Source organism: Phragmites australis, chromosome 17 (genome assembly GCF_958298935.1).
Source record: "Phragmites australis chromosome 17, lpPhrAust1.1, whole genome shotgun sequence".
In the NCBI taxonomy this organism is placed as follows: Eukaryota; Viridiplantae; Streptophyta; class Magnoliopsida; order Poales; family Poaceae; genus Phragmites; species Phragmites australis.
In genome coordinates this window covers 26,868,596-26,924,153 of record NC_084937.1, presented here as the reverse complement: position 1 = coordinate 26,924,153, position 55,558 = coordinate 26,868,596, and the positions used below count along the sequence as shown (strand labels likewise).

The 55,558-nt window shown below is 47.4% G+C and overlaps 3 protein-coding genes, 1 long non-coding RNA gene and 1 pseudogene across 11 annotated transcripts in view; 3 read left to right on the top strand and 2 right to left on the bottom strand.

The window, feature by feature from the left end:
• Positions 1 to 25,490: 25,490 nt before the first annotated feature.
• Positions 25,491 to 32,280, bottom strand: LOC133897613 (uncharacterized). Of its 2 annotated transcripts, XR_009905945.1 has the most exons (4): positions 31,749 to 32,280; positions 31,525 to 31,650; positions 31,296 to 31,420; positions 25,491 to 25,705 (listed from the first exon to the last, which is right to left on the bottom strand). It is a non-coding gene; the product is annotated as an uncharacterized LOC133897613 (long non-coding RNA). The 2 variants fall into 2 exon arrangements; XR_009905944.1 differs by having other exon boundaries at positions 31,525 to 32,275.
• Positions 25,722 to 28,401, top strand: LOC133897612 (NAC domain-containing protein 54-like). The gene is made up of 3 exons (XM_062338405.1): positions 25,722 to 26,206; positions 26,292 to 26,569; positions 27,890 to 28,401. The coding sequence occupies exons 1-3, from the start codon at positions 26,050 to 26,052 to the stop codon at positions 28,103 to 28,105; spliced, it is 651 nt and encodes a 216-aa protein (XP_062194389.1). The 5' UTR covers positions 25,722 to 26,049; the 3' UTR covers positions 28,106 to 28,401.
• A 1,710-nt stretch (positions 32,281 to 33,990) lies between the features above and the next one.
• On the top strand, positions 33,991 to 35,989 carry LOC133897544 (uncharacterized; annotated as a pseudogene).
• Positions 35,990 to 37,241: 1,252 nt separating this feature from the next.
• On the bottom strand, positions 37,242 to 41,270 carry LOC133897543 (ankyrin repeat-containing protein At5g02620-like). Of its 3 annotated transcripts, none has more exons than XM_062338304.1 (4): positions 41,038 to 41,270; positions 40,013 to 40,867; positions 38,851 to 39,260; positions 37,242 to 38,425 (listed from the first exon to the last, which is right to left on the bottom strand). In XM_062338304.1, the coding sequence occupies exons 2-4, from the start codon at positions 40,419 to 40,421 to the stop codon at positions 37,556 to 37,558; spliced, it is 1,689 nt and encodes a 562-aa protein (XP_062194288.1). In that variant the 5' UTR covers positions 40,422 to 40,867; positions 41,038 to 41,270; the 3' UTR covers positions 37,242 to 37,555. The 3 variants fall into 3 exon arrangements, with proteins under 3 accessions (XP_062194288.1, XP_062194289.1, XP_062194290.1); XM_062338305.1 differs by lacking the exon at positions 41,038 to 41,270 and adding an exon at positions 39,827 to 39,869 and having other exon boundaries at positions 39,962 to 40,232; XM_062338306.1 differs by lacking the exon at positions 41,038 to 41,270 and adding an exon at positions 39,827 to 39,869 and having other exon boundaries at positions 40,013 to 40,232.
• Positions 41,271 to 50,275: 9,005 nt separating this feature from the next.
• Positions 50,276 to 55,558, top strand: part of LOC133897317 (protein unc-13 homolog) — a 15,468-nt gene continuing 10,185 nt past the window's right edge. The window contains exons 1-13 of one of the 5 annotated variants that reach the window (XM_062338004.1): positions 50,277 to 50,483; positions 51,353 to 51,442; positions 51,531 to 51,576; positions 51,659 to 51,706; positions 51,782 to 51,846; positions 52,127 to 52,463; positions 52,805 to 52,871; positions 52,972 to 53,125; positions 53,769 to 53,936; positions 54,029 to 54,139; positions 54,239 to 54,448; positions 54,542 to 54,643; positions 55,029 to 55,259. In XM_062338004.1, the coding sequence (XP_062193988.1) occupies positions 52,250 to 52,463; positions 52,805 to 52,871; positions 52,972 to 53,125; positions 53,769 to 53,936; positions 54,029 to 54,139; positions 54,239 to 54,448; positions 54,542 to 54,643; positions 55,029 to 55,259 (1,257 nt within the window). In that variant the 5' untranslated portion in view covers positions 50,277 to 50,483; positions 51,353 to 51,442; positions 51,531 to 51,576; ... (1 more) ...; positions 51,782 to 51,846; positions 52,127 to 52,249. Of the gene's footprint in view, positions 50,484 to 50,539; positions 50,855 to 51,352; positions 51,443 to 51,530; positions 51,707 to 51,781; positions 51,847 to 52,126; positions 52,464 to 52,804; positions 52,872 to 52,971; positions 53,126 to 53,768; positions 53,937 to 54,028; positions 54,140 to 54,238; positions 54,449 to 54,541; positions 54,644 to 55,028; positions 55,260 to 55,558 lie in introns of those variants that run through there. The other 4 variants (XM_062338003.1, XM_062338000.1, XM_062338002.1 and 1 more) reach the window with 4 other exon arrangements.

Genomic DNA, 55,558 nt, shown 5'->3' with positions numbered 1-55,558 from the left:
ATAGAAGAGCAAGACCATGAAGATGAAGTGAATCAAGGACAAAGGGCATATGGCTAGAATAACCAGCTGAGAGGACAGCTGCCACCCCTACCGTCTATTGACGAACTTGTGGTAGTAATAGCTAATCGTTTGACGGAAGTCATAGCATAAGGAATATAAGGCAACCATGGAATTTGATAAGGGCCACGGTCCAAGATGACCGAGTTCATGAGATTGAGACCAGCCACCTTCGATCACACGGAAAACGACCCACTAGCAGCAGATGATTGGCTAAGCGACATCAACAGGAAGTTGTATGTCATAAATCCTAGTGACCGTGAAAAGGTTCTTTTGGCATCTCACCAGTTCACGGGAGCAGCCTTGGAATGGTGGGAAAATTATCGAGAAGCTGTAGAGGATGCCAATGTCATCACTTTAGAGGAATTCCAAGAGGAATTCAGGAGGTATCACATCCCAGAATGAATCAAAGAGATGAAGGCAACAAAGTTTCGTGACTTGAAGCAAGGGACCATGACCGTAAATTAGTACATTCACAAATTCACCAAGCTCTCCCACTATGACCCAGAAGATATGAATACGGACAAGAAGAAGTAAGACCGCTTCAAAAGAGGACTACATAGTATTATGAAGACACACATGTCTGCTAGCACTTACCCAGACTTCAACACGACGATCAATCAATCCATCATCATAGAGGAAGCCAAAACTGAAGGAGACAATAACCGAAAGCGCAAGTTCATGGCACATAAGCATAGGCAACAGGAAAGATTTGCAAGGATCAGACCTAATAACTACTAGAAGCCAAAATACCAACCAATTATGCAGTATCAGTCTCAAGGATACAACCAGCCAATAGCTTCAGCTTAGCACAACCAAATTTAGCAAGTCAGCAAAACATCAATAGCAATGTTTCCTAGGTGTCCGAAAGAAATAAAGATAGAGTCTGCTACAACTGTAGGGAGCTCAGACATATGATAGCCAATTGCCCACACAAGAAGCCCACTGCAGCATAAGCCCCAACAAACTACGTAGCAAGTGTCAGGACAGCAGCATCAAGAGTTGGACGTGGTGGATCGCAAGCCTTGGGATAGCAGAAGAAGACCACCCATTCCTTTAGGGGAGGCCGCGTCAACCACATTGATGCTCATGATGCCCAAGAAGCATCGAACGTCGTATTCGGTGAGTTCATTGTCAATTCAATTACGGATGAAGCCCATAACTCCGCCTATTCAATTCACCCTAAATCAACAAAAATGTTCCTAGACTTCGAAGAGAAATATTAGTGGTCGGGAACGAAGAAGGATATTGCTAAATTCATCGCATGTTGTGACATATGCTAGAGAGTTAAGGCGGAATATCAGAGACTAGCATGATTGCTGCAACCACTTCCTATCCCAGTTTGGAAGTGGGATGAAATCGAAATGGACTTTATAATTGGATTACCCTGTACTCAGAGAGACCATGATTCCATATGAGTCATAGTAGACCGTCTGACCAATGTAGCTTATTTTATACCAGTAAGAATAACTTATGGAGAAAAATAAGCTAGCACAATTGTATGTTGACAATATCCTCAAACTTCATGATGTCCCAAGTAGAATTGTATCATACCGTGGTCCTCAATTTACCGCAAGATTCTATAAAAGCCTAGATGCCACCATGGGAACCAAGCTAGACTATAGCTCAGCCTATCACCCGTAGACTGATTGTCAAACAGAAAGAGTGAACTAAATCTTAGAAGATATGCTAAGAGAGTGTGTGCTCACGTATGGAAAAGATTGGGAGACAAGTTTGTCTTATGCAGAGTTCTCCTATAACAATAGTTATCATACTAGTTTGAAGATGTCACCGTTCGAGACATTATACGAAAGAAAATGCAGAACCCTTCTTATGTAGTTTGAAGTCGGAGAACACTCTCTCTATGGAACAACCCTGATAAAGAAAGCTGAAGAGCATGTAACTAGAGTAAGGGAAAATCTAAAGGCAGCTCAACGCAAATAAAAGATCTGCGCCAACACTCGAAGAAGAACCTTGAGTTTGAAGTGGGAGATCATGTATATCTCAAGATATCACCGATAAGAGGTACACGAAGATTTCAGATTCGAGGTAAACTAGCACCTCGATACATTGGCCCTTACAAGATACTAAACAGGATAGGTGCAGTAGCATATTGCCTCGGACTCTCAGAAGAAATGTCAGACATTCACAATGTCTTTAATGTATCACAATTGAAAAAGTGCCTAAGGATTCCTAAAGAACAAGTACCGTTAGAAGTGATAGACCTTCAACCGGACCTACGGTACCAAGAGAGGCCAATAAAAATATTGGGTACAGCAAAACGACAAACCAGAAGGTCAGTAACCAGATACTATCAAGTGTAGTAGAGAAATCACACTGAGCCTAAAGCTACCTGGGAGCGTGAAGATGATCTTAGGAAGTTTAAAGAAGACCCTCATATCTCGAGGACAAGATTTTCCTAAGTGGGGTAGGTTTGTCACACCCGTGTTTTTCCCAGAAAAAAATCCTCAAAAATCCCTCTCTCTCTCCCCTAACCTTGTGAACCGGTGTCGCTCGCCACCGCGCGCGCCAGGGCTCTGTGTCGCGCCGCACACGTCATCGTCGTGTGTCGGTGAATCAGGAACCGGGGGTCCCCGAATCCCGAGGCTAGGCCAGCAATCCGCCACGTGGAGCCATCCCGCGGAATCTCCTCCGCGAGGTAAAGAATATTAAGTCCCGGGAGAGGGCGCTCGGGGCCACAGTCAGTGGTCCCCGAGTCCCCAAGTTCCCCGATGATCTGCGAAGTCTAAGTGCCGGGAAGAAGTGTGCCCGGGGCCCCGAGCGGTGATCCCCTGGGCACCCCAGTACCCCGAGGACCCACTAAAGAAAGTTCCGGGAGAGAGTGCTCGGGACTGCGTGCAGCGGCCCCCGAGCACTCGGTCCCCCGAAGGTTCGTAAAAGCGTGCTCGGGAGAGAGTGCTCGGGGAGGTGAACAGTATCCCCCGAGCACTCGGTTCCCCGAGGACCAAGGAAGGGCATTCTCGGGAGAGAGTGCTCGGGGAGGTGAACAGTGCCCCTGAGCACTCGGTTCCCTAACGACTCAGAAAGCCCCCTGATAGTGGCCCCGGCAGGGGTCCATTGATGTGGTGTCAGCCAGTCAAAGGTCCGAAGCCGCATTTAAGAGCGTGCGTGGCCTGTCACCTCCAACTGCTCCCGCCACGCTCGGTGTCAGTTCCTGCCACATTCTAGCAGAAGGGCGTGGGGTCATTAAATGCACGGGTCCCATCCCGTGCCATCCGGCCCGTCTCGGGATAACTTCGTGAGGGTCGAGGCGTTCCGTCTGCCGTGCTGCTATGGCAGGAAGAACAAGACGGGGCGGGCACGCCGGGCCGCTCTGCGGCTGCCCGGTGGGTCCTCTCCACGGCGCCCATTGCCAGTGCATTTATGGTGACGGATGACCGGGCGTGGGGCGCATTTTCCACCCCCGGTCACTTCGCACAGAGGCTATGATGACGCCCTTTCCATTTATGGTGCCTTGGGACTCGTGCCCTCCCGTTCGGGGCACGCTGCTGCCGGCGGGTATTTAAAGCAGCCGGCAACACGGACAAAGACAAGTTGGGAAAGGGGTTTTTCGGAGAGTCCCAGAGGAAGTAAGAAGCGAAGAGAAGAGAAGATCGAGAGCACCCAAAGCCAACAGATACACGCAGACCGAAGAACAAGGAGCCCCAGGCTCTAGGATAGACAAGCATTCTTGTAACCAACAACATCCTTGAGGGACATTCTTAGGGCATTTATAGTATCCATACAGGAGTAGGGTGTTACGCCTCCGTGCGGCTCGAACCTGTCTAGACACCAGCGCATTTACTTCGTTCGGCACTAGATCCTTCCACGCCGCCGGCCATCGTATTTATACCCATTTATTTCTCCGGCGAACATATTCAGGATCATCCCCTCGGCCGAATCTCTAAAAAGGGGTCCCTCAGGATCCCTGCGACAGGAGTTAGCCCTCCGACAGCTGGCGTGCTAGGGAGGGGGGAAGCATCCTTGAATTTGTTTGTTTGTTTTCTTCTGTAGAAAAAATGACCGGTGGTCATCGTCTCCAGCGCTTCGGCACCAGCTCCAGTGGGGAAATGGAGCCCCTCGCTCAGGAGGCCCCAGTCGCTGCTGGGTCCCAGTAGCAGCCACAGCCTGCACGCACGGCGTTCCCCTCTCAAGGGGACAATGGCGCTGGGCCCAGCAGGGTCACCGCCGCCGTCACCGGTGTACCATCCAACCCCCAGCAGGCGGCCGAAACTCCTGCTGCCAGGTCCGCGTCTGGACAGCGCTGGGCGCCGCTCTGGCGTAGGCTCGCCTTCGCCGAGGCCAGTCCTGGGAGTGCGCTGCTTGCGACGCACGATCTCCTCAGGCACCCGCCAGTCCAGGCGGCGGGGGAAACCGCGGAGGGCCGTTGGCTCCAGGAAGTAGCCGCCCTAGTGGGCATGGCCCACCGCCAGGTGCTGGCCGAAAGTTCCCGCACCACCTCTCAGCGCGGCGCCGCTAGGACCGGCCCATCGTCAGGTGGCGGTCGCGCTGGCTGGTAGGCCTCCAGGCGGAGCGCTACCCCCCTGGCCACGTCCGAAGCCCAGGACCTCTGCTTGCATCTCAACGAGCGGAGGGGCATCGAAGACGCGCGCGTCACTCTCGAGCGCCAGCGGGAGACCCGGCAGGAGGCTGAGGCTGAGGACCAGGCCTCCTCCTTGCCGGCCCATGATCGCTGGGGCTCCCTGGCTCACCGGCGTTCACCGCCCAAGGGCGCTGCCCGCGCTGCAGGGTACGGCACCGGTTGCCGTGCCTTCACCAGTGAGCTCCGTCGGGTCAAATGGCCCACCAAGTTCCGCCCCGAGCTGCTAGAGAAGTACGACGGGTCCATCGACCACGTCGAGTTCCTCCAAATATACACCACCGCTGTCCAGGCGGCTGGTGGCAGCGAAAAGGTGATGGCTAACTACTTTCATGTTGCCTTGAGGGGCTCTGCCCGCTCTTGGCTTATGAACTTACCCCCAGGGTCTATCAGCTCCTGGGATGATCTTTGCCACCAGTTCGTGGCTAATTTTCAGGGCACATTCACGCGCCCCGGCCTGGAGTGCGACCTCCACGCCGTCAAGCAGCAGGAGGGGGAGACGCTGCGGCTCTTTATTCAGCGCTTCAGCCAGGTCCGCAACACCATCCCGCGGATAGGCCCCCACGCTGTCATTGTCGCTTTCCGGCAGGGCGTCCGCGACTAGCGGATGCTCGAGAAGCTAGGCACGCACGAGGTTGAAACCACCGCGGAACTTTTCGTGCTAGCCGACAAGTGCGCCAAGGCGGCGGAAGCTCGGGCGTGGCACGTTCCACGCCCTGAGCACCCCACCGCCAATCAACCAGGTCCTTCCCGCTCCGACAGGCAGGAAAAGAAAAAGAGAAGGAGGCGTGAGGCTGTCCCGGTCGAGCCAGCCCAGGGCCCCGCCCGTGGGCCGACCCAGGAGCCCAACCGCCGGCAAGCACGCCGGGCGGCCGCCGACAGACGGCCTGCGCCCGCGAGGGCTCCGGCCCGAGCCCCTCCTAGGGCTCCGGCTCCCGCAAGGGCTCCCGCTCCGGCAAGGGCCCCCGCTCCTGCGGGGCCCAAGCCGGGGAAGTGGTGTCTGATTCACCAGACCAGGTGGCATGACCTCACAGAGTGCCGCACGGTCAAGGGCCTCATCGAGCAGCGCCAAAGGGACCGCGAGGAGCCCCGCCAGGGTGACGACGATGGAGCCGCCCCCAACAACCCAGAGCTCGGCTTTCAGGAGCCTGAGCACACCGTCGCTTTCATCGACGGAGGCGCGTACACGCCCTCCTCCCGCCACAGTGTCAAGACCATGCGGCGCGAGGTGTGCTCGGCGACCCCGAGCGAAGAGGCCGTAAGGCCCTTGAAGTGGTCGGACGCCCCGATCACATTCAGCTTGGCCGACCACCCCGCCAGTACTGCAGGCGTGGGGCGACTACCCCTGGTAGTGTCCCCCTTCATCTGCAATGTGAAGGTCAATAGAGTGCTGATCGATGGGGGCTCAGGCCTTAACCTCCCCTCCAAGGAGGCTTTCGAGAAGCTGCAGGTGCCCTCCAGGCGCCTAAAGCCGTCGCTCCCGTTTTACGGGGTGACACCCGGGCACTCCCTGCCCCTCGGGCAGGTCGTGTTGCCCGTGACATTTGGGAGCCGGGATAACTTCCGGACGGAGAACGTCATCTTCGACATCGTGGAGCACCCCCTCCCCTACAACGCCATCCTCAGGCGCCTGGCGCTCGCTCGGTTCATGGTAGTCACGCACTATGCGTACCTCACGGTTAAGATGCCGGGCCCAGCGAGCCCCATCTCCGTGTCCGCCGAGACCAGCAGCGCCGTCTCCTGCGCCGAGCAGTTATACTCGGCCTTGGTCTCAGCTCGAGCCGAGGTCGAAGGTCATTCAGGGGGCCCAGGACCCTCTTCATCCAAACCCCGACTCACTGCCGACGCCTCCGTTCCTACGAAGGAGGTCGTGGTGGGCGAAGACGCCTCCCAGGTCATCCGAATCGGCGGTGACCTGGGCGGCAAATAGGAAAGCGCGCTCGTCACCTTCCTCCGGGCTAACGTCGACGTGTTTGCATGGCAGCCGTCTGATATGCCCAGGATCCCTAGGGAGGTGATCGAGCACCACCTGGCTGTGCGCCCGGACGCACGCCCGGTGAAGCAGAAGGTCCGGCGGCAGGCGCCCGAGCGCCAGGAGTTCATCCGGGAGCAAGTCAGCAAGCTCCTTGACGCCGGATTCATCCGAGAAGTCTTCCACCCCGAGTGGCTGGCAAACCCAGTTATCGTACCGAAGGCCAACGGCAAGCTCCACATGTGCGTGGACTACACCGATCTAAACAAGGTTTGCCCCAAAGATCCTTTTCCTTTGCCCCGCATAGATCAGATTGTAGATGCAACCGCGGGATGTGATCTTTTATGTTTTTTAGATGCAAACTTTGGTTATCACCAGATCCGCATGGCCATAGAGGATGAAGAAAAAACTGCTTTTACCACTCCAGTGAGGACTTATTGCTATGTATCGATGCCTTTTGGTTTGCGCAACGCTGGGTCCTCTTTCCAGCGCGCTATCCGCATCACCCTTGATTCGCAGGTTGGCCGCAAGGTCGAAGCCTACATCGACGATCTCGTGGTCAAATCCCGAGACCGCGCCACTCTGCTCGAAGATCTTGCCGAGACTTTCAACAGTCTCCGCACTACCCGCCTGAAGCTCAACCCCGAGAAGTGCGTCTTCGGGGTGCCTACGGGCAAGCTCCTCGGTTTCTTGGTCTCCAGCCGAGGGATCGAGGCCAATCCAGAGAAGATCCGGGCCATCGAGCAGATGAGACCCCCGGCTCGACTCAAGGAGGTTCAACGTCTCACCAGCTGCATGGCGGCCCTCGGGCGCTTCATCTCCAAACTTAGGGAGCGAGGACTCCCCCTCTTCAAGCTTCTGAAGAAAACCGGTCGTTTTGACTGGACGCCGGAGGCCGAGCAGGCCTTTCGCGATCTGAAGAAGTATCTCACCTCGCCACCCGTACTGGTGGCCCCCTCCGAGGGCGAGCCACTACTGCTCTACGTCTCGGCCACTCCTCAGGTCGTGAGCATGGTATTGGTGGTGGAGCGCGATGAGTGCACGGGGTCAGGTGCTGGGTCCCAGCTCCCGGCCGCCCCGAGCACTCCCTTGTCCTCGTGGCTCCCCCCGAGCAGGGCGTCGAGCCCGAGCACTTGGCTCCTCCCGACCTGGGGTCGAGCCCGAGCACTTGGCTCCTCCCGACCTGGGGGTCGAGCCCGAGCACTTGGCTCCTCCCGACCAGGGAGTCGAGCCCGAGCACCCGGTCAGCCCCGACCACGTCGCCGAGCTCGGGGGCTGTAGCAGGCCCTCGGGTGAAGCCGCAGTCCGGGCCCGCCGGGTACAATGACCGGTGTACTTCGTCAGTGAAGTCCTCCGGGAGGCCAAGACAAGATACCCCCAAGCCCAAAAGCTACTCTACGCCGTGCTCGTTGCTGCCCGGAAGCTGCGCCACTACTTCCACGCGCACAAGGTCTCGGTGGTTACCACGTACCCACTGGGGCCCATCCTCCGGAATCGAGAGGGCACCGGGCGCGTCGTCAAGTGGGCGGTGGAGCTGGCGGAGTTCGACCTGCACTTTGTCAACCGCCAGGCAATCAAAAGCCAGGTGCTCTCTGACTTCGTGGCAGAGTGGACACCCGTCCCTGAGGTCGTCCAAGAAGAAATCTCCACATATCGCGGGCACGATGTGCCCGGGTACTGGATTATGCATTTCGATGGTTCCCTCACGCTGAAAGGCGCAGGGGCTGGAGTGGTTCTCACCTCCCCAACGGGTGAAGAACTCTGGTACGTCGTGCAGCTGCAGTTCCGCGCATCCAACAACATGGCGGAATATGAGGGCCTCATCGCCGGCCTCCGAGCCACGGTGGGCCTCGGGATTCGTCACCTCCTGGTCAAGGGAGACTCCCAGCTGGTGGTCAACCAGGTGTCAAAAGAATACCAGTGCATGGATCCTCAAATGGCGGCGTACGTGGCAGCAGTCAGGAAGCTAGAGAAGCGCTTCGACGGCCTGGAGCTGCGGTACATCCCTCGCCGCGACAATGCTCTGGCCGATGACCTTTCTCGCCTGGCCTCCTCCTGTGCGCACGTCCCTGCCAGAGTCTTTGAAGAAAGACTCACACGGCCTTCCGTCCTGCCTGCCGAACAGGACGAAGGGGAAACCTCGAGCTCAATTCTGGGGACCCCGACGGCGCCCTCAGTGGGAAGCCCCGACAGGGTGCCGCCGTCCGTCGAGTGCGCTGCGCTTGCTGACAGTTCTCAAGATGCCTCCTGGATGGACGAGATCCGAGGGTACTTGAAGGAAAAGTTCCTCCCCGGGGATGATGCCTCTGCTGAAAGAGTTGCTCGGCAGTCCAAACGCTATGCCATAGTAGATGGGGATCTCTACCGGCGTGGCACAGGCGGCATCCTCCTGAAATGCATCACCCGGGCAGAAGGAGGCGAGCTTCTCGCTGAGGTCCACGAGGGCGAGTGCGGTGGCCATGCATCGTTCCGCACGTTTGTCGGGAAGGCCTTCCAGCAAGGTTTCTACTGGCCTACAGCCCTCCAGGATGCTTCTGAGCTGGTTCGGCGCTGCAGGGCGTGCCAGTTCCACGCAAAGAAGATTCACCAGCCAGCTCAGGCTCTTCAAACCATCCCCCTGTCATGGCCTTTCGCGGTCTGGGGGCTGGACATTCTGGGTCCATTCCCCCGAGCAATCGGGGGCTATGAGTACCTCTACGTCGCCATCGACAAGTTCACCAAGTAGCCGGAGGCGGTTCCAGTCATCAAGGTGACCAAGAACACGGCACTCTAGTTTATCCGCGGTATCACCAGTCGCTTCGGTGTCTCGAATCGGATCATCACCGATAATGGCACTCAGTTCACAAGTGCCCTGTTCGGGGACTACTGCGAGGACCTCGGCATCAAGCTCTGCTTCGCCTCCGTCGCTCACCCTCGGAGCAATGGGCAGGTCGAGCGCGCCAACGCGGAGATACTAAAGGGGCTCAAAACCCGGACCTACAACGTGCTCGCAAAGCACGGGAAAGGGTGGATCGACGAGCTGCCTGCCGTGCTATGGGCCAATCGGACCACGCCGAGTCGCGCTACCGGGGAGACTCCTTTCTTCCTTGTGTACGGCACTGAGGCGGTCCTCCCCTTAAAGCTCACTCTACGCTCCCCTCGGGTGCATGCCTACTCTGAAGGCGAACAGGAACAGCAAAGGCGCGACGACGTCGACTATTTGGAAGAGCACCGGCGGCGTGCCGCCGTCCGAGCAGCCCGCTACCAGCAAAGCCTGCGGCGCTACCATCAGCGTCACATCCAGGCCCGGTCTCTCGAGGTGGGGGACCTAGTTCTCCGACGCGTCCAATCGCGTGAAGGAAGGAATAAACTGTCCCCTATGTGGGAAGGCCCCTTTACCGTGATCGGCGTCCCGCGAGAAGGCTCCTTCCGGTTGGCTGCAGAAGATGGGCAGCCGCTCCCCAACGCGTGGAACATCGAGCACCTGCGCAAGTTCTTCCCGTAGATGGCCATGTCTGCAGGCTCAGGTCAACCAGGCCCCGGGGGCTCCCCCCCCCCCCCCCGCCCAAGTTGACCGGGGGCTACCACTAACCGGGTAAGTCGCCCAACCTTGTAAAAATTGTCAATAATACAATACATATATCAATGTGCAGTTCTTATGTGAAAATTCATTTTTTTGGATTCCATATGTTTAATCTGTCTGGTGAGATGCTCGATTGTGCGAGAAAAGTTCGCTCTCTCATTTTCCCCGTTGATAAAAGAATCCCGATCGGTATGCGCGCGGGCAGTTGCTGTTGACTTACGTCTATCGTGGTAGGCTGTGGTGTTCGGTGTCGTGGCAGGCTCCTGGGCATCACCGAGTCCCTGGGGTTCTCGGGTAATCCTATCGCTCGAGCTGCTCGAGTAGTCCGGAGCCTAGGCACCAGGGACGGGCTGTCGGTGCTCGGTCTGGTCTGTCATACCTGGGCGCCACCGAACCATAGGACCTCTGGGTTATGTCTCTGCCAGTTTAGTCCGCCGGTCCGGGTATTCGAGAGGTCTCGGGTCGAAAATGAGAGCAGTCTATAATGAGTACCGCACTAACAGAGCGCACCAAGCAAAGAATTTCTCTATTTCTCTCAAGTCACAGATCGACAATCAAAAGCAAAAGCAGCTCGACCGCGAGGGCCTCAGTGCACAGGTCGTTGTTCGGCCCTAGGGGTCCTCGGGTGGTCCTACCGCTCGGGCACGAGTGGTCGGGATTGCCTGATCCCGGGCCCCCTTTGCGCCCCCAGTGCTCAGGCGCCCCAGCCGTGGGAACCAAGTTCCCGAGCACCCTGAGCTCGGAGCGCATGCCTCTCCTGGATCGGTCGGCCGAAAAGCTGACAGCTGTCCGGTGAGTGGTTAAATTCACATGAATTTACATTCAGTAATATATTGTTCCTGAGTTGTCCTCGGGGCCCTCGTATTCTAATCTGTTCGGCGAGATGGTCTCCACGCACACAAAACCCGGCCACGTGTTCGCTTTTCCCGGAACGACAAAACGGACAGTAGAAAGGTGTACCTTACGTACGGCAATGTCTGACCGAAGTCTTTCATGGTGGTCGTGGTGTTCGGTCCGCTTAAAAGGCCCCGGGCACTACCGAGCCTCTGGGGGTTCTCGGGTTATCTCACGGCTCGAGCTGCTCGAGCGGTCGGGAGCCTAGACCCTGGGGGCGGGCTGTCGGTGCTCGGTCCGGTCTGTCCTAGCCCGGGCACCACCAAACCGTGGGGACTCTTGGTCGCATTTCTGCCTGCACCTGTCTCCAGTCTACCTGTTTGAATGGTCACAGAGTGGGAAAGTGTTCACTGGTCATGGCGTGCTCCGCGCTGGATCGATCTATCTCCCGAGCAAGGAAGTTCGTACCTTTGTCTTTTGACTTAGCCGTTGCGGACTCGCGAGGGCTCGGGGGCTGAACGCGCAGAGAAGGCCTCACTGCTCAGGCGACGAGTGGTCGGGGCGGCTTCGTTCTCGGGGAGGGAAAGGTCGGGCTCGGTCTGACTGAGTACTCCTCGGGGCATCAAGGGAAAAGAACAGAAACTTCATCAAGCACTCAGAAAAACACTGGAGTTGCGACCCCAAAGAAAGGCTTCCATTATATTCACAAGAAAGGACAGCTATTCTTAGGGATCACGCCCACATTTACATCAAGTCGAAGAAAAAGAAAATTACAAAAAAAGCCTAATCTAAGTCGGAGCCCTCGCCGCTGCTCCCAGGGTCCGGAATCGGTGGCGCCTCTCGCGTGAAGCAAGCTGCCACCTCGGCGGCGGCGCCCCGAATTGCCTCCCGGGCAGCCTCCTCCTCGGCTTCGACCACCCCTTCCCGAGCTGGTTCCAGCGGGAAGTTCGGGTCCCGGCTTCGATAGCAGGCCAAGACATGCTCGGCCACCGCTTGGGCCAAGCCTCGCCCTTCCCGGGCGGCTAGCTCATGGATGGCCTGGGGGAGCACCTCGAGGCGCTGGCTGATTCTCTGGACGCCAAGGGCGATGTGGCCAATGCCCGTCCCCTTCGCCTCCACGTGAACTCGCCCAAGCCCGGCCACCCTCACGGACCTCTGCGCTTGCCGAAGGATGTCTTCTATCATCAGCTTCACGTTGGCCCGTTCGGTCTTGGCGGTCTCGAGCTCCTCCGTCATGCTCCGTAGCCGCTCCTCGAGGCCCTGTCCCTCGGCCGCGCCGGCCGAGCTGCCGTCGGGCGCCTGGTCTTCAGCCAGCTTCACCCGCTTTGCAAGGGTGGAGAGGACCTGCTCACGGGCGGTCAGTCCAGACTCCCACTTGGTGGCTCGCTCCTCCCGAGCAGCTGAGGCCACCACCGCCTCGGCAGCCTCCGTCTCCCGGCGGATCAGCAGTTCCTCCCGGGCTTCCAGATCCGACGCCGTGATGCCAATGTCGATCTCTCGGATCGCGACGTCCTCGTCCCGGCGCTGGAGCTCCTCCTCCCGACGCTGGAGTTCGGCACGGATCTGGTCAGCCTCGCCTTTCTGGCGGGCCAAGTCAGCCTGGGAGGCCTCCGCTGTCCTCTCGCAGGCCAGGACCGCCTCCTCCCGCGCCTGCACCTGCCTCTCCCTGGTGAGTGCCTCGGCAGCCTGCTGCTGCGATGCCTCGGCCAGGCGGGTGGCTTCTTCCTGCTCCCGCACGGCCTCCATGCGAATGCCATCCAGGGCCTTCCGCTCCTCCTCCAGAGCGCGTCGCTCATCCTCGTTGACGGCGCGGGCCGCAGCGACGCGGGCCTCGAAAAGGCGCCTATCCGCGGCAAGCCGCTCCCTCTCCACGGCAAGGGCGGCGTGGCTCGCCTCAAGCTGCGTCATCTCCCCAGCCACGGCCGCCTCCAGCCGCCCGATCACCTCCCGGGCGCTCCCTAGCACGACTGGGAGGGGGTCGGCGAGCCGGCTGGGCAACGGCAGGGCGCTGGGTCCCTTGTGAGCCTCCTCCGAAGGGCTTGGGGTCCCCGAAAACTGCCATGCAGGCACCGCCCACGACGAGGTCGTCCGCCCCACGCTCGACACGCTTGGGGCGGGCTCAGCCGACGCCGGTTGCTCGAGCGCGGCCGCCACCGTCCGCTCGGGGCTGGGCGGCGCCTGTGGCTCTGTCTCGGTCGGCGCGCTCAGCGGCTTCGGCTCCACCGGCGCGCTCGGCTCAGGCGCGCTCGGCTCGGGGGCTGGAGCCGACCTCAGCGCCTCCGACCGTCCTTGGTCTCCGGCGGCGCCCGTAGGTGGCCTGCCAAAGAAAAACGAGGTTAGTCTCCGAACTCACTCCGGGCAAGGCATGCTCAGGAAAAAGGGGGGAAACTTACGCAGATCTGGGTCTTCGGTATTGCCACCTCGATTCCGGGATCCTGTACCCCGGGCCCGATGGCGTTGGCCCGGAGTCCTCCCTCCTCTTCCGCGGGGGGCTCTGTGGGGCCGCCGCGCGGTCTCCGGGCTCCAGACCAGGCCCAAGCAGATCAAGGTCTGGTTCCAGAACCGCAGATGCCACCCCCGACGCTGGCCCCGCACTGGACGACTGACCGCCCCGGCCTCCCTCCTCGCCAGGCGACAGCGACGGCGGGGACACCGGTGTAGGAATGAAAGTCCGGGGACGCTTCCCTCTGTCCCCCGGCGCTGTCGCCACCCCGCTGCTGGCGGCGCCCGTCCTTCGGCCTCGCGGCTACTGCATGCAGCAGCCCCACCGCTGGCCTGCGGCCCGCCGCTTGCGGCGCCTGGGCCACCGGTCTGCGCCGGACCGCCTGCGGCCTCCTCGCCGGCCGCCTCATCCACCCCGGGAATCTGGATAGTCCCGGGGTTCCGGCGCCCTGGCCGGTCCACCAGCCCCTGGGCGTCGAACTCCGGCAGCTTAGCTTGCAGCGCCACCCGGTCAGGGTCGGCGCAGAGCGCTAGCTCCTTCCAGGGGAGCTCCGCCCGGCTCAGGTCGTCCACCCCGATCACCACCCGGAGCAGGCCCCTCAGCGCCGCTCTGTCCAGGTCCCACTCCGCGCCGATCTGGGTCCGGGTGATGTCCTGGGGGCCCGTGTATGCCCAGCAGGGCCGGGCCCGCTCCCGCAGAGGCGCCAGGCAGCGGCACATGTAGTCCGCCACCACCATCACCGAAGTAAGCCCGGCCTGGCGCAGGAAGTTGATGCACTCCAGGACCGGCGCCATCCGCGCATCCGCCTGCGGCGGCACCTCCTAGGTCGCCTTCTGGGGCTCCGCCAACATCTCCAGCAGGGTCAAACGGTCGTGGGGGCTGACGTCGATGTAGAACCAGTCGCGCCGCCAGTCCTCCCACTTGCTCCGCAACACCTAGGGAATGTACTGCTCCCCCAGGCCATCCCGCAGCCGGAAGTTGCAGCAACCGGCGACGTCCGCGGTGGAGAAGCCCCTCTTCTTCCATGCCGACCGCATCACGAAGAAGTGCCGGAAGAGCGTCATTGACGGCGGCACCCCCACGAACATCTCGCAGAGGTGGGCGAAGACCGCTAGGATGACAACGGAGTTGGGGCTGAGGTGCACCAACTGGATCCCGAACGTGTCGAGGATCTGAAGGAAGAATGTCGAAAACGGCAGCACCAACCCGGCCGCCACGAAGGAAGTAAAGAGGACGATGCGCCCCAGCCGGTCCATCGCCGACGGGAAGCTCACCGGCGTCACCACCGAGGCCCCCCGCTGGCCCTCGGGCACCATCAGCTTCCGCACCTTGTCCGCCGCCTCCTCGTTCACAAGCCGGGACTCCGGCAGCACGCTGTCAGGAGTCTTGTCGTGGCGGCTTCCTCCTGCTCTCGACATCTTGTCAGGGTGGGGGATGATCTGGACGGTGGGGGAAGAGGGGTGCTCTGATCGCCTAAGGAAGGTTTAGGGTTCAGGAGCGCAAGGAAGACGAAGGCTTGTTCGCAAGATGGCGTAAAGTGGGGGGCGGTTCGCTCCCCTCCCCCTTTTATACCCCAGGGAAATTCAAATGTCGCCTGCCACGGTGCGCTCGGCGGGACAGTTTCCTCAGCCAGCGCAACCGCCAGGCGAGTCTCCCTCGGGCCGTGCGGGTGTCAGCAGTTGCCAGGCGTATTTTCCTTGATTTGCGCGGTTGCCACGCGCGCCGCCTGGCTCGTTATCACGCGCCGCCCGTCCCGTTATCACACGCCTCGGGACTCGACTGGACGCTCGTCCGTTCGGCTCCCCGTTGGGCCGTACCAGAAGCCCAGACCGAAAGGGCCAGTATCTACGAGCACGCCGCGTGGCGTCAGTACTGGCTTCGGCCTCGTTGATGACGAAGGGCCCATCCGCAGTCTCTGGGCCATCGCTTGCCAATGGGCCCGGGGGCTGCTGTCGGTGAATCAGGAACCGGGGGTCCCCGAATCCCGAGACCAGGCCAGCAATCCGCCACGTGGCGCCATCCCGCAGAATCTCCTCCGCGAGGTAAAGAAGATTAAGTCCCGGGAGAGGGCGCTCGGGGCCACAGTCAGTGGTCCCCGAGTCCCCAAGTTTCCCGATGATCTGCGAAGTCTAAGTGCCGGGAAGAATTGTGCCCGGGGCCCCGAGAGGTGGCCCCCTGGGCACCCCAGTACCCCGAGGACCCACTAAAGAAAGTTCTGGGAGAGAGTGCTCGGTGCTGCGTGTAGCGGCCCCCGAGCACTCGGTCCCCCGAAGGCCCGTACAAGCGTGCCCGGGAGAGAGTGCTCGGGGAGGTGAACAGTAACCCCCGAGCACTCGGTTCCCCGAGGACCAAGGAAGGGCATTCTCGGGAGAGAGTGCTCGGGGAGGTGAACAGTGCCCCCGAGCACTCGGTTCCCCGATGACTCAGAAAGCCCCCTGACAGTGGCCCCGGCAGGGGTCCACTGATGTGGTGTCAGCTAGTCAAAGGCCCGAAGCCGCATTTAAGAGCGCGCGTGGCCTGTCACCTCCAACTGCTCCCGCCACGCTCGGTGTTAGTTCCTGCCACATTCTGGCAGAAGGGCGTGGGGTCATTAAATGCACGGGTCCCATCCCGTGCCATCCGGCCCGTCTCGGGATAACGTCGTGAGGGCCAAGGCATTCTGTCTATCGCGCTGCTGTGGCAGGAAGAACAAGACGGGGCGGGCACGCCGGGCCGCTCTGCGGCTGCCCGGTGGGCCCTCTCCACGGCGCCCGTTGTCAGTGCATTTATGGTGACAGATGACCGGGCGTGGGACACATTTTCCACCCCCGGTCACTTCGCACAGAGGCTATGATGACGCCCTTTCCATTTATGGTGCCTTGGGACTCGTGCCCTCCCGTTCGGGGCACGCTGCTGCCGGCGGGTATTTAAAGCAGCCGGCAGCACGAACAAAGACAAGTTGGGAAAGGGGTTTTTCGGAGAGTCCCAGAGGAAGTAAGAAGCGAAGAGAAGAGAAGATCGAGAGCACCCAAAGCCAACAGATACACGCAGACCGAAGAACAAGGAGCCCCAGGCTCTAGGATAGACAAACATTCTTGTAACCAGCAACATCCTTGAGGGACATTCTCAGGGCATTTATAGTATCCATACAGGAGTAGGGTGTTACGCCTCCGTGTGGCCCGAACATGTCTAGACACCAGCGCATTTACTTCGTTCCGCACTAGATCCTTCCACGCCACCGGCCATTGCATTTATACCCATTTATTTCTTCGGCGAACATATTCAGGATCATCCCCTCGGCCGAATCTCTAAAAAGGGGTCCCTCAGGATCCCTGCGACAGGAGTTAGCCCTCCGACATCGTGCGTTGAGGTAATCCTTACGCCCCGCGCCACTTCCTCGATCCCCGAGCTCCGCCTTGTGCCCCGCGCTAACGTCATGCACATGTCGTCGCCCCCTATAAAGAGGAACAATGCCCTCTTCACCGCTCTGCTCCACACCACACAACACCACCTCTCCTCTCCACCGCCTCCCCCTCCCACTAAGCCACCACTAAAGCCGACCACCACCTCAATCTCTAGAGCGTCGCCACCGCCAGTGAGCATTGTGCTTCTCTTCCTTCCTTCCCGAAAGCCAACCCGAGATCCCCTCAAACCCTATCACTATCATGTACCTTTGCCACACCACCAGAGCACACTTCATTGCCGGCCACCTCATTCTCTCTGTCATTGGAGCTCCATCGCCACGCCATCGTCAGCTTAGATCCGCCTCTATTGCCATCGTTGTCGGTCAGTCCAGATCTGTCGCTCCCTAAGCCAGATCCGACTGCCGCCGCCTCCTTTTACATGTCATCGGAGCTTGCCACCGTCCTTCATCGCTGATGCACCACCGCCGTTAACCGCCCCCATCGCCTCCCTCCTCCTCGTTCTCTCTCTCTCTCTCTCTCTCTCTCTCTCTCTCTCTCTCTCTCTCTCTCTCTCTCTCTCTCTCTCTCTCTCTCTCTCTCTCTCTAATCAGATTGGAATAGTAGCATCCCCTCTCCTTATCTCTTTAGTCGAGCCGAGCCAGCCAAGCCAAGCCCCTGAGCATAACCCTGAGCAGAGCCGCCTCCAAAGCCGAGCCGAGCCGAGCCGAGCCAAAATCAGAATATTGTAGAAATATTCCACTCTTTTCCTTTTCTTGATTTTACCTTCCGATAAAACTTTCGAAGCCCATTTATCCTTCATCCTAACTCTGTTTCTGACGATTCTTCCACTCATATTCTTCTAAATTAGAGATCTACCCAATCATGCCAAATTCATAATTTTTGTAATTTAATTAGTTTCTAATATAACCATTTGATTAATTGTTTGTGTGTGTGCTTTTGCCGTTTGTTGCGTTTGTTAGAGGAAGGCGCATTCGAGAAAGACCCAGAGGATCCGGAGTTTGAAGAAGGAGAGGATGAGGACTTCAACGAAAGCAAGTCCTACACCATTGATCATGATGTTCCTATATTTTCAAATACAACCAGTAGAGCCATTATTTCAAATTATAGAAATTTGCATGCTTAAGTTAATAACAGTAATTTTAAAAATATGCTAATATAGTTATGACCTCGCTTGTTTATGCAATGCCTTGATATTATCACCTTTATTCCATTGAAACCCTAGAAAGTCCCCAACATCAACTATAATGATTGTTTGTATGAATACTTGTTTACTAACATGCTTAGGATTGCTTTGCTCAAATAAAAGAATCAGGATAATTATATATGTTAATTATGTCTTTTCAAAAAGTGTGAAGTGGTGTGTGCTTGGTGTGCGTGTAAGATATGATCATAGAAACCCTAGTGTGTTTTTGATGGGGGTAAGTAAGGTACCCATAAAGGTGGGAATTATCTTAGAGCAGTTCACCTTTGTAGTGTTCTTGTTAGGAGACACTTGCCTCGGCTGTAGAAGGACATGCAATCGTATAACCACATGACCTGAATGTGCTGGACTTAGACCAACCCTTTCAACTTAGTTCGGTACCCACTCGGAGGCCGGTAGTAACAACGAGGGCCAGAAGAAGACTTAGGCAGTACATAACCCAAGGACTAGCTGGTGATGTTGTTAAGGCTATATCAGAGCCTTGCGATTGCTAAGTGGTCCTTCCTGTGAATATTCTAAGACCTCTGGTACCTTAGTGCCCCGTGGGTGGATATTGTGGCTATGTTATGAGAATGCTACGTCTCGTTATAACAGTTTCAACAGTTGATAAGGTTAGAGTCTATGCATATCTTATGGGTGAAGTGTACAACCTCTGCAGAGTGTTAAACCTATCCGAATAGCCGTGTCCTCAATCAAGGACATGATATGGTTTGGTCACAATGATTAGCTTTTTGGCATGAGTATCTCCTTGGCATGTGAGTGAGCAATGTGCCCGTGTTTCCAAAAAGTGATGACTATGTGCCTGGAATATCCCGAACTATGTCTCCATCAGCAAAAGAAGTGTGGGAATGGTGAGATGGAAGTATCTCCCCCAGGGCCAACGTCCCCGTAAGTTCAACTCATGTGTTTCCCTAAAAAATATCATAAGGTAGTCTTTGCAAATTGAACCTTGCATCGAAAATTAACTTTCTGCAAAAACTAAATATTCTGTAGCTTTATTCTTAATCTATCTTTATGCATCTAATTTTTCCCCTTGAAATAGGACTTGCTGAGTACCTTATGTACTCATTCTTGCTATATGTGGATTCAGATGATCCAGAGGCCGACTTCATCGAAGGTGAAGATGATTAAATGAAGAGTAGGAAAGTTGGTTTCGTCTGCACTCAAGTTACCTGTAGGGCTTGGGTCGTTTTTGCGTTATCTCCGTTGTGCTGTGAGACTTTGTTTAATTATGCCTATTGATTTTTTTTTATAGTAATGAACTCTGTATTGTACTATAATATAATATTTTAATCTATATATGTCTGTGATGTCTAATTTTGTTGGAAATATATACGTGACAGTTACTGATCCAGAGACTAGTATAAGTTACACAAGGTGACCCGAAAGAGAGGTCCAACAGAAGAAACATATATAACTGAAAAGGCTGAATAGCCTCCTCGTTGTAACATGATTAATTTGATTCTAGTTATATCACATCACATATAAAGATCTCTATGAATCCGGTAATACGAAAAACCCTAATAGCAGACGTTCCATTACATGCTTTCAGTTGTGAGGCTTTACTAACCTGAAACACTAGGGTTCGCAAAGGGTTGAAGGAATACCATTCCACAAGCAAGATCAGAGGTTACCACATGCTTTTGACAGTAGCCCTGGAATTTCAATCAGAATCCCTTCCACTCTTCCAGGTCAATAAATCTATGCGTAGAGATGCTTTGGACCATCCTGACCTTGAAATCTTGGACTGCATTTTTCCACATGTCGTAGCAAATTACTCTCCGAGTGAATGAGGATTGAGAGCCAACACAAGTCGTGATCTGTATTGATGCTGATGATTTATAGTACAACATGGCAGCGAATAAGCTCACCGTAAGCTAACTAACTCACTAGTCTTCAGGATCTAGCTAGAGAAGAGGGAGAGGTTACAGACGTACACGGTCATGCGTAGTATCTCGCTAACACTCCGCTGCAGTTGTAGATTCACCAGAGGAGATGCAAAGACTGCCTCGGAATTTGTTGAACATCGAGGTTGGCAGCCTTTCGTCATCACGTCGGCGAATTGCTGACTTGTTGGCACATGTAAAACACGTACCTCACCAAGCGCTACGTTCTCACGAACAAAATGAACGTCGAGCTCGATATGCTTTGTCCTTCGATGATGGACGGGATTAGCTGCCATGTATACTGTTGACACATTGTTGCAATACACAATGGTCGCCTTCTGAATACCGCTGTGAAGCTCACCAAGTAATTGGCGCAACCAACAACAGTCTGCCACTGCATTAGCCACCCCACGATACTCTGCTTTGGCGCTTGATTTGAGGCAGTCGGCTGTCTTTTGGAGGACCATGACACTAGCGAGTCACCGAGATAGATACAATAACTGGAGGTTGATCGCCGAGTGTCCGAACAGCCTGCCCAGTCGGCGTCTGAGTACGCAACAATTGAAGGAGCAGCTGATGCACGAAGACGAAGACCAAATCTTGTGGTGCCCCTGATATACCTGAATATCTGCTTCTGCAAAGTCTTGTGATAGTCGCTCGGGCCGTGCATATGTAAGCACACCTGTTGGACCATGTAGGCAATGTCAGGACGGGTCAGAGTCAGATATTGCAGTGCTCCAGCAAGACTCCGGTATGTTGATGCATCGCTAAGCTTCGCACCCACGGTGCTTGACAACTTGGGCTTCGTGTCCGCCGGTGTTGATTTTGGCTTGCAATTTGTCATGTCAACGCATTCGAGCAATTCCTCCGCATACTGCTCTTGAGAAAGGAAGAAGCCTTCGGAGGATCAGCGCACATTGATGCCCAGGAAGAAGTGAAGCGGTCCCATGTCCTTGATCACAAACTCGCCATGGAGCTTGTCGATGAGCTATCGCAGCATGGTGTCAGAGGAGGCAGTGATGATCATATCATCAACGTAGAGTAGAAGAAAGGCCTCCTTCGATCCATGGCGTAGCACGAACGGAGTATTCGGTGTTGTCTCCAGTGCTATCTCACTGATTACTTGCTCGATACGCGAGGCTCTGCATGATCTCAACTGGAAGGCAGATGGTGTCAATTGACGTAGATGGTGTCAGTGTCGTAGCCGTCGAAGGGCGTCCGGGCACTCCGGTCGTGAGCGAGGCAGAGGGCGCACGTGGTACAGATGTGGACGGAGGTGACCGTATCCTCGATGAAGTAGCATGTGTGGTTGGTGTAGTGGTAGCCGTCGCAGTACGCACAGATGGAGGTGTCGGTGCTGGTGCGATGGAAGAAGGGCTCGACGCAAAAGGCACTTGGTGTTGGTAGCTAGCCTGTCTAGCAGGCGCGTTGGTTGGTGGTGAAACACGCGCATGTGGGAGTAGTGCGCCACCACACCGTGCACTACAGATCTGAGGAGGTGGCGCTGGACCCGGTACCTGTGGAGGGTTAGCTGAACACACGGGATCGGAATCAGGGAGATCCGGTGGTGATGAGGAGGCTGTCATCTGATGGTGATGAAAGGGAAAGGTATGTTCAGCAAAAATGGCGTGGCGTGATGTGATAACACGATGCGTATCCGGATTGTAACACATGTAGCCATGATGGTCAACCGGGTATCCTAGGAACACACAGGGAGCTGATCTTGGTGAGAGTTTATGCGCCACGATGGCTGTTTAGTTAGGATAGTAAAGGCACTTGAAAACGCACAAATGATCATAAGATGGGGGAACACCAAGAAGAAGCTCATGAGGTGTTTTGGAACCAGTTGCAATGCAAGGTCTACGGTTGAGTAAATACGTGGTAGTAGACAGCGCCTCGGCCCAAAAACTTGCTGGCATAGAGGAATGGAACAGCAAAGATCGAACACTATTATTAAGTGTGCGCAAAACTCGTTCGGCCTTACCGTTTTGTTGAGATGTATAGGGACATGAGGCGAAGAGCGATGCCGTGCATGGCAAAGAACGAGCGAAGAGCGAAGTTGTCAAACTCACAGCCATTATCAGTTTGTAGAGCAACTATGGGACACTAGAATTGTGTACGTACATAGGCATGGAAAGAAAGAAGTGTTGCTAGGACAGCAGACTTGCAACACAACGGGAACGTCCAAGTATAATGAGTGTAGTCGTCAAGAAGAACGAGGTAGTATTTATTGCCCGAAATGCTAGGAACGGGAGAAGTCCATACATCCGAATGTAGTAATTGGAAAGGAAAATAACTAATCTAATGCGAGGAAGAGAAAGGTTGGCGCACATCTTTACCCATTTGACAGGCATGGCAAACATGGGGAGTCGATTTATTACATGCAAATGGAAACAAAGCTAAAGTGGAGGCAAGGGAATCACGTCTAGGGTGACCGAGTCGCGCATGACAGAGATCAACTGAGGAAGTACTTGCATGTAGACTTTGTGGTGAGGAAGGTCGAAGAGGATAGAGCTCATCACTGCTATCGCATCAGAGAATCACTGCCCGGGTACGAAGATCCTTTACAGAAAAACCAAAAGGATAAAATTCGACAGATACAAGGTTATCACGGGTTAAAGCACGCACTGAAATCAAGTTCTTGACAAGAGAGGACCCTGGATGAGATCAGAACATTACGTAACCTAAGAGGAGATGAACTTGTAGGAATGAGGAAAGAACCAGAGTGTGTGACAGAAAGAGTATCGCCATTTCCGACAACAATTTGAGGATGAGCAGTGGAGGAATGGAGTGAAGCATACCGGGACTAGAAGACATGTGAGAGGTAGCTCCAGTATCGAAGTACCAGTCCGCATTGTTGGAGGCCGGGGCAGCGGCAAGGTTGTTTAGGGTGGAGATGAGTGCCATATGATCCCAGACATTACCGGCAAGAGCGATGCTCGGCGGGAACACCGTGGAGGCGCCATCAGGTGAAGCAGCAGAGGGCGCATGAGCCGTATACGCCTGCTGGGCCGGGGCGCCAGGACGAGGCTCGAGAACTCTGGAGCCAAGCAAGCGAATGGGCATGGGCCATGCCTGGAAAAGACCCGTCCAAGGGTTGTAGCCGCCTGGCCATGGTGCTGCAACGGAGGGAGGGAGCGGGGGCGCAGTACTGGCGCCGCCAGTGCTGGAGCTCGGAGTAGTGGTCAAGGAAGATGACGAGGCATTGCCCCGCCCTTTCTTCTTCTTGGTCCACAGGCGAGCCCCGCCGGAGTTGGAGCCACCGTCGGGGCCTGGAGGCGTCGGCGAGTTAGAGGGCTTACGGGCAACGAACATGGCCTGCGCAGCCTCCATCTTCGCTGATTGCTCCATGCTCTGCTCCTCCAAGAGAAAGTAGGAGCGAGCGTGAAGAAACGAGGGCAGTGGTTCCCTCGAAGTGAAGGCAGGGATGCAGTGACGGTATTTGGGGTTTAAACCACGCAGCATGTTGATCACCTGGTTATCTTCACTTCAGCTTGGTGCAGTACTGGGTGATGGACATGTTGCCTTGGCACATGTTCCGCATCTCGGCTTCGATGTAGACAGTGCGGGTGAGGCGATTGTCGCAAAAGTTTCCCTCAATGGCGCGCCAGACGGTGTTGTCGGGCTGCATCACGATGTCCAGCATCTGAGGTGTGCCGGTGTGTAGAGCCAGTTCACAATGCACTGGTCGATCATCAGCCATTCCGGATTGCAGCGAGATGAGAGCCCCGGTGGTCGATGTGGTCCAGCAAGCCAAACTTCCCAAAAACGGTGTCGAAAAATCGAGGCCATTGAGGGTAGTTGGAGGCCTCAAGGTCGAGGATGATCGGCACGTGAGCGCGTATGTTGACGGACTGGACCTGAGCCGATGTGGTAGCAAAAGGTGGAGGGGGCGGAGGTGGTCGAGCGGCATGGTGAAGAAGGTCAGAGATGGGATCACTGGCAGAAGAAACAATTGGAGAGGATGGATGGGAAGAGTTGGAGGTCATGGCAGCGGAAGCTCCAGGAGAATGAGGCGCAAATGAGTTCATGAATGAATCCAAAGGGCCTCTGATACCATGAATGAGGATTGAGAGCCAACACAAGTCGTGATCTGTATTGATGCTGATGATTTATAGTACAACATGGCAGCGGATAAGCTCACCGTAAGCTAACTAACTCCCTAGTCTTCAGGATCTAGCTAGAGAAGAGGGAGAGGTTACAGACGTACACGGTCATGCATAGTATCTCACTAACACCGAGAAGTGCCGTAACGCGACAGTTTTCCAATAACCACATGCTGAAGAATACCTTTCTTTAGATTTTGGCGAAACAATAAGCATTGCGCGAAACTTAAGTTCAGTGGTCTACCTTATACGCATCTTCATTGTGAAACTTCGGTGTGAGCTTGTTGCCTCTGCAATGTTCAGACTTCATAGTGCCCCTCTCAGGTCAATAGTACCCTGCCACCACCGTTGAACTTTCCACCATTTCGACAGGCATATCAACTGCGAAAGTAATTTGCAAATCTACATTTAACAACAAAATTAGCTTTAGACCACATGCATCTGAAGGCTGAAGGGGACGCCTGTTTTTCCTGTAGAATTGGGTCAGATATACTTGCAGACCTCTTTACATGCCGGTTGGCATTGTAGTGTTGGGGAAGTTAACAAGAAAAAAGCAGCGAGTTACGAAGGGATGAATAGGACATTTCTCCCCATCCAAGGTTGCAATGCAAATAAAATCTCTGTATAGAATTGAGATTGTGATCATTGTGTTTAAATCTTTCATTTAACGAAGAACGGACCTAGATCATATCTATTATTATCTATTATTAAACTTAAGGAGCCTTCTGTGGAAGACAATCAAGCTTATGCTTCCAGAGACATATATGCTTAGACTAAAAAAGTGATTGATGATCCATAGTACTCGAGTATTCCTTTATCAGAATCTAAAGCTAAAAGTTTTGTCTGATCTAGATGGCTAAACAGATACCAATGCAAGCTCATTGAGACTGAAAGGCCACATGGCTACATGATGTTGGAGAATGGGTAAGCTACACTAGTATAAAACAAAAAAAAACTCTACCATGTTCAACCAAAAAACCATACGACTAGAGTATTATAGATCGTTACTACAAGACGTGTAGCGCAGTGAAAAGAGAATTAGAGTAGATCGATCTAACATTGTGCACGTCAATGCAGAAGAGGCAGCTCTCTGAGCAACTTCGCGACCACGATGCGAAAGTAGTCGATCGCATCGACCACCTCGTCGACTACAAAGAGGAAGTAGTTGTTCTCATCATAGTGTCTTTGTCGCCGATCAGCACCATAGCAACGGCAACAGCGCCTCCACGGTATCCACACATACATGGATGAAACGCCGTACGTCAGTGTACTAGCACCGCGCCCGACTAAGGTTAATTTCGTAGGGAGTTTAGGAAGAGGTGGTGGCCAGGGTTTTGATGGTCGAATCAATGCGCCCACAGTCCTCGTCTCCTCTTATATAGAGCACGCTAATGAATATTTAATTACATTAAAATCCATCATGACTATAAACCCTAATAGACTTTTAATTATATTAAATATCACTTACAGATTCAATCTGCATATACAATCGTTTCTAGAACATATCACCAACATATGAACCTTTTCTTTTTACGTTCCATAAACTTTCTGTTTTGCAATGCTGATCCCAAGAGACATGTTACTATCGCGTCCTGACCTTGCCTTCAGTCCTCTTCTCTTGACACAAAGAGATTAAGCTTCTGAAACACAAAAATAAGCTCAGTGAACAAAAGAACATACCCCATGGCTCAAGCGGGCAACACCGTGACAACATTCGAATCCCAATACAGCCGTCCACAATCTAGTAGCACGAATATCATAAAAGTCTGTTATCCAGAAAAACAAAATGAAAGTCGAAAAGAAGATGATGCGGTGCTGTAAGACGTCCAGAGTTTGTGTGAGAATCCTGTAAAGAGGCACACGGCTACTTGTAGGGCAGGCTTTGAATCATTTTACGAAGGAGCTAAAGAGCACAGTGGCCAGAGGCGGAAGGGAAAGACAAAGAGAAAGATCAACAAGAAAGGAGGCAGCGAGCTGGGAGGTCATGGCGCCGGCTGATCTCCCGCCTGGCTTTAGGTTCCATCCAACTGATGAGGAGCTTGTGAACTATTACCTCAAGAGGAAGGTCCATGGGCTCAGCATCGAGCTCGACATAATCCCTGAAGTAGACCTCTACAAATGTGAGCCTTGGGAGCTGGCAGGTAACCTGAAATTCAAGTCCATTTAGTTGCTCATCCTGAGATCTCGTCACTCCTGACTGAACTTGAGATATCTTTGTTTTGATAGAGAAATCATTCCTGCCTAGCAGAGATCCTGAGTGGTACTTCTTTGGGCCAAGGGATAGGAAGTACCCGAATGGATGCCGCACAAATCGCGCAACCCGAGCAGGATACTGGAAGTCGACTGGCAAAGATCGTAGGATTAACTACCAGAACAGATCAATTGGTATGAAGAAGACATTGGTCTACTACAAGGGTCGAGCTCCTCAGGGGCTCAGGACCAACTGGGTGATGCATGAGTATCGCATTGAGGAAAGCGAATGCGAGAACACCATGGGTATTCAGGTGACTCATTCATCCCCCTAGACATCAGTATCAGTAAAATCCTTGATTCATTGAGTTGTTTCTGTTGCATTTAGTAAGCTGAGTTTGCATTCAACTGTATTAAAAATCTAGCCAGCATTATCATATAAAAGCATGTGCGCTCTCTGTATTTATGTAATGCTGAGGTAACCATATCCCTAAATACACAAGAATTTTAAAGATATCATGCTAAAAAAATTGGACGGTGAAACATATAGAAGAACAAATTAGGGCATTGTTGGTTCGAGGAACCTACGTTGTTTATGCATGGAGTGCATGTAAAGTTTGGGTTCTTCTCCCTTTTTCTCCCCATATGCTTCAATATTAGCCATAAAGTATTCCTTGCTTCCATGGTCCATAGCTACTTTACAAAGTACGGCAGAAGTTTCTTTTCCAGTTCTCTAATGGGGTAAGGCATGGTACACTTTTTCTGGGCCATTTGATAAGACAAATTTAACATCCAATTCCTGGTTGATGATATGAAATGATACTACATGATTCAATGATTGTACACGGTTTAGGTGCCGTCATCACCTCATGATGTAGACTTCAGAGTATACATAATCTAGGTCAGTTGCATGCGGATGCTACCTTAAAGCACATCCTTCAGTGTGCCCCAGTGTTGTGTCGGTGGCTTTACACTTTATTCTCCATGTCCCACTCCTACTTTACTTAATAGTAAAAAACTTAAAGCCAGAACTGATAAAATGCCTGATCTCATGTTTAGCGCAAATTGGATCAAACTGCACAGGGCATTTAAAAGCTAAAAATGAAAATAGGGTTGTTAAAAAATGTACATTAGTTTCGTTAAAAAATGAATTTAGTTGGCATTTCTATGAACTAAACAAGAGCTGAAGTAAAATATGGATGACAACTTAATTCGGTTCCAAAGCAAGTACCACAGTAAAACTGTTTGGAGGCATGGGTGATTGCTAATGTTCTAAGAGAATTCTTCGGCAGCATTATATCAGTTTTGAATCTGCACACTGTTAAGTTCCTGCTGCACTTGATGCTAAATCCTCTACCTCTGGGATTCTCTTAAGACAACAAGTGATAAACATGGAATGTAATTTGAACAAACAGGACATGTAACTCAACAAAAGTTTCCAACAGAATGGAGAAGCACGATCCAGACACACTTTTGAAGTATACAGTCGTATAATATTCAGTGAAGGGTAATAGGAAGCTTAAGAAGCATTTTACTTCCCGTGATGCATGCAAAACAAATATACATCCCATCTGAATCGTTAAGGAAACAGAAATGATGTCAATTTATTGTTGATTATTAATGTTATTTTACAGGACTTGTATGCACTGTGTCGGGTTTTCAAGAAAAATGTGGCGTTCGGCGAATTTGATAAGCAAGGCGAGTGCAGCTCATCACAGGCTAAAGGAAATCAAGAACAACCTACGAACTTCGGGGATGTTGGACAGTCATCAGGTTCAAATGAGCCTGATAAAGACAACTCATGGATGCAGTTCATAGCTGATGATTTGTGGTGCAACAAAACAAAGTAATGAAATTGACAAGACAAATGTTTAACTTCATCTAACTAGAAATTCAAATTTCGTTATCAGTTGCACTTTGACTTTGTATATGTTTGATAACAACACTCCTCACTTCGGAGTTTGGACAGGATGACCATCTAAGTGACTCTGACTCTTCGTGTAGGGTTATACTTTTGCTCTTTTCGTGCTGTAATAGAATAACTTCCTACTTTGTACTTCAAGCTTCAGTTTTCTTTTCCTGTATCTATCATCAAACACAGTGATTTATAGTGAAAAAAAGTATAATATAAAAGCAGAATCTGATTTGACCCATATTATTTATGCACTCCTTTCATATGTAGTACTCCCTCCGTTCAAGAATGCAGACGTATTTTATTTTGGCTCGGTCTTCAAAGTTAGACTTTAACCATTATTTCCTCACAAAATTTATAGTTTATGGCTATAAAATCAATATAGTGTGAAAGAGTTTTGAAATATGAATCTAGTTGTATAATGTTATACACTAAATATACTTAGAGTTTGACTAATTATTGGTCAAAATATATAAAGATTGACTTTTCAAAATAAAATATGTCTTGTATTTTTTAATGGATGGAGTAATTACTCCCTCCAATCCAAAATAAGTATCATTTTGGACATTGGCACGTTCCCCAAAATATAACTTTGACTACTATTTTTTGTTGTAATATATTAATAAAATATAGTAAAAGTATACTATTATAAAAGTATTTTTTAAGACAAATCTACTCATATTATTTTCAAATATCTAAACTCAATATATAAAAAATAATTTATAGTCAAAGTTTAAAACAAATGACTGCATGCAATCCAAAACAACACTTATTTTGGACTGAATGGAGTATCATTTTACAGTTAAGGTCACCAAAGTTGTCAATTCCCTTAGTCAACTATGGTCAGCAATCTTTAGTCCAGTCCCCAAGGAGGGATGTTTTCCATTGCAATTAGTTGGCACTCTACTTTAACCATATAGCAGAGTTCCTGTTAAAGTTCTCCAAAAAAACAGAAAGCTATGACCTAATAATTGGCGCCACAAATCAGAAATGCAGTGTGGTACAGTTTTGAAGAATCGATTGGTTTTGGACTGACAAATTTCAATTTCTGGATATAGACTTGGAACACAATGATACAAGGATGGTACTGAATCATCATGACTAATGTTAAGAAGATTCTTACTAACAAAATTAGTACAAGCGTGGCGCTAGACTGGTAGCAAGCTCTAAAACACAGATACGTCATTTTGGTCTCACTTTGGTCGCGTATCCGCACCGGACACCATATCCAATACGCGGTTGATACGTATTCGAGCAGTATCCGCCCAAAAATAAATACACAAAATCAGATACTTAGGCCGGTACGTATTGGTCCACGAAATCGATACGGCCCAGCCCAAGCCGATATATCAAGTCATGGGTGCTCCAGTCGATCGCTCTGTGACCTAGCCGCCCGCCCACACGGGCGCAAACCAACGGCAGCAGCGCCGCCTCCACGCCAGCAGGCCGCAACGACAACTGGCGGCGAGTTGGCAGCAGTGAGGTGAGCTCCTTTCCTCCCTAAGTCCCCTTTCTTCCTCTCCATCGCTAGCTCCTCGCCTGCCTCTTTCTTTCGGCCAGTAGCCACCCTGCCCTCCAGCCAGCAGCTGCCCCGCCATCCCGTAGCTCCATACGAAAGCCACTCCATCCGCCTGCTCGACCATGCCTTGCCGCCTCCAGCCGGCAGACCCCCGCCCGCCTTCGCCTCCACTCCCTCCAGCCGGCAACGCCTCCACTGATCTGGTGAGTAGCCGCTCTCTACTCCTCTGCCCTCTAGTCGGTAGCCTGACAAAGCATGGTCTGTTCTTGTAATTCTTGTAGAGCAACCCTCCAGCCCGGCATGCAGTTACAAATGACAAGTATTTACTAGTGCTTTGTAGCTGCAAATGATCAGACCCTTAAGCCTTGATTGATTACCATGTCTTTTTCTAAGCTCCCAACATGTACTTCTCAGCTAAAATTGGGTTCAGCTGAAGAAAAATTGTCTGGCTTTATCATATTTTCGTTGTTGCAGTCTATTAGAATTGAAGAGCTGTCATGCCATGTTTCCTTAAGGAATTTTTCATTTATTGGTATAGCACTTTATTGAATGAGCAAACTTCACAATAATTCAAAGCTCGGTAGAATTCTGAACTTGTTTCATGCATTTTGCTACCATTTCCACCCCAATTCATTGGCTACTAAGATGTGGTTTTCTTGTTTCCGTCATATTAAGTTTGTGAATTGTGATGTGCGATATCAGTGTCGACTTGCATCCTGGTAGGATAGTTCTGTACTTCTGTCAGCTGCATCCATCTAGAGGGTAGTTTCCCTAGTAGCTATCGATAGCTTGTCTGATTAATGAGACTTTTAAGTATGGTATGTAATAGAATTTAAGTAGAGTATGTGAGTAACTTATTTATGTTGTTTTTAAGAAAATATAAACGTATCCGCGTATCGGGTTTTTTGGAAAAATAGCGTGTTCCTATATCCATATCGGGCCGATACCGATACCCGTATCCGTATCGGTGCTACATAGGTAGCAAGTAATAGTTTTAATAGCACCACAACATCAGCATTCTTGGACGGCAAACTTCAATAGCCTAAGCTCCACACGATTTCAAGAGCGTTTCATAGGTTGAGCCTTTCACGGCAGGGTTGCAGATTCAGAATTCAGTTAACAGTCACTCATCAGGACACGTCCCCTCTTTCTTTGGAAAATCAAGTTTTGGTAAGATTCTATAACATGATCCTCGAACTAAAGGTGCTATATCTGCTCCGCGTCAGAATAAAAATTGCTTCTGAATACATGCACTCAATCTTAGCATTCCACCAACAAAACCATCTGCATGTTAGCACAATTTCAGATGTTTAGTCAGGTACTCATGCTAAGTTTAAAAGTTCCAGACTGACACCGATTCCACAAAGTTGGTGTCAAACTCTCAAGGATCAAGGTCTAATCCTAAACCAAAATGCCTGTTTCAATCGGCAAACCAGAGATGGTGTGATAAGCACGAAAGTAGCATGGGTACTAGCTGGTCTGAGAAAGCCACACCCAGGGAACAAGAACCCTCCGCAAGACTAAAATCGCAATAGCCTTTGAGAAATCAACCCCGATAGATCACGCATGCGAAAGCCACAAGGACAGGTAAAGGTAGGGAAATCAATACCGATCGAGCAGCCAAGCGAAATCCGAGCCCCAGGGGACAGTTACTCCAAGCCAGCTTGCACTTGGCCGCCGCGCTGCCCTGCACCTAGGAAGCGAGCGCCGGGGCACGGGCCGCAGCCTGCACTCCTGCAGGAGACGTAAGAACGAGTGAACGGATGAGGGATCATTGCGCAAGGCCTTACAGGTGCTCGACGAAATCGCTGAACTGGGAGAGGGGTTTGAGCTCGTACCTGTGCCCACGCCATGGATGCGGCTCCGTGAACATCGGATGCTTCGGTCTGGGCCCGGTGTGCACCGCAATTCACAGATTCAGCACTGCGAGCGGATTGTAACTGTTTCCAAGCGATGGGTGGGCTCTGCACCGTTTGCAGCAACTTGAGAGAGGGGGGGGGGGGGGTATAATAATTTTCTCGGAATTCGAACCGCCCATTCCACAATTCCGAGCAAAATATACCGCCATGTGAGCGCGCGCCCGCCATGGCCGCCGCAGCGCCGCCCCTCGTTATCCGATGCTGCAAGGCGGCTGGAGACGGCGAGGCCGCTGGGGAAGAAGGAATATCTGGGTCACTGGGTCGGTGCTTGGTTCACCATCCTGGAACACCGAGCAACGCCCGAGGGTGATTTGCCGGCGAATCGGGAGTTCAGCGGCGGCCGAGCAGCACAGTGGTGTTAGGCTTCCTGAAAGATTCCGAAGGCTGAGCAACACGCACAATCCAGAACATTTCGTTGCGGTTTGATGAGATGCCGCTGACTATGCCTCGTGGTCGGCGCCGTCGGGAATTTGAAGACGCCGGTGGAGCTCAGAGCTGAAGGTCAACCCGGGCCTAGAAGAGAATAAGAGATAAAGAAAGAACCTTGCAGCTCCTTTTCAATCCATGCCATGGTTGTGAATATGATGCCAGTATGCAACATGCCTCTACCAAAACGCCATTTGGTGGAAACAGTTCGAGATGGCCTTCAGGCATGACCAAAAACTGAACGCATTTGCGCCATATGGAGGTCAAGGAGAAAGAAACACAACAACAAATGAAGTATCCACTTAAAAAATGTTCATATTATTTTCTATTCGGTTGCATAGGTTTATCCGTAGGACGGTAATTAAAAAGAATGAATATGCATCTTACAAAATACATAGTCTACTTCTTATCCGTCCAACACTTCTTAAAAACACATAAATGAAAGCATAAATTTTTGAGAGACAAAACGAGAAAAAAAATCCTAAATCAACATGACTTTATGGATGAAATATGAACTATAAGCTCTATTAAAAACTATTTCATATATCTTTAAGCACAAAAGTTTGAAACTTAAATGAAAAACAAAGTAAAAAAACAGTCACCGAAAGAAGCAACTTTTCAAGTTGATAATCCAGAGACAAAGAGATTCATAACCCTCTTAAATACATGAGTATATCAATATTTATACTTCTAGCGGCAAGAATAACAATTTACAAAGGTTAAAAAATCGTAGCTCAAAGGCAAAAACAAATATAAAAAAAATTACAACTGAAAAAGAAAAACTTGCTAACATGTAAGTAACCAATAGAGACTAGAAGTAAAGGATTTCAAGCATATACATAAACATAAAGTTCATTATTCAAAAAGATCAATTCTATTTTAGATAGATTATAAAGATTTTTTTCTCAAAAACTCACACATATTACCTAGCCTAAGAACTCATCTTCCTCTTTTCTAAAATCCTAACACTAGGCTCTTAAATAGGTAGCATAAGGGACTCAAGTGACTGGTTTCAACTCTCTCATAACCCTACATTTTTATTTATAGGCTTAGAAAATTTGGTCTCTAAGTTTTTTATATTGTTATCAAAATACTCGTCACTTGTAGTACACTCCTATCTATCACTGAAGGTATTTTGATTAATTTTCTTACTCATTGATCGAACGATCGTGGTGATTTCACGATTTAGTTTCGCCTCGACGCATGCTTCGCGATAGTACCACATACTACTTCAATCATCTCACGGTTTTAGCCCAACCGTGAAACCCTTTATACACTTCTCAAAGCGTAACTCATCACTCGCTTACATCTTAAGCAAGCGTTCTGATATCGACACGGGTACTCCGTCTTGTGATTCTGATCGTCAGCAAGTCTCTCCCGCTTTCGATTCCTCGGCCCGCCTTGTCGCTTATACCGGCATCCCTTTCGTTTGACTTTATCAACATACTATTTTTATCCTCCGTTTCATACTTTGCTTGACCTTCACGTATATAGTTAGGATCACCCTTGACTCCGTCAGTCTACTTGATCGTCCGACACCAAACATCCACTTAACCCCGATCACCCGTCGTTGACTGTCAAATTACATCCACCACCTGCACACCATAAAATAAGAAAACACATTTCTCTAACTCTAATTACAGTTAATCTATAATAATAAAAATGATCAAACTAAGTTCAAACAATCCAAAACTCGACAAATCAAATCGACAATCTTATCAATCACTCATCACGGATAAATAAAGACTCATTTCAAGTTTTTAACTTAGTTTCCCACTGTCCTTTCACAAACATCTCTTTTACATTTGTACAGATCGCGTGGAGCTCCAGGGAAAGTTTCAACATTGCCGGCACAAATTTCCTTTTTTTTTCCTTGCCAAGCAACCTTTGTCACGGGGTGATCATATATGTGCCTGCTCTCCCTGCGTCTCAAGAGCCCTGTGATGACCGCCCTGTTCACCGAAGACGAAGATGGATCGCGTGAAGAGGTCTGCCGGCGTGACAAAGGGCGTGTCCACAGTTCCGGTGAATCCGGTCTGGAGAGATGAAGATGAGAACTTGGTTCTGTTTGGGAGCTGTACATGCATGAGAATGAGAGGGATGTGAACCTCCTTGAACCAATGTTCTCAGTGGAGTTTGAAGCTATTCAAGGTGAGGGTTTAGTCTTTTCAGTCCTTCACCTGTTAGTACTGGTACCAACCATTTTTCTTGTATAATCAGTGCCTTGAGCTAATAAAAAGATGTTTTTGTACATCATTTCATTTGATTAAACCAGAATTTTGATTGATGTATTTAGCATGTGCTTAAGAACATCTACAAAAGAGTGCATTCACTGAGTGTTCTGGTACTGATGACTGAATACAGGAGATAGCCGCATGTTGAAGCTCCCTTCAGGAAAGAGAGATTACCTCCTGCCCGGTATCGAAAAGCATGATTACGACTGGTTAACATAGAGATCCCAAATGTAAATCACATGGATCCATTGTTTAAATTACTTTTTAAAACATAGCAGTTCCATTTCAGGCTCAAGACTCCTCCAGCAACCCCATTGTTTCCTTCCCTTGAGATGGAAGCCAACTCCTCCCAGATGATATCTCAGAAGGAGCTGCCCATCCTTCAGCCAGTCAGAACTTCAAGGGTATGATGACTGTTTACACTAGTACCACCCCTTTCCATGTTCATGACGAAGTATTGCACCGTGTCGCCAAGCTGAAAAATACTCCATCTGGAGTCCAAAACATTCCATTAAATGATCTTTGAGACAATTTTCTGAAACTGGTGCACGTAACATTCTCAGAACAATTCCTGTTCTAATACCACATTTGCTAGAGTTATGTCCAATCCAAAGAGAAATATCTGATTTTGTAGACAGTACTACAGGATTTTCTTTGTAATTAGGGATCCTTTTTTCCCTTGATCTTACTGTGATATTGTGAAGCTTCTGACAGTTCTCAAGCAAGCCTGACTCAACTAGTACATCAGCAAGGTCTGAATCCCCTACCTCCAGCTCCTCAAGTCTGAACTCCAACGGCGAGACCCAGCTCTTCGTCAAGGAAAATCCTCACTGGAGAAGATCCTCCTCCAGCAAAAGAGGACTCAATTTACAGAATATATAAGAGGTCAAGCTATACACCTCTGACAAATAGGCAGCACAATGTCATTCCTGCACCTAGAACAACTACTGCTACAGCCACCAAAGCGTCCAAGAGAACTTCAGGCAAGAAACCTGCAGGACCAGGCAGCACAAATACAATCAAGAACGTGGTGAAATCGGGAATCCCCGACAAGCCACTGAAGAACATTACAGCAGCTGCATCGAAAGTTCGGTCGAAATATTCTTCAGCTAGTGTAAAGGATCAGAAAATAGAAGTTGGGACGGCCAGAAGACTGTCGGGTCCACCTGCGGCAACAATGGGTAGCAACGGCGAGGTGCAGTTAGAGGGTGTACAGAATACAGTGGCAGCAAAAGGATTAAAGGAACGAGTAGAGCTGGCAGCTTGGTTTTTTGCACCGGCTGCCCGTAAGGGTGCTGGTGCCACCGAGGCGATGGCAAAGGGAAGGAGAAGAGCAGGAGGGGAGAAGAACCAGGGGGCAAAGGGTGGAAGCCACGCAAAGAAGTGAGGACAGCAGTATCAGCTGATAAGAGTAGATGGATCATTCTTATTTCAGGAAGGGATGTGGAGAGACTGACATATATTCGCACCCAACCTATGCAAATACACATATTAGAAAGAACTTGCAGTTGCCTCAATTTATGAAAATATGCGAACTTCAAAGTTCTTCGCAGTTCATGGTTTCTGTTAGTGATTTTTTCACCATGTATTTTCTTGGCTTGGTTTTTTCATCATGTAGATGAATGAACGATGACATGTTGAGAACTATCTTGTAATGTGAAGGATCTCGTTACTCAAGAAATTTCATACATTGAGTAAAATAATCAAAACATTTTTAGGCTTCTACGGACCATAAAACAATCTGATTGAATCAACAGTACATGTATTTTGTTCTCTTTCATTACGCCAATTCAACATGTGGGGTTGAATGCAAAACATTCAGGAGTTGAAATATTGGAAGCAATTAGCGGAGACTGGAGAATGGAATGGACCCTTGCAGAAAAAGAAGATAGAAACTTATGCAAACAAGGGATCAATCTTCCATTTCACCACTGTACTCTTAACCTACGCAAATTCTGCAAATTGTCAACTCATGGTTTCGTCTGCATCTTCACCAGGATATACTTTCCATAGAAGCTTCTGAATGCTCAGCTTTGTCAGTATCTCCAGTACAGAAGCACAAATCTGACCAGTCGTACGTGGACGCGTGGTAGAACACCGGAGAGAGTTACACGAGTAAGCAGAGTTGGAACTGATTTGAGATGGGCATGGTGGATGAATCCAATACTTTCCACACAAAAAATCTGCCTTTGTTCTTCTTGACCATCAAGTTGGCACCTGCCGTTTGCAAGGTTCACACGTGCGTTTGGACCTAAAAACCGTCCACCGGTAGTAACTACGTTTACCGCAGTAACTACATAGTAATTCGGTAGAATTCGGTAGAGACCGATCAAATTTGGTTAAATTTTTATTTTTTTTAATTTGAGTTTGATCCGTAAACACTCGTTTTATAAATGCGGTGCGGATCGTATTTTTCGGTAATCACCGAAATAAATTGAACCCTGGTCGTTTGTGGTAAGCTGAGTTTTCTGCAAAAGTCTAACTGAATGATTGCTGGGACTGAAGCGGTCAGGTCCAATCGTCAATTCGACAAGTCAATCTCTGCATGCGCAGTGTTCAATTGCTCCACGTGACTACGGCGGATCAAACAACCAGGCGAGCTTCAGGAATCTGGACTTACGGAGTGCTGCCGATGACACGCGGTTATCCGGCTGGAAACGCAAGAACAAGCTTCAAGTTGAAGATGCTGAATGCATGCTAAATATCTGCTTATTTTACAGGGTAAGAGCGGTAATTTTAGCAATTTTCCGGTCATATCTTAGCCAGGAAATACCAGTTCCATAGACATTCAGCACTACAGCTGCAAATGCCGCATAATCACAACGGTCAACAAAGTTCCAAACAATTAGCATCAGGTTGCAATTTTCTCCAGTCCAAGTCCAAAAGGTCATCTGTGAGCATTGTTTTTGGCCTCAAGTTTACTCCAGCCTCATGTTGCACAAGATGAGCATCCATGACCATATGACTTTTGACAGATGGGCAAATTATTCTATATTATTCTACTATACAAATACAATTTATGATTTTCATAGTCATCCAGTCATCCACAATAATAAGCATAAGAGAGAGACATCTTGCTTGGCAAATACTCGAATCTTGCCTACGAAAAGTGGCAACTTCTATCACCTGGAACTCACTCTTCTGTTTGTGCAAGGAGGCTGCAGTTACATATAGCTGCCATGTTCTAGGCCTAAATATACTTCGAGTCAATCCCACCGAATGCCATGGAGTGGTCTCAGGCAAATGTGAGTTGATATATACAGGACTCGGCGACAAGCACAGGTGTTATCCTAAAGTGCATACATCTTCTTATATTCGCTGTTCAGTAGCTCTGTATCCGAGTCAACTGATATGGACCATGACTGGCTTGTGGAGGTCCTCCTGATCTTCCTCATGCTCTTCTCTTCCATCCTGTGAGCAACGATACAATAGCACATGGAACCAAGAGTGGACACCATGATCACAGTGCCGATCACCATTGTACACCAAGCCAGCCATTCATCATCACGGCCCACGACAACGTAGGTTAGTGCTATGAAGGCTACCGAGATGCACAGGCATGCGAGCCACATCAACTTGTTCATCACAAAGACCATCTTCTTCTTGGCCTTCTGTTCAACAACAATTAGAGAGGTCTGGACGACGACGACAGCAAGCGAGATAAAGAGAGCCAAGGCATCAAAGACCAAGAAGATTATAAAGGCTGGATCACCGGCTACCAATGCTTGCCCCAAGGTCATGTCCGGATCAGGTGCTTGAGACATATCCTCCAGAAAATTTCCAGGGAGTTGGAATATGGCTGCAAAGGCAACAGTGGCAATAAGCACTGCAACAACGGTATTGGAGTTGATGGCATTGTTTAACCCACCAATGTGGAGCTTTTGAATTCTCCTCTTGATTTTGTTGAAATGCATCTTGGTCTGGCGCGTTTGCTTGATCTGTGATTGGACGTCATGCCTAATGTCGCTGACTGTCTGCTTAAGCTGCTTTGCTGGATTAGGAGGATTTACTTGCTCTTTTGCAGTTACTCCACCAACCTCTCTCAGGATGTTAGCGAGTTCTTCATTACTTAGTTTCTCTGCAATAGCAAAAGCAGTCTCTCCAGCTCTATTAACTGCATTGATTTCAATCCCTTCAACTGATATTAGGGTCTGAACCATCTGTAAGGAATAGAAAAATATCAGATATGGTACAAGTTAGTGATCAGTTCTTTGAAATTTTAATTGCACACAATTATTAAACTCGAGCAATATTCAAGCCAAAACTGCTTAGAAGTTCTTGCTTTTATTAAGTCACAAGGAAGAAAGTATTCCCACTTGTTTTTTAGTATAGCCTGAACTAAACTTCTTTGATTCCAGGAAAAGATGCAAATTCTTTTATAAAACATTTGAACTATCGGTATTAACTATTAAGCAAGCAATATCTCACAAATGTAAGTAGCTGATCAAGTTTTTCTTAGTACTTCTTCTAAGCAACATAACTTCAACAATGAAATAGGACAAAACATCGAAGTGTTAACAATGTAAAACCAGAAGACTGTAGGGCTGGCAGAAAATAGAAGATTTTCTGAGATAAGATCACCTACAATGGTGTTTCCCTTCCGAGTTGCAACATGCAATGGTCTGTTCCCCTTGCTATCTTCCACATGGATAACTGAGACATCAGGCTTCAACAACTCGAGCAGAATTTCAGCATTTTGACCTTTTGAAGCCATGTGTAACGCTGTTTGTCCCTTTTTATCTTTTCTAAAACCAATCCCTGGATCCTTATTTAACAGTGAAGTGACCACCTCCACGTGACCCATTCTTGCTGCTGAATGCAAGACTGTCTTGCCATTGTTTCTTGCAATCCTAGCAAGGCTTGCATCCGTTTCTAGCAAAAGATTAACAATATCAATGTGGCCCTGAGTTGCAGCAGTATCCAAAGCTGTGGCATTTACAGAATTTGTTGTCATAGCTAATGCAGGAAAGGCCTGCAACAGCTCCTTCAAAACATCTGCAAGACCAACAAATTGAATTGATTATGAGTCTGTTTTTTAAAGAAGAAATTATTAGAAATTTTTTTAAACTTAAGGTTAAATACAACACCCTGTATATTGATTGGTTATGAGTTAAAACAGTCATTTGCTCCTCACTGCAGCATACTAAACGAAATATGTGAAATTACATCGCTAGATCTAAGACCAAACAAGTAGTAGGGAGCACAATTTTGTTATCTCATCGCTAGATCTAAGGCCAGGTAAAATATATATCATGCCCAAAAGGATTGCCACTTCTTTGTTTTAGACACATCAACAATACTTTCAGCAAGATCCTCGAAAACTGCAATCCATCATGCATCAACCATTTGTCTGTCAAACCCAGAAAGATAGACATGGTAGGTTGGAACCTAGACCAAATCAGCCAAGTAAATTCAACATCCATTTATTGCAGAAGGCGGTCAACGTGTAAATATTTTAGTACTCCATATTCGTGAGGAAATAAATTGGGGAAAACAATCCCTTCATGATCACAGAAATTTGTAGAAGTCAATGAGAGTCAGGTCAATTTTTATAAACATACCAGCTGCACGCACAAATAAACCAATACGAATGGTCACACGGAACTGCAAGCACAAGCCATCGAATCCACATATTAAAGAACTCCAATCTACACTAGCCTAATAATCAACTAATGAACTTGGCACATAGAACTCACCAGGATCAAATTCAATAAATTATAATTAATGATGAAAGAAAGAAAGCTAACCCAGATGGCCCTGCTTCGCTGCAATATGGAAAGCATCAAAGCTGTTATTGGCCTTGATCCCTGCTGACTGCACATCACAAACCTTCAATATCTCGCATACAACCTCGACATGCCCCTTTTCAGCAGACACATACAGCGCAGTCTCACCGTCCTGGTTCTGCCGGGCAGACAACTCCCCCACCAGCTCTGGATCGCACTCCGCAAAGAGCTTCTGGACATGGGCAACACTGCCAGCCCTCGCCGCGAGATGGAGTGAGGTGTCACCCCGCTTCCCAGGGCTGTCCTTGTTCCTTTTGAAACTCTGCTGCTTCTCCATGGACAGGAACTTGAAGCTTCTCTGCTTCTCTATCCCCCGGAAGCTCTTCAATTTTTCCAGAGCACCATGCCGGGAGTTGGGTTGCTTCTCCATGTCCAAAACCAAGAACAGAAGAATTTACTAGTTCACTTTGATGGTGTTGTGACAAATCCCGAAATTGCTAGATGTTGTTCCTGCAAATCCAGGTCCAGTTGATGAAAAAATATCCGTTCACTTCGGAAAATCCAGGTCCAGTTGATGGAAAAATATCAGGCCTTGAGATCGCAACAAGATGGCCAATAGTTCAGCTTGTCCTTGCGGGATCCAACAAGCCCCTGTCCTGTCTCCTCACCAACTGCTGTAGCTACTCCCTTAGCTTTGGTCTGCAAGAACGCCACTTTGCCTGCTTGACACATAGACTAGGGATAGTTCCCAAATTTGTCCATCTGGTCTCCTACAGCAGCTATCAGGCCAACAGGCAGAAGCTTGCAGATTTTGGAATCGAGGCCTTTTATCCACCCTTCGAAGGCACGAAAGGACGAGTCACATATTACCTCAAACTGCGGAAAGGATCAGCAAAATTAGCATATATACCATCATTTATACATGATCCTCATGAAGAACAACAAATCGAACGAACATCAAAGAAATCAACAATGAAAAATGGGAAGAAACACACACACACACACACACACTTATCCCCCAATAAGGAAGAACGAGAGTTCCTCACCACGAGAAAACAGACCAGAAATCGAGAAGCCAAATTCAAGAAACTGGCAGGGAGCAAGGGGCGTCCACAGTACAAGAATCACAAGATGAAATGGGCCCAGGGCTCCAAAAATCCCATCTTTCAAGCACCAGCCAAGGGGGAAAAGATGGCGGCTAGTGGTGGCCTGGTGGGTATTTTGGATGTTGGCCGCCTCCAAAATTTTATTCCGCCGGTCCCTCTCCCCGACCTGGAGGCTCACTTATAAGGTTCGAGTGCTCCGCCAGCCTATCATCGAGGACGACCACGGCCGAACGAAGTGAGCACACGTTCGGTAGTCTTCGGCTCTTGATTTTTCATCCGTGAGGCCCATTTACAACTGACGAAAAGTGGAATAATTTAAATTGCTAAAATCTTACCTGAATTTGTTTGGGGTTGATTTTTCAAAATGCCGGTGGGTTTTAAAAAATTGGATCAAAACTCAGTGGCATTTTGAAGATATCCCTTCTTTACTGTTTCATTTGAAACGTAAGCTGCAACTAAAAACCCCTGAATTTTTTAAGAGAAGCAAATATAAAGTCTTATTATCTTGTATTTATGTTTTTAGCGTAGCTACTTGTAGCTTTTAACTGACTAGAAACAACTTATGTTTCTAAATACAATTCTATATTTCTGCTTCGTTGTGAGTTATTGTAAAATCATGTCGTTTGGACTAAGTAGAAGTTATACTCAAAATATCCAGCGGTATGTATTGAAATTATTATTATGACTAATCACTTAAATAATATCAAAGTTCATAAAATATCTAGATCTCAATCTTTAATGGACTCGGTTTAACTTTCACGCTCCAATTAACTCTTACACATCTTAACATACCAATCATTGAGAATGGTATAAAACTTAAATAATCTTGCTTACTTTTAAACCACGTACGATCAAACCGTACGGTTAACACAAAGTTAAATTTAGTTTTCTAGGTTCAGTGGCATTTTGGCAACGGAAATACTTGAGTGGGCTCCACTCAGGGCTACGTGCACCCCTAGTAGTATGCAATATGTGTGTTTTTATATGCGTGCTGACAAGGCACTAAGATGGTTTGAAAGTAATCCTTGCTAATCAAGACCACCACCACGCTTGAAAATAAGTGTAGATGATGGTCCTTTTCTTTACTCATCTCTTCCGACCTCACTCCGGTGGTGTGCCTAGCGCAAACTGGGTTTATACCTGATCAAAATATTATAGAATAAAATATAATTCTTTAGAAGACTATACATAACTTGTATAAGAAAAATCTGATTATGTGATCTAAAAATTGAATTTGAAAAGATATATGATAAGATAAAATGATCTTTTCTAGGACAAACATTGAGAATGAAGAGCTTTTCTGAAGCATGGTGCCAATGATTATAATTTCATATCACGCGACAAAGTATTTGAACCTTAATAGGTGGAGTCCTAACATCACGTCTCCATCACCGTACAAAGAAGTATTTCCCAGTATCCAGTGTCATTGCGATTGTCCCCTTTTTTTTCCTTGGTCAAAATATTTTTTTTCTCCTTGTTTTTATCCATTGTTTTCTCTCTTTCCTTGTAGGGTTCATCAAGGTATTTATTTCTTTTTTAGACTATTGAATGGAGCGCGGCTCTTGGATCAACATCTAACACACTAGAAAAAGTGAGTTAAAAATTAAACTAGACATGCCCATTTTTTTTTTCTCTTTTGCTGAGTTCAGTTTTTAGATCGTCTGGTGGTGACGCAACATATGGCATGAGAACCAGTCGCACATGCATATGTGATTTTTTCTATCTTTTCTCTTTGTCTTTTTCGGGTAGGAGAAGATGGCTCTCAACATCACTGGTGTGAGCAGGCAAAAAAGAAAGGCGCAGCAGGAACCCCACACGTTAATTTTCGACACCGATGTTTTGGTTCCAAAATATCGAGGGTCCACACGTGCTCGTGATCTATTTCGAAAAATAGTGAACTCTGTGGGATGATGATTTAGCGACTTAAATCTATATGAAAAGCGCATCACGCGCAAAAGCATATGATAATTCAGCGACTTAAATCTATAATATTATAGACCTTAAAAAATATAGAACACATATGGAAAAAGTAGCATTTATTTATTATATAATTAAAAAAATAAATTTCACAAAACTACAACTATTCGTACTATTATAACACCGAACTACAATGTTTAAAGTATACTTTACAAAACTAACTAATTCGACCTTTGACAACAAGAAACAATATTTTTTTGTTATAATCTTACCGTCAGTCACAAATGTGGTATATGGACTGATTCCACCCGTCAACCATATATATGCCAAAAAGTTACAATTTCTTGTTATCAAGAGTTAAATAGTTGTAGTTTTGTGAAATAGACTTCAAAAATTATATTTCTATGTTATAAATAGTTGTAGTTTTGTAAATTTTACCCAAAAAAAGAATGCTTCTAGCTATATATAAAAAATGTGCAGACAAAGATGCTTCTAGCAGAGCAGCAGCATGTCCTCGCATTCGTTGCAAGAATATATAATACATCAGCATGTGTATCGTCTGTTTTAATTTAGTGGCGATGATAACAGATTGACTTGTTGCAATCAATTATATGAAGCAAAGAGCCCTCGCATTATCAGTGTTAAATAAATCGCTGAAGATAATCCGCGTCAAGATTTGCTTGGCCGAGTTGTGACTCCAGTGACGAACACATCGAAGTCCTGAAGGGGGTTGATCTTTCTGCTCCTCCTTCACATCATCTCCTCCTTTTCTTGCAAAAAAAAAAATGAAGGGGTGCTTGAGCTTCTACTGTCCCCTAGATCCACCCAGGGGGGAAGTCAGATCCAAATTGAGAGGATACACGCATGATTACTATTCACAAAATTACTATTCATTTACTGTTTATCACTTCTATATTTAGTAGTAATTTTATATAGGAGGTAGATATGTGCACCCATCAGCTACCGCTAGGTGATAAACAAGAGCAGACCCGTCTTCCGTATCTCTTCTTTGACCTGACGTGAGTTTTGATCCTACAGCGAACGTCAATGGTTTGCAACCCGGCGACCCTTGTTGCCAATTTCCTGTCATCACTCTAGTTGCACGCTCCTATCAGCTCGCTACCCAACCTTATCGTACTCTGCATTTCTGCATTGTGCTAGCTGCAATTCTGAAGCAAAGTTTTTATGCCCCGTGACTATTAGATTGTTAGTTACCTTACTGTAAAAATGAGATTGATTATTAGACAAGAGTTAATAAATTTCTTACGAAATTGATTGTTTCTCCTATTTAAATTACCTAACGTATTTAAAACTTAAACAGAAATAAAAATTGAGAGAAGTTTTAATAAAAAAAATCAAAGTAACACGACACCACGAATAGTATATGAAATATATGTTCCATTTAAGATCAATAGACGTGTCTTAGTACTCGAAAGATCATAACTAGTAAAGAAAAAAAAAAGAAAAACACAAAATGACAAAACTCTCCAAATTGATTACCTACAGGCAAGAGAATTCAATACCTCATCATATAAGCGTATGTATGTGAATTTTATGCCTCTAGCAATAAGAAAAATGATTTCACAAGGTGCTGAAATTTTAGCCTAAAAATAAAAATAAAAATCAAAACCAAAAGTGAAAAACTTACACACAAGGCACGAGAAGAAAGAGAAAAACTAGAAGTAGAGGAATTCAAGCATATAAAATAAAATAAACTTCATTACTTAAAGAGATCAACCCTATTTTAGACTAATTACAAAGAATTTTCTCTCAACTCACTTATTATATAGGTTAAGCACTCATCATTCTTTCCACTAAAACTCTAACACAATGCTCTCATATAAAATCAGAAGGTAAAAACTTGCACACAAGGTAAGAGAACCAAGAGAGTGAAACTAGAAAGAGGAAAATTCAAGCATACGAAATAAAATAAACTTCATTACTCAAAGAGGTCAGCCCTATTTTAGACGGATTGTAGCATCTAGATCCCTAGGTAAATGATAAGTGTTTCAGTGATTAATAACAACTGTATTATTGTAACTAACAATTTGTTTTGAAAGGTATTAAAATTTTAGTTCATAATGATATTTGAGTATGCTTGTTCTTAAAACAACTTTGTGGACGATCAAAGGATATATTCATCAAGATTAAGTATCTTCTAGTTCTAAGTATCACAAAGGAGATAAATGACACTTAGAATAATATATGTTATTTTTCTTTAGTTTTTTTGACCGTACTATAAAGAGGGGCTAAGAGTTGTAGCTTGATCTAGTAAGTCTATACTTGGTTTGATACACATTTATGAAATTCTAGCACTAGGTAGCTCATAGAAGTTTATGATTGAGATGTCGAGAAGTTAAAGCTCAAGAAAGTTTGAATTGGATGAGCTCATAGAATTTTACCCTCACCGGATAGTCCTGTGATGCAAAAAAAAATCTACTCACCGTAGCTTTGTTTGCTCATCTAGTTAGAAAGATGTTAAGTTTACCGGATGCTCCGATGTAGAAGTCTAAGAAATCACCGTATGGTTTTTTGTGACACGTGTGCAAAATTATTAGAAGTGTTACACCGGATAGTCCGGTGCTAGTGCAGTAAGTTCACTGGACTATTCTCAGTAGAGGTGGATTTGCCCAGGAAACAAAGAAGTTTAACTCACCGGATTATCCGATGATGCAATGATGAGTACACCGGACTATTTCTTGCAGAGGTGATTCCAAGGCAAAAATGTTGAAGCTCAATTCAACGGATGGTCTGGTGAAGATGGTGTGTACACTAGACAAATTCCTGCAGAGAATAATTTCTTGAAGCAGAACAAACTTCATTCAACGGATGGTCTGATGAAAGCTAGAATGGATCACCAAAGCAATATTTCCAAAGAGGAGTATTTTTGATTGGATTGAAGGTGTTCTACTCACTGGATTGACCAGTGATAGACACATATACTCACCGGAGCTTTTCTACCAGAGAAGGATGCGAGTACATAAAAGGCTAACCCACCGTATAGTCTGGTGATAGCAGTGAAACATCACTGGAGCATATCTTACAGAGAGGTTTGCAATGTCAGTTTTTGCTGGATTGCACTTACAGGATGGTCCGGTGTTGAGTATGTGTTCATCGGATGTTGTCACCGAACCATTTATTAATAGTAATGGCTAATGACAACTGGCACAGAGGAAATGGAAGTGTGTACTCACCGGATTGTCCGGTGTAAGTAAGGAGATACTCACCGGATCATCCGGTGTTAACAGAAAAAGTGGGTGGTTAGACAACGACTATAATTTGGATCTCTAGCTTATTAATACCCTCCACTTGGTTTCATTCCATGCACTTGTGACACAGAGGAGTTTATACACTGTGTGTGTCATCAAGAAGCAAGAAAGAGCACCTGAGTTGATTTACAAGTTCATAACTTAAGATTAAGGATATTATTAGTGCTTGAAGAGTAGCAGATGTGCATCTAGCTGTAATCTTGGTCAAGTGAAGCTATTGGCTTGTTACTCTTGGTGGTTGGCAACACCTAGCCGATCTTAGTGATTGGAGGTGTTCTCGGTGAGCTCTTGGAGTTCTTGTGGGAGACCCGAGAAGGGCTTGTACTTGGTTTGATGCTCGCCAATCCAGAGATGGAGAAGTAGCAATTATGAGAGAGCACTTGAGTCTTGATGACTTAAGGAGGAGTGATATCCTTAGTGGATACTCCAACGAGGATTAGAGGGGAGTGCTAACTCCTTGATACCTCGGGAAAAAATCTGATATTCTCTTGTCCATCTCTCTATATTCCCATATTTACTTTGAGCATTTACTTTTCTGCAAGCTTTCGTTTCCGCATTTCTCTTTGTGTTTATTGTTTGCTTATTTTGGTTCCCTTTCCTTAGTTTGATCGTGTAGTCGTTTTTCTTTACATCTAAGTCAAGGTTGCTATTTATTCTATAAATCATAAGATTTTTTTAATTGCCCAATTCACCCCCCTCTTGGTCCATTCGATCATTTCACGGATTACAAAGATTTTTCTCTTAAAACTCTCACATATTACATAGGCTAAACACTCATCATCATCTTCACTAAAACCGTAACACAATACTCTCATATAGGTGACATAAAGGGATTAAATGGTTGATTTATTCTCTCCCATGGCCCTATCCCTTTATTTATAGGCGTTGGAAACTTGACCTCCAAGTTTTCTAGTTTTTTCTCAAAATACCCCTATCTTGTAATTCATTTTCTTCTTCATTCATCGGATGACCGTGACGCCTTTACGACTTAGCTTCGATTCGACGCAAGATTCACGATGGTGCAACGTACTCCTCCAGTTCTCCTATGGTTTTGACGCCAAACCACGAAACCCTAACACGCTTCTTAAAGTGTGACTAGCTGCTACTTGCTTCTACTTGAAACAAGCGCTCCGATGATGACGCATGTCCTCCATCTTACAGTCTTAACCGCCAGCAAGTCTCTGTCGCTGCTGATCCCTCGGACCACCTTGTCACTTGCACCAACATCTCATTCGCTTGACTTTGTCAATACGCCATCTTCATCCTCCGTTTCTAGCTTTACTTGACCTTCATGTGTACAGATAGGATCACCCTTGACTCTGTCTAGCCCTCCTTGATCGTCCGATAGCAAGCAACTACTTAGCTCTGATCACCTGTCGTTAATCGCCAAGTTACATCCGTCACCTGCACACCATGAAACAAGTAAACACATTTCTACATACTCCAAAACATCTACATGTTAGCACAAAATCAAAAACTTTAATTCATATCACATTCTACAGATAACGTGAACAATGAATGTTCTGGTGTATTCTACTCCAAAACATCAGACCATCCGGTAAGTGTAATATTATATATTATAGGAAAATTTTGCTCTCTGCAAGAAAAAGTCCGGTGAAAGTTTCCGGTGATCTTATGTCCATCATCAGATAACCCGATGTGTGTCAATCCACTGAACCACCCTCCTACAACCTCTCTGTAACAAAAGGTCTGATGCATTCTTCGGTGTTCACAATTACAGTACCAGACTATCCAGCGTACATAATCAGACTTGGCAAAAAAATCCTCTGCAGAAAATACTTTGGCGCTTTCAAAGTCCATCACCGGACCCGTCGTTATTTACTTTCATTTCTGCTTAGCACTAAAAATGCTCCGATGATACCCTCCGGTGTAGCCACTATATTAACCGGACCTTCCGGTGCATTGATATCCAATTTCGTTAGAAAAATTGCTCTCTGCAAGAAATAGTCCGGTGAGTATACACTATCCACACCCGAACTTTCGGTGTGTGTAATTTTTCTACGTACAGAGAATAATTCATCAATTCCAAACACTGTCAACTCGAGTTAGACATGAACAAGAATAAGCATCCACAAACACATGCTAAACAAATTCAAGACACGTCAACTATGATCAATTTCTCGTCACATATAAACTAAGACACTTTTCCATATAGTATCTCACTTACACATTCATATTATAAATTTATATTAGCCTGGACAGTATATATATAACCTCTTGTAACTTCTAATTCAAGCGATGAAAGCTTGCATAATTATCTCTGCTATATGATGTCTAGTGTAAATTATAATATGAATACGTGAGGTAACCAAAGGGCAATCCAACACTTACCAACCGAAGTGAAGGATTTTTTTCTCTCCTCTGCAACCCAAGTTCGTTTGGTCCACTGGACGAGCAAAAGGAGAAAAGGCTACGATGATGCTTCCAACATTTACAGTCAGCCATATGGAGATCGACCCTGTTCATTTTTGCAAGTGCAGAAATGAGCTTGGAGTTGACTGCTTGTCTCGGTACACACGAATAGTAAATGAACAGTAATTTTATAAATAGTAATTATACGCACACCCTCGGTTTGGATCTGGCTTCGCCCTGCTCCACACTGATGATCCATCCTGCTCCTGTCCTGCACCTGACGATCTGTGAACTACCTGCCTGCACTATGGTCAATTCGGCACGATTAACACGCGTTTTACTCCGTGCTTGCTTCGGTTGATCGGTTGCAGTGGAGTGCACTGCTGGCTCTGCATGATTCCTTTCTCTATCCCTCTTGTGTAACAGGGTGGTCCTGGTCCCTGATGCTTGCACGGCAGTAAAGTACCGGTCCCATCGTCAGTTCGTCACCCTATCAGACTATCTGCAGCCCAGATATTCACCTTGGTTTCTTTTTTACATCCACACATTTTAATCTCTTCTGTAATTTAACAGTGCACTCGTATTTCTGAAACATGCATGGCTTTGCACTTTGCACATGAACTGAAGAAGAAACGTGGAAGAGACAGGTGACGACGGTGATCTTCAGAAACTCCCCGGTTCTCTTTCAGAGCCCTCCGTTCTGACGTCTGGCTTCACTTGACCACAGATTCAGCGTCTTGGTTCACTGTCACTGACCGGTCAAGAGCGTCTAGAAGACGCTTTAGTACTTTAAAATTTACATCTACAGGTTTCAGCTCTCAGTCAAGGCCCGGCTGCGCACAGGACCAAGCAAGCCTTTTCATCCACTACATTTCACTTTATAAATTGCGCAACTGATGAGACTGAACCATCTCTTCGTGTGATGATAGAGATGCACCCCATCAGGATTTATCCTAACGTTTCGATTTACATACATGAGAGTGCTTTCGGCAGCGATATTTACAGGCGTATGATATGTGGAACATTCCTTGCGATGGGAAAAAAATCGAAAAAAATGATTGCTGCAGTTGTATGATTCATTTCACTGCTGTCTAGTGGAGAAAAAAGAGAGACAAAAACGAAAGAAATGTATAGGCTTGTCCCTCCGATTTGGGCCCAATTCACACGCGGTACCCACATCATTGGGCTGTGATTCAGATTACATACACGGCCCGTACAGGCTAGGCCCGGCCCACTCACCCACCGATCCACTCGCCCACTTGCACACGACCCCTGCTGCCTCGGAGAGTGTCGCGCTCGTCCCGGGCGCGGGTGGAATTTTCATATTTTGACCTTTTTTTAACATATTCTACTAATATCCCTTGCAAAAAATAATTTTTTTAAAATATTATTTTACATAGAGCTATGACAATTAACATGATTATAGCACGGCACTAGATCATACGTGGTAAGTACACATCGTCAACTGGTATATTACATGCTATTCAACCATGCGTTAAATATTGTAGTGTTGTATAAAATATCTATTTTTTAATATTATTTTCTCATAAATCCATATATAGAAAAAGTTTTTGAAAATGGCTAAAATCTGAAAATTCCAGCGGCTAAAATCTGAAAAACCTTTGCATCCCAATCCCACATTCGATCGCGGCTGCAATCGCATCGGCTCCGCCTTCCTTTCGTTCCGTTTCCCCGTGGCCTACTCGTCGTGCGCCCTCCACCACCGCCTTGCTCCACCTGCTCCGCGCTCCGCAGCAAGCAAGCGGCCACGCCCACAGCGAGATATCCACGAGCAGCTCAGCTGGATCTCCGCTCCACCGCGCGCAGGTACCCCGCCCGACCCGCCTCGTGTCCTGTTTCTCTCCATCCAGATCCATCCCTGGTGGGCGAGCAAGTACGGCGGGATGGGGCGACTCAAGTTGCCGTGCCGCGGTTTCGAATCGCAGCCGGTTCGTTAGCTTGGCATTGTCGCTTCGTCTCGGCTCGGTCGCTTGCGTGGGGCTGGAAAGGGCGAGTGGGTGGGTTGGGCACTGGGGGTTTATATGCGTTCTGGAGTGAGTAGAGGGGTGGATTTGTTTGGCATTGTGGGTTTTCGTTCTCATTTTGGCACGAGTTCGCGAGTTGCGTAGTGCATTCTGGACAATGTGATACCGCGTGGCGGCGAATTTGATTGGATCGGGCGTATTCTGGGAGCTTAGGTAGGTGCAATCTCATTTGCCGAGTCATTGATATTCAGCGTCTGAATTTTTTTAGCGAGGATTATTATTTGATAGGGATGGACTTGTCGGAGTGAAATTCCACATGGATCTCCCTAATATGTACATACATGAACATCCACTGCGTGGCAACTAGTGAAGTTGAACACTTGAACCCACAAAAACAAATGTACCAACCACTGGATGAGATTTGCAGTTCACTGACTTTTTTTTTTTTACATAAATGCAATATTTCAACACTTCATCTTATTGTTATAACTGCTTGTTTTACATCTCCTGTTACCATGCTGTACTTCAACATTTCAACTTATTGTTATGACTGCTAGTTTTACATCTCCTGTTACCATGCTGTACTTCAACATTTCAACTTATTATTATAACTGCTTGTTTTACATCTCCTGTTACCATGCTGTATGTGATTGTTTGATGTAACAGTGAACATGTCGGAAATAAGCACCATAATGTTGCTATTTTTTCCAGGGCAGTTATGCTGGTTGCAAGCAATTGGTAGCACTTCAATCAGGGTTTTAAAACTCAGAGTGCTGTGTCCGCTGCATAGAATATGGACGAGTAATGATCGCCACAGAATAAGCCTTCTTTCATTTAGAGATGTTACATTTAATTTCGAAGTAACCATTTTATGTTTTAACTTAACCAGAGAAAATGTTGTTGAGCTGCTGCAACGTTATCGCCGCGACCGCCAAGTATTACTCAACTACATTCTTTCTGGCAACTTGATTAAGAAAGTTGTAATGCCACCTGGTGCAATCTCTTTGGATGATGTAGATATAGATCAAGTCAGTGTTGATTATGTCCTCAATTGCGCTAAAAAAGGTGAAATATAGTTTTATTGGAGTATGTATTTTTTGGCCTTATCACATCTGTTCTGAGAATGCTTTGATAATGTAGCTGAACCTCTTGATCTTGGAGATGCCATCCGCCTCTTTCATGACAGCCTTGATTACCCATATGTGGTGAGTTGATTTGTGCTTGGTTTTCTTATTGTTATGGGCTTGGATAGTACTGATACCGCCTGACCCACGTCCGTAGCACTTATACTTATTTTGTTTTTCTGAAAAGTTTTCTTGATTTTTGGCAAATCAATTTTTTTACTTGTTTCCATTAAACTGCCTCTCATTTGAATATTTTGATATTCCTGTCTTCCCATTTTTTATATAGAAAATCTCAGAGCATGCATTAAAATTCGTTATGACATAACATCTATGTGCCTTAATATCTATTTATTTTTGTCAGAATAACACTGGAGCTGTAGACGAGTTCTATTTGCTTACAAAACCAGAATATTCAGGACCGGCACCAACAAGAGAACCACCCCCTGCCCCTGCACCATCACCAATTGTGATACCACCGCCATTTATGGAATCATCACCAGTTAATGTGTCGTCACCAGTCGCAGCTACAAACTTAGCAAAATCACAATCACTTGATTCTCCAATCGAGAAGGAGTTAACCGTAGATGACATTGAAGACTTTGAGGATGAAGAAGATGAATTGGATAGCAGAAGGGCTTCGAGAAGACATCAAACTGATGCCAGTGATCTATCATTGCGATTACCGCTATTTGAAACAGGTGATAATTATGAATTGATGAACATGTATCATGATATTACATGTTCAATGAAAGATACAAGTAAGGTAGTTATGTCTTATGCTCCTTTATATAATCGTCATGTTGGTGGAACTACACACTTTGACAATCTTCCATTTTCTCCTTTTTCCCTTTTGAGTATTTTGTTGGTGATTTCCTCTTAGAGTGTTAGTCATGTACTATTGCTTACTTTAGTTTTTCTTGAATTAATGGTTGCCTTCACTTTAGTGATTGTGATAACTTGGCCATTATTGGTCAATTACTGCTTGAAACTTGTCAATCTCTGAACAAGAAAGTTATTGGCAGCTATGCTACTCTTTCAGGTATCACAGATGATGACCTTCGTGAGACAGCATATGAAATTCTTGTTGCTGCTGCTGGTGCTTCAGGGTAGGCCTGTGCAATTCTTTACATCCACATAGTTTTTTTCATAAAGGATCGCAAGTCGTCCTGGAGTATGATAGAACCCAGCCTATTTCTGTACATGTAGGGGGCTTATAGTTCCACAGAAAGAAAAGAAGAAAGAGAAGAGGAACAAATTAATGAGGAAGCTTGGTCGTAGTAAGAGTGTAAGTGTCGAATCCCACACTCAACGGCAACAGGGTTTAGTTGGTTTGCTTGAAACCATGCGAGCCCAACTTGAGGTATGATGCCTTAACTTTCTATTCCTGATGACTAGATTAGCAGGCAACTTTTCACTTTACCTTTGTGTCTTCTCATGTTCTTGACTAATTAATCCTGTCAATTTGAATTCTATTACTACATTCAAACACTTGTACCCTCTAAACTTCCTTTTGAGTGCTGCACAAGACTTTATGAAGAACTTCGTAATCCGGTCAATGGTTTTTGAAGTGTAATTTGGTCAAGTATGTCTGGTCCATTTTTTGTTCTTTTAATTTGTCCATATGATATGTCATAGTTGCCATTAGTGTTTTAAATGCAAAGTTTTGATGGGATTAGATGGTATGTATACCATACAATACTAACTTATTTTAATGAAGAAATATTTGCACCTCAAAGGTTTTTTCCCCTTATTTTTGATAGTTAATCAAAAACAGATAAGCGCTTGTTTCCTGAGTAGGTCACCAGAACATTCTTTAGGAAAATTACTCAATATATTGAAAATGCTATTGTGGCTAATCCAATCTAGTGCCTGGTTCGCTATTCAAAATGTTTCAACTCTATGAAGTTTAAGACTACAGTTCCCTATGTTGTATTTATGTCCGTCCAGGTTTCTTAAAGCTTCTGAACATCTGCTGAACCCCTTCTCCCCCTGTTTTTTTATAGATAACAGAGTCCATGGATATTCGAACTAGACAAGGATTACTCAATGCTATGGTTGGCAAAGTCGGAAAACGGATGGACAATCTCTTGATTCCATTGGAACTATTGTGCTGCATATCCAGAGCTGAATTTTCTGACATGAAAGCATATCTTCGTTGGCAGAAGAGACAGGTTAGCCAGCCTTTGTGCAGTTGTTTCTGGATGATCTTGAACTATATCTGCATTTCTTAACATTATATGCTTCATTTGAATTTTTTGCCTAGTTAAACATGCTGGAGGAAGGCCTTATAAACCATCCAGTTGTTGGATTTGGAGAGTTGGGTCGAAAAGTCAATGAGCTAAGGAACCTTTTCAGAAAGATTGAAGAATCTGAGGTTTTTTGTCTACTCAATGAAAGTTTTATGGTTGACTATTTATAGCTACTGTATGAACTCTCCATTAAATGGAGTATTATCCTGATATGTTTTTGCTAGTCCCTGCCACCATCTGCTGCGGAGGTTCAACGTACAGAATGCTTAAGATCACTGAGAGAAGTCACCACTTCTCTCTCTGAAAGGCCTGCTCGGGGTGATCTTACTGGTGAAGTCTGTCACTGGGCTGATGGATACCATCTGAATGTAGCATTGTATGAGAAGATGCTTGGCAGTGTTTTTGACATCTTGGATGAGGGGAAACTTACAGAGGTCAGTATATCAAATCCATGTTTGCAATTTTCCACTGACTAATTTCACCATTACCTATTATATTTCTCTTACATTTTTGCTTTAATCCACCAGGAGGTGGAAGAAATCCTTGAGCTCTTAAAGTCTACTTGGCGGATATTAGGAATCACAGAGGCAGTTCATGATACATGCTATGCATGGGTGTTATTTCGACAGGTAAATCCATAATCAAGAAGTCTCAATCAAGGCTACAATTTGTGGAACATTATAATATTCTGTGTTTTCTCCGTGTTGGGCCCTAAATATCTTTACAACATTTGACCAGTTTGTGGAAAATGATGAATATTCCTAATAGTGTAGTTCAAGTCAAGCTTGTTATGAAGTAGGACAATTATTAGCGTAGAGCCAAATGTAAAACCGTTAACCATTGGGTGGTTCACTTATTTGTCTCTCTTCAGACCAATACAATCCCTTTCATAAACAATAGTTCACTGAACTAGGTTTCCTATGAAGTCCTGTTCTATACTGTGCTACTGACTTAGCTCATGAAATAAGTCACCACCATAAGAGTACAATAATTAATGTTGGTTCTGCAACACAGTTTGTTTTTACAGGTGAACAAGGACTTCTGAAAGTTGTGATTGACCATCTGAGGAAGATCCCTTTGAAAGAACAGCGTGGTCCGCAGGAAAGGTTACACTTGAAAAGTCTGCGTAGTTCTGTTGATGCTGAGGGTAGCTATCAAGATTTCACATTCTTCCAGTCTTTCCTGATTCCAATTCAGAAATGGATGGACAAGAAACTGAATGATTACCATCTACACTTCTCAGAGGTTTGTTTTCGCACCTCCTGGTTTGATCATGTGCTCCATTACATGCATGGGCAGTTATGCTATGGAAAGTATATCCTTTACTCTTTGGAAGCTAATCCTTTCGTTTCGACAAGGAATATGTTTGGTTTGTTAATCTGTTTATGTTATGAAGCAAATATTTGCTATGTCACTTTCACTGAAGATCATTTATGTAACATGCCCCACGTCCCGTAGTCTTTTGTTCATTTGTTATGCTACTGATTGCACAAAGCACAGATGCATATGGTTGCCCATCATTATTTCTGAGAGCTAAGTTAATC

Excerpts from the sequence above, each read along its gene's own strand:
- LOC133897612 (XM_062338405.1), top strand. The coding sequence starts at position 26,050 with ATGGCGCCGGCTGATCTCCCGCCTGGCTTTAGGTTCCATCCAACTGAT. Across the intron at positions 26,207-26,291 it reads TGAGCCTTGGGAGCTGGCAG|AGAAATCATTCCTGCCTAGC; the intron begins GTAACCTGAAAT and ends TTGTTTTGATAG. Across the intron at positions 26,570-27,889 it reads AGAACACCATGGGTATTCAG|GACTTGTATGCACTGTGTCG; the intron begins GTGACTCATTCA and ends GTTATTTTACAG.
- LOC133897543 (XM_062338304.1), bottom strand. The coding sequence starts at position 40,421 with ATGGAGAAGCAACCCAACTCCCGGCATGGTGCTCTGGAAAAATTGAAG. Across the intron at positions 39,261-40,012 it reads AGCGAAGCAGGGCCATCTGG|ATGTTTTGAAGGAGCTGTTG; the intron begins GTTAGCTTTCTT and ends TTGGTCTTGCAG. Across the intron at positions 38,426-38,850 it reads CTCGGAAGGGAAACACCATT|ATGGTTCAGACCCTAATATC; the intron begins GTAGGTGATCTT and ends TATTCCTTACAG.